Here is a 70,502-nt window from a genome sequence, read left to right as displayed (position 1 = left end):
TAAGATTTGAAAAACGCTCATGCCAAAACGATTGAACATGTCTTTATTTAAATTAAACATGAGATGCAACTTGTCGTTTGTATGCGTAATAAACACATATAGCCTCATTGGTCACTTAAATATACAGCAAAATGCACACAATTGAGGAAAGCCTATTCTGTATGACCTGTCTAGAACAACCTGCTGTAACCAGAGGAGAGGCCTGCTGTACACCGAGAGGATGGTTCAGTATCGTCAAATATAGATTTACGGTAGAATTCAACTTTGTTTTAAGGTGAAATGATGTGACATTTTTGTACAAGGAAAATGATGTGTCACTGAAGATAAAAGCCAGATCAACACTTTACATTATCGTCCATGGAACTACAAAGCAATACCTATGGTAACAACTCTGTAGGCACATAAGGAACTGCTATGGTTTTCTATTTCATTACAGTAAAAGTTAATAGGCATGTAAAAACTGGTATTTTGTGTAGGTTGGGCTTTGCAGGGCTGAGTGGATGTTAACATTGACGTTGTTTGGTAAAACAACCTTCAACTGCTCCTTTCCAACATCCACTCATCACTTCCAGCCCGTCCCTATAATGTGTCTTCTTACTCTTTAGTAATAACTTAGACCACTTACACTTAATCTAACTTAATCATATAGCAATTCATATGTACCATGTTTTTCCAATAGGTATTGCTATCTATTTACATGGTACTTTATATAACCTTAACATAAAGTTTTTGCCAGAGGCAGTAATATAACATTATGGGATAGGCTGTGTACTACAGGCTGGTTGTTAGGAGTTACATAGATGTACCATATCATATGAAAACAACACGGATAAAACACTGCACCCTATACACATTCATATTTACAGAACATAGCTCCAGGGAGAAGATCAGGGAGAACGTTATGATTAGGATTCATTTTGTGGCACCTCTGATTTACAAATGGGACACACGTACACGCACATTTCTCTCTCATACACACACACACACGCGTGCACATAAATGAAACAAAGAAGCATACATACACACACACGGACACACACGTATTCAATCAGAGACGTCCCCAGGTGCTCTCCACAACAAGCCAGGATGACTGAAGGGGAAGTCCTGGTTCGGGGAGTCTGGACAGGCAGACCTCCGGCTGGGGCACGCTGAAGCCAGAGTTCCTGGCAGGAAGCAGCTGGAGGCAGACGAGAGAAGCTTCTGGAAAGTCGGCGAGTGAGGGATGAGGGGGTAAGGGGAGCAGGGAGAGAGGACTACTGTAATCTGGCCTTGTCTCCATAGACACCTGAGCCATGATAACCATGACAACCCGCGGAATTCTACTGGCTATATATTTGAGCAGCACGCTGTCTTACAGTAAAGCTTATGATTGGTTTCCCCCCTGCACAGCAAGTCCCCGATTGGCATCTTAAATTAGCTCGAAGCTTCCTATTGGCTGAAACGGAAAGACAGAAGGGGCCCGTGTGACTGGACGACCAAACTGAAATTACAGTCACCATAGTTACCCTCCATAGTTACCCTCCAGAGTTTCTGATTGACCTCTAATAGGCAGGGAGGGACAGGAGAGTACGTGTGAAAGTGTGTGGTAGTGTGTAATGTGTGTACTGTAGGGGAGTGTGTAGGTCTATAGGTGTGTGTGCATGTGTGTATAGGGGGATATAGGAGACTGTAGGAGAGTATCATCGTGTGGGGGTGTCTGTGAGAGCGCGTAGGAATGTTTAGGAACGAACGTACCTGCTCAAAGAGTGTTGTAAACAAGGGGCCTCCGATACAAGAATCCGTATTTACACATTTACAAAGTGTCCCCTGCAGCCAGCGTTCTGAAGCTGTCTTAGAGACAGGGAGAAGGAGCATGGGGAACATAACTAGTGCTGCTTAAGTGTCTCTCACACGGTCTCCCAACCGCTTACATCTCACATACGGTTGAACCACCGTTAAACGCTTAGCCGAGGAAAGTCTATACACATATGCATAGATAGACACACTAACACTGCAGTACCTTCATCCCTGATCCAAACAGCTTGGAAACACCGGGGATCTGAATACGTCTGAACACACCTTACATTGCAGACCCCCGGCTCAGCAACACTAGCTGAAGCATTTGACTCGTGAAATATCAGACACAATAGTTCTTCATACAACCATAGAAGTGAATGTTTGGAATAATAATACTGACAAAAGTTCATGCAGTGGAAGCAGCCAAGCTAGATGACAGTAGAATCTCCGGGTTATTCAAATGCGAAGACGATCACTTTTCCATCTCCCAAGGATTCCTTTAAATGCAACAAAACGCCTCTTCAGAGTAATATGAAAACAGGGGTGGTGGAGCGGGAGCTGGGGCAAGGGGTGATTTGTGGATGGACAGGAGAGATGGATAGTGAGATAGTGGTCAGGGGCAGAACAGTCTTCCAGGGGAGCCCCAGTCCTTGCTGGCCAGACTTCCAAGTCTGGGCAGGGTGCTGGCTGTGGAGCAGGTCCCTCTGCAGGTCCAGTCAGTACAGAGTGAGGGGGGGAGGTGGCCTAGGAGCAGCTTGGTGCAGGCACTTTGAGGGGCAGCCCTGGGTCAGGGTTGGGGTCCTTACACTCTGTGGGCCCTGAGGCCGGTCTCCTCCAGGAACACCACGTCGTGGAAGAGGAGGGGCTGGGAGGACACGTTGCTGCTGCCCGCCGAGTTGAGGCGCCGGAGCGCTGCATTCTGGGTAGTCTGGTCCTCAGGCGTGCTCGGCCCCGTCCCAGCATGCACTGGGAACTTGGAGCTGAAGTTCAGATAAATCTACAGAGAGAGAGAGAGAGAGAGAGAGGGAAGAGAGGGAGGGTTGGCATCTATTCTAAAGACAGTTCAGCTCCGCCCACATCACCTCAGCAGATCCTAGCTGGGAGACTGGAGAGGCGAGGTGTGGATGAGAGTAAAGGGAGGAGGGGTGGGCACAGAGGGAGGTGGGGGAGGCGAGGTGGGGAGGAGGAGAGTGGAGGAGGAGGGGTGAGAGAAGGGTGAGGTCACCTACGTGTTTGGTGGCATCAGACAGCTGCTGTTCAATCCTCTCCACCACGTCCCTAAAGGGAGGTCTCTGCACTGGGTCAGCCTCCCAGCAACACCTCATGATCTGGTACCTGCACACACACACACACACACACGGATGAAACATATCTGCTCCAAGCTGCTACAGTTGATTTTTTTCCTGTAATGTTTGAGTGAATGTTCAAACTCAAAGTTAAAATAGACCCCTTTAGAACTTTCAACCTTTCAAAAAACCCAAACCAGAGCAAACGCTGATGTCAGGCAACATTTCCAATTATGCAAAGTATGGACTTCATATTTTGTGGAGTTCAACCTGCATGTCACAAAGTTTCTGTTTTTGTTTGATACATTTTCAATTAGCAGCTCTCATCTCCTTACTTTCCTGGCTTTGAATGAGCCATCTGCTGATATTCCGTGTACCCAAACCCTCACACACTCATGCACCCACACATGTCTCCCTCTGCTCTCTCTCTCTCTCTCTCTCTCTCTCTCTCTCTCTCTCTCTCTCTCTCTCTCACAAACACGCACACACACACACCCACACACTTTCACGCGCACGCACGCATACAGACACAGCAACACACACTAACACACCAAAACAATCTTACATTTCACTGGGAGCAAACTCTGGTGCCTCCATTCTGTATCCTTCCTTAATCAACTTGTAGAACTTTGAATCCACCGGCATACCTGGATATGGACTGCTTCCTGTGTGACAGATAGGAGATGTCAATGAACTACACAAACACAAACACACACACACAGGTAGGGCACACCTTACCTAAAGAGAAGATTTCCCAGAGCAGGATTCCGTAGGACCATACATCGCTCTCGAAGGTGTACACACACTCAAAGATACTTTCCGGAGACATCCACTTGACAGGGAGGCGAGCCTGAGCAAAACAAACACCATTACACACCACACACACATCACCCACATCTGCAGTCTCCCATGATCACACCCCATCCCACACACCTCCATACCCAGAGAGCTCTTGTTGAAACACCTTCACATCTTTCTCTGGTGCAATTATTAGAGATATCACTCGACATACACAGTGCACACACACACACACACACAGTTATTACTCCTGCCCTCCCCTCAGAGTAACATATCCCGTTAGAGAACATAACACCAGTCAGAGAGAACCTGCAGGCTTCAGATTGTCTTGGGACTTGATGGATTGGTGAAACACACGTGTTGTTGTTCACGTCTCACTACCTCATCCCAGGAATCTCTGACATTCCAGAAAGATACATACTGAGCTGCGGGCAGTTCCCCCCCCCCCCCCGGACAGGTGGGACACCTGACTGGGTTTTCCAACGTACACTATGAACCTTTGTGTTTTGGTTTGTGAAAAGTATCAATCTTTAAAAAATACCATATGACAGAGCTATTTGACATGCTACATGTATGGAAATGTAATTATTTGGCCTGTTTCCCCCCCAAAAAAACTAGCCTGCCACCCAGCTCACTGACCTGGGTATCATGGCTAATGCTATGAAGCGAGAGTGAAATGCTAGTGTGGCCCGTGGTCCCTCAGAGCGAGCTGTCCCTCAGAGCTAGCTGTCCCTCAGAGCGAGCTGTCCCTCAGAGCGAGCTGTCCCTCATAGCTAGCTGTCCCTCAGAGCTAGCTGTCCCTCAGAGCGAGCTGTCCCTCAGAGCGAGCTGTCCCTCAGAGCTAGCTGTCCCCTCAGAGCTAGCTGTCCCTCAGAGCGAGCTGTCCCTCAGAGCTAGCTGTCCCTCAAAGCTAGCTGTCCCTCAGAGCGAGCTGTGCCTCAGAGCGAGCTGTCCCTCAGAGCGAGCTGTCCCTCAGAGCTAGCTGTCCCTCAGAGCGAGCTGTCCCTCAGAGTTAGCTGTGCGGCAAACACACTCACGTTTCCTTTCACCACATAGTTTGAGTCGGTGGTGATGTCTCTGGCCAGGCCGAAGTCACAGATCTTGGCCACCCTGCCCTGAGTCAGCAGGATGTTCCTGGCAGCCAGGTCTCTGTGGATGCACTGGAAACATACACACACACATGCACACGCACACACACATGCATATCAGCTTAGTGCTGGAATACCCTGGCTGGAAGTCTTGCATGTGTTGCTGTGTGCTTTACACGCAACTCTCCGTGTGTCTCGTGTGATCTCGGTCTACTCCCGAATGCGCGTGTGTTCATGAGTTGCAAGTGTAGCGTGTGTTACTGAAAGAGTGTGCTCTGTGGTTGTTTTGTGTGTCGCTGCACGTGTCGGAGGTGTTTGAGAGAGAGAGGCGTGCAGGTGTGGACTCACGTTCTTGGAGGCCAGGAAGTCCATGCCTTTGGCCACCTGGTAGGAGAAGCTGAGCAGGTCCTCTGTGTCCAGAGACTGCCCATCCTCCAGAAGCATCTCACTCAACGCCTCAGCCTCACCACAGGAGCCTGGAGAGGGAATGGGAGAGAGGGGATGGGAGAGAGGGGGAGAGGTGACGGGAGAGAGGGGGAGAGGGAGAGAGAAAGAGAGGGAGAGAGAAAGGAAGAGAGGGGGAGAGAGGAGAAGGAGAGAGAGGGGGAGAGAGGGAAAGCGAGAGAGAGCGAGAGAGCGAGAGAGAGAGGGAGAAGGAAAAGAAGATGGGGGGGAGAGAGGAGGGGCGAGGAGACACCGAGGGAACGAGGGGGGGTAGGAGAGAAAAATAAATCACAATTAAATGTTGATTTATTTTCCTTCAATGTGTATTTTACCACAGTTAAGCAACGCGTGAGAAGCATAGGAGGATGTGCCACGTGAAAGTATGCACTGGAGTAAAGTGCCATATGCGTGCCTGTACTACAGTAAACATGAGTGAGAGGCGTAGGAGGAAGTGTCTTGCCGTGTACGGAGCGTCTCTTCTCGGAGGAGGAGGAGCCAGGAGGCACGGTGCCAGCGACAGAGGGCCTCATTGACATGTAGCCGTTTCTACTGGCGTCTCTGAGGGGGGAAATGAGCAGTTAGCCTGGCTTCATCTCCCTGTGCTGTCCCAGCGGCCTGGCCGTCCTCTCACTGCTCACTGACCCCCTCACCTTGACGCCCCTCCCCTGGATGCCCTGCCCCTCTCTTTGTCTCTCAGCCGGTGTCATTCAGGACACTGTCGTCACTCACAGTCCTCCCTCTCAAACCGCTGGAGGGACTTTCCACTCTCAATGCCAGACAGGCACTGGAGCATAGGACAGACCGCAAACACACACACACACCTTTTATGCACACATACGCACCTCCTCTGTACACACACACACCTTGTATACACACACACTCAAGTCTGTTTTGGTGCATCTTGTGGGGACCCACAATTCAGTCAAATTCAAAATTGTGTTCTCCCTAATCTTAACGTAATTCTAGCCTTAGCACTAATTAAAAAACCCTTACCCCTAGAAATACTATTGAAGTTCCCCAAGAAAAGATCCTTAATAATGAAATATTCCCTTAGTTTACTATCCTTTGGGGACATCTGGTTTTCACAACAACAGTTAAACCAACACACACACACACAGTCGTACCCAGCAGCCTCTCTCTGCAGGAGGATGTTCCTGTAGTAGCAGTCGTCTCCCAGCTTGGAGCACAGGAAGTACTCTCTCTTCCTGCGCAGGAAGTTGAGGAGATCTCCGAAGCAGCAGTACTCTGTGATGACCAGAGTAGGACCTGAGGACAGATGGACAGGAGTCACACACACGCACAGACCTTGCTCTCTCTCACACACACACACACACACACACACACACACACACACACACACACACACACCTTTATCTCTCACACACACACATAGATGTCATACACACTCACACAGAGAGCTCATACACACACACCTCCTATGCATGCACGCAGAGACACCCCCCCTCCCAAAGGAGGAGCTCCTCAGCCTCACCTCCAACAGTGCAGGCTCCCAGCAAGTTAACAATGTTTATGTGGTTTCCTAGGTAACTCAGGACCTTCAACTCCGACATCAGAGCCTCCTTCTCTGTGGCATGGGCACTGGCTGTGGACACACATACACGCTACGTGAACACACACAATAGGCACTGGCTGTGGACACACATACACGCTGTGTGAACACACACACACTATGTGAACACACACACAATAGGCACTGGCTGTGGACACACATACACGCTATGTGAACACACACAATAGGCACTGGCTGTGGACACACATACACGCTATGTGAACACACACACACGCTATGTGAACACACACACAAACTATGTGAACACACACACACGCTATGTGAACACACACACAAACTATGTGAACACACACACGCTATGTGAACACACACAATAGGCACTGGCTGTGGACACACATACACGCTATGTGAACACACACACACACTATGTAAACACCCACACAATAGGCACTGGCTGTGGATACACACTCACTATGTGAACACACACACACACGTTGACAATTTCTTCACACTGGAATGTGTATATTTACTCAAAATGTTTGAGTATATTGTTAAAAGGTTTACAGTGGTAAAATATGATTGCAATAGAAAATGATGTAGTTAAATATTAAACAAATGTCAGTTGTGTAAATATACAAAGGTTTTGTGGCTTTATCATAACTTGTTTTCTTTCAGGGTAGAAATCTGTCTTACGTTTCAGCATTTTGACAGCAACTGTCATCACAGTGTCAGCTTTTGAGAGTCCGTATGCTGTCGCTTCCACTACCTTCCCAAAGGCTCCGGAGCCAAGAGTCTTGCCTGAGGGCATGTATACACACAGACACACCAGATGCACACACACACACACACACACAGACACACAGGCACACACCACACACACGCACAGTGTTAACAGCAGGGTGTGAGGGCCCTGGGGCGAGCCAGCAGGAACCAGGACATGCGGGATCCTGCTCAGGAGGGCCAGCATCATTAACATACACGCAGTGCAGGTTTGCCTCTGGCTGCTGCTGTTACCAAGCCGAGAGGAGGGAGACCAGACAGGGAGAGACACGGGGGGGGATGGGGAAGGCTGGGGGAGGGGGGGGTAGACAAGGACAACTAATGGGGACGGAAGGAAGGGGGCGGGTGAACGGAAGAAACTGTGGGGGGGCGAGGGAGACTGGGAGGAGTGGACGGAAGGGAGGAGGAGGGGCAAGGAGAGACGGGGGAAGGGGGAGGAGGGGGAGGGGGGGGGGGAACTCACCAAAGCGCAGCTTGTCCCTGGGGAACTCCCACTGGTGGTCATACGGAAGCTGGGTGGGGTCAATGTACACGTAGTTGTTTCCATGGATACCTTCGATGACCTTCCACTGGATCTGGTATTTGGGTTTCTGGGGTGAAGGGTCAGGGATCGAGAGCAGAGGTGAAAGGTCAGGGTTAGAGAAAGGAGGTGAAGGGCAAGATGTGGAGAAGAGCAGATGGTGACATCTCCATTTAAAGCTACAAAAATTAAAATGGGGCATCATAGCTATCTGCTGGGTCTGGGATGTATTGGTCTGGACTGAAATTATGATGCCTGGTTTCCTGCTGTACTTTCTGTGAGTACTATATGTCACTTGGGATGTGAAGCGTCTGCTAGGCGTATAACATGTAAAAAGCTCACAGCTAGAGTACCTACCTGCAGGTATTTGTAGATGAGCATCATGAGGACAAGGCAGAGGATGGCAGCTGCAGACACGAAGCCCACCAGCAGGGGAGTAAAGAGATGGTGAGGCACCATCCTCTCTGTAGAGGGAGAGAGAGAGAGAGAGATAGGGAGAGAGGGGAGAGAGAGAGAGAGAGAGAGGGAAGAGAGAGAGAGAGAGAGAGAGAGAGAGAGAGAGAGAGAGAGAGAGAGAGAGAGAGAGAGAGAGAGAGAGAGAGAGAGAGAGAGAGAGAGAAGAGAGAGATAGGGAGAGAGAGGGGGGGAGAGAGAGAAAGAGGGAGGGAGGGAGGGCAGAGAGAAGTGGAGAGAGAGGTGGAGGGAGGGAGGGAGGGAGAAGTGGAGAGAGAGGTGGAGAGAAACAGGGAGATAGAGAGAGAAAAAAAGAAATACGGGGAGATAGAGAGAGAAAAGGGTCTGAGTTGTGATGTCGGGACTGTCTGCCCTGACAGAGAGACAGCTCTGTCTAGCAGCCCAGAGCCTCAGAGTAAGAGTCAGAAGCTCCACCCAGGGGAGCTGCGCCAACAGAATGAAACAAACGCACTCCCTGGTCCTGACGTACGGTCGTTAAACTGATAAGGGCTGTGTGCTATATCACGGTGAACTGATGACAACCCTGAGCCCAACAAAACAATCCTGTTAGAACCCCTGTCTGAGGTAGGCCTGGGTCTGCCAGTCTTAGTAGCTTCCTGCCATGTCAGTGAATAGGTTCATTTAACCAGTGTTTGTCTGTTTGTGTGTGGGCGTGCTGTGTTATTGTTGTGCTCCTCTGTACAGCCGGTGTAATAAATAAGCTGTTTAGCTCTAAGGAGCTTTCTCTCCATATCAAACCTGACAATGCAGAGTCTGCAGGAAGTAATCCTGACTGAACCTGTCAGCTCCCCACGGCTCCCTGCAGCTCTCTGACTACAGCAACACCCCCCCCTCCAACCTTAACCCTCCAGCCAATGCAACACCTCCAGCCAACCAACCAGCCAATACAACAATTTCTGCCAGTCAGCCAGACAATATAACACCTCCAGCCAGCCAATACAAAAACTCCAGCCAACCAGCCAATCAGCTAGCCAACACCTCCAGCCAGACCAGGCAGCAATCCAGTCAGTCCCCCAGCAGCCTAGTCACCCACCCAGCCACCAAATCAGCCAGCCATACCAGTTAGTCAGTGAGCCAGCCAGCCAGGGTTGCATTTCCCGATAACGATGGATCGTAGCAACGATCGAGCAAAAAACTAAACCAACGATATTTCTTACGTGCGTTTCCCAAACGTGCTCGTAAGGAGTAGGCCAATCTATACACTTTCAAAAACGACGAAATTTTCAAGAGACACTTTAGCTACGTAAAACTAAGATTCGTCGTACGATACATTCTATGATCAACTTGGGCTTACGACGCTTTCGGGAAATGCAGCCCAAACCAGTTAGTCAGTCATCCAATCACCCAAGAGAGGAGCAAGTCAAACCAAGCCTGGGATCAGGTCACTTTGGGACATTCCTCACTGGCTCCCTGGCGGCACAACTAGCCTCCCAGAATGCCCACCCACAAGCCCACTGTGGCCTCCAACCTCCCCCTCCCCCCTCGCCCTCCCCCTCCGCCACACTGTTGCTCCCCTGGTGTGGCCTCCCCTCCCCTCCGCCCAGACCTCCATAGAACCCCTGCTGCTACTGCCAGGGAGCCAGTGTGCTACTCAGTGGATTAACAGGTTGTTCTTGGGATTTGCAGTTGACGGGTGAACGAGGATGCAGCAGAGATGACTGTGGTGACATGCTGACAGCGGGCGGTCACGCTTCTGGTATCTTTTCTTTGTCAAGGTTTACACAACAGGATTACAGCCTGGATCCGTGTCAAACAGTGTGGGTCCCCGGGTAGAATACACGTCAAACAACAAGTCTCAATCCTTTGTTTTCAATCTGTACGTTGCTGGACGTAGTGTAGATGGTGAAGATGGAGGACCAGGTTCACATCACCTGTAGCTTCTGGTCTGACCAGGTTAACATCACTTGTTGCTTCTGGTCTGACCAAGTTGTCAGTGCAGGATTACGGATGTTTGGAGAGAGGGAAGGCAGAGAAAGTGTGGAGAAGCAGGAAACTCTCCTTGCATTGTGACCTTGTCAGAGATGTTGACAGTGCACGTAACATTAATCCCAAGGTGGGGATCTGCAGAGGATTAACACTGAAGTTTAAAAACAACATGAGAGACAGGCTGACGCCAGGACCCCCCCCCCCTCACCAGACCCCTTCCCCCCTGCCCCCCCAGACCACCCTCCCCCACCCCCCCCAAACACCCCCGCCCCAATCCACCAGCTCCAACAGACTCCTCTACAAACCCCCCCCTTTGCCCCATTCTCCCTTGTTTACCCCCTCCGGACACTCCCTGGACCCCTCCACGTTTGTGTGTGTGTGTCTATCTATGTGTGTGTGTGTGTGTGAATGTGTCCAGTACGGTTGTGTTTGTGTGTACGGAGTGTGCATGTGTGTGCCTGCATGTGTGTTAGACTCACCGCTGATGGAGAACAGGGTGTATGCTTGCTCCCCCTCCACAGTGGCCACACACTCCAGGGTGCTGAACCTGCCTCGGCTGACGTTCAGACGGCTCTCCACCTCCGTCTTCCCGAACATGGGCCGGAACACCGTCACCGTGACTACGTCCTGCTGCTCCTCTGTGGCGTTGAGCTGGTGGGAGCACCTGGGGTGGGGGGGCGGGGGGGGGGGAGGAGGGTTAGGACTGTCAGAACCTGCACACCTGGGGAGGGGGGGGGAAATGTACATGGGGGGCGGGGCTGTGTGCCTGGGGGGGCGTGGTTAGTGTGTGTGTGTGTGTGTGTACGTGTGGCGTGTGTGTGTGTGTGGGGGGTGCGGGTAAGGGTTGCTGAGCACGCATGACTGACCTTCTCAGGGTCTTTGACGGTTTCTGTTGCGTCAAAGTGTTCTAGCATGTCAAGTCAGAATCATGTTGTGTACTATCACAGAGGTTACTGTGTCTGTGTGCACGGCTTCCTAAGTCCGCTTGATAATAATTCAAAATGACTGGATAATGATTGGGTAATCGCCTGTGACTAACTGCCTGGGATTGGTGCTGCTATGGACACCAGGTAGTCCTCCTACATGTTTACCATGACTCACTGTTACTTTCCTAGGTACAGGATGTACTGCTATTACCCATCTCAATATAGTCCACCAATCACAAGTCACGCCTGTCCAGTTGCCCAGTGCAACCTCCTATCAGCCTCTACACCGTCCCTTAACTTTGTCTCCAGGACTGGGATGCTCCTGCCCCAAGGAGCAACCTGAGCAGCTAAATCGACTTACCTGGAGAGTTATCTGAACAGAAGTCAACTGAAATCTGACCAATTTATTGAGGAACGGTCACCTGAGCAGGAGTTAGTGAGAGCGTCTCACCTCATGTACGGCTGCTCGCAGTAGAACCATGTGATCTGGGGAGCGGGGAACCCCTCTGCGACGCAGCGCACCTGGCCGTCCACCGGTCCCTCGTGAGACACGATCTCTGGCTTACCTGGGGGGGGCAGAGGAACGGCGCAGGGAAACATCAGAAGAACATCACAGCAACATACTGAAGCCAGTCCAGCCCCCCCTGTCTGGAATATCAGCACGGTTGCCGGGCAACAAAGAACTTTTTGTCGTCCCACTTACTGATGACGTAGACGGTGAAGGAGCGGTTGACACTGGCATCGCCGTTGGAGGCGGACAATGTGTATACTCCGCCCTCGGACATCTTCAAGCGCACCAGCCTCAGCTTGCTCTGGTACCTGTGGATAAGCACGAACATGAACTTCTCAGCTCACGCATGAACACACAACTCACTGAGAACTGGCTGCTGGCAGGTCTAGCTGTGCACTAGCTAGCTGTGTACTAGCTAGCTGTGTACTATCTAGCTGTGTACTAGCTAGCAGTGTACTAGCTAGCTGTGTACTAGCTAGCTGTGTACTAGCTAGCTGTGTACCAGCTGAGGCTCTCTGAGGAGCTTGCAGCATTACAGCAAAGCTCTGTTTGACCCCCGAGTCCAACAGCAGGGGGGCATTCTGCTCTCCACATCAGTCCCTCCAGCAACACTGGGAATGTTTCACCTCACTGAACGCGCCCCAAATCTTTCACTTGTTTTTCAGCTGCTAATTGCTCTCTCAGGCAGCCTCACACTGGCCCCGACCTCACTGCAGGACTCTGTGGTCCTAATGAACTCATGGTGTAACTCTCTCCTCCCCTCTTCTACCCTCTCCTCCTCTCTGTCTACTTTCCTCTCCTCCTTTCCCCCTTCTCCCCTTCTCCTTCTCTCCTCCTCCTCGTCTCCCCTCCCTCTGGTTCTTCAGCAGGTCTGGAGGGAGGCAGCATGTGATAGACCATCATCAGCCTGCCTGACCCAGGGCCAGCTGGACCCCGAGGTGTTACATTTCAGCCTGAGGGTGTAATGAACACACACAGCCATGTGGTATGGCCTGTGTGTGTGTTTGTCTCTCTCTGTGTGTGTGTGTGTGTGTGTGTGTGTGTAGGGTCTGTGGTAGGGACTGTGTATGTATGGGCTTGTTTAACTTTTCTTGTTGGAAGTTTGTTTAATATAACAAAGTCCCTGTGGGTTTGAAAGAAAGACAGTGTGTGTACAATGTGTGCGAACACCCTTGGCTATGTGGTAAGCATCTGCGTGTTTGTGTGTTTAAGAAAGAGGAAGAGACAGCAGTGAGCGTGTACATGTGTGTGCACCTGTGTGTGTGTGTGCACCTGTGTGTGCGTGTGTACCTGTGTGTGTGTGTGAGTGTCTACCTGTGTGTGTGTGCGTGTGTATCTGTGTGTGTGTGCGTGTACCTGTGTGTGTGCGTGTGTACCTGTGTGCGTGGTTGAGCGTGGTGATGACGTGCTCCGAGGTGTTCTTCAGCCTGTGGCTCATGAAGCTCCAGGTGAGGATGTGAGGCTGGGGGTAGGCCTCCATCTCCACCTGCAGGGTCAGGCTCTCCCCTGCCCGCACGCGGACCGTGCTGTTCTCCACGGGAGCCAGCTGGATGAAACCTTTCACTGCAAAGACAAATAACCAAACCGCTCTCTCATCACGCAAACAGGTTCTGTATCGCATCCAAGTGTTTATTGACTTATTTTGAGGTCTTTTTGAGGTTGCACACGGTATTCCTGGAAGAGAATGAACATTGAGTCCTCAGTTTAACCTTGTTCAACCTGCTTTGAGCTTTCCTGTAGGCTACGGACAAGAAACTCGACTGTTTCCCATGCAAATTAGCTCTATTTCTTAATTACTTAATTGTTTGTGTATGTATATATACGTACACACACAGGAAGGCTGCACTAAGAATACATTATACATACATACACTTTACATGTATACCATATTTATAGTATAACATTATAAATCTATGGTGTACTGCACAGTATCTGTGTGGTATACGGTCTGTCCCCATCAACTCCTGCTTCTCTAACTGTGTCCTCCTGAGACAAGCCCACCTGGGTACTTCCCACCTGAGTCAAGATATTTGTCACAAGATTGATCTTGCTCACAGACCCAACTGGAATCCCTCCAGGTTATAAACAATGTTGTTCTTGTTCAGACCTAGGGCGCAAAACCCTTACTCAGATCCTCCCTGTCAACTTGAAACCTGGTACTCAGGCTCAGACACACAGACAGACAGACAGACAGACAGGTACTCAGGGTCAGACAGACAGACAGACAGACAGACAGACAGGTACTCAGGGTCAGACAGACAGACAGACTGGTCCTCTGGGTCACACAGACAGACAGACCCTCAGGGTTAGACAGACAGACAGGTACTCACGGTAGACTTCCAGCCAGACAGACTCGGAGCTGGTCCCCCTCTCGTTCTGCGCCTCGCAGCGGAACCGTCCAGCGTCGCGGGTCCTCACGGCGGGGATGTGCAGCGTGGCGCTGCGGACGTGGGTGATGGGCTCCGTCAGGATGCGAGACGCGTTGTCAACCGATGGTTGCTGTGGATACGAAGCCCAGACGGCACCCTGTCAACGCCCAGAGATCTCTAGAGATTAACACCCTGCCTACACATGCACGCACACATGCACGCATGCACACTCGCATTCACACACACACACACACGCACAAATACATACATGCTATCACACACACATATTCACGCAAACATGCACACATGCACAAACACACAAGCGCGCACACACACGCAATTACATACATGAACCAGCAGCAGGCTTCTGCGACACCAAACGCAACCCCACGGGTCTCCTGAGAGACAGGAACACTCTAGAGTCTGGACCCAGACTCTTCCGTCTCAACCAATCACCTAGAGGTTCTAACTGGTGGCCACGCCCACCAGGCGCACGGAGACGTGTGATTGGAGGAGGGGAGGTTCTTACCGATCCAGGGGGGGCGGACCACTTGAGCTTGATGTCTCCGTTGACGTTGGTGGTGATGCAGGACAGGGCCAGCCTCTGCCCCTGGACCAGTACCACTCTCCTGGGACCAGGGACCTGCACCACCGGGGGCGTGTCTGGGACTGCAACACCCCCCCCCCAAAAATAAAAAATAAACAAATCCTTCACTGCAATCCGAGCAGTCGGCGTTTATCATACCCACACAAGACAGGAAACAGTCGACATGCACAAGCACATGAGGAAAGACACGATCCGCCCAGAGAGCAGACAAGACACAAGCCTGCACTGGGCTGTGTAACGTTGTAGCTGAGATGTTATTGTTGACGCTCCCCTGCCTGGTAGCTGAGATGTTATTGTTTAGTAATGTACCCTTGTCGTTTCGTGTTGTGCTTGGTAAATACAGACCCTGACCACTGAAATACTGTTAAAACTAAACACTTCTGATCCTCGAGTTCCAGCAGTACTTTCTAAATGCACTATTTGTGTGTTTGTGGGTCCAATAAATCCACTGAAAGTTATATCCGGAATAGTACGACAAATGACGAATAAAAACAAACAACAATGGCGTCAAGAGAATTCTACCTGGCCGCACGATGAGATCATAGTTGTGTGACCTCACAGGGGCGTGGCCGAGACGTCCCGAACACACGTAGCATCCCTCAAAGGCCTTCTGAGTGTCCAGAATCACGATGCCCATCTCCAGCCCAGCCTTGTACTGCAGGCCTGGGGGAAGGGGCCCTCCAGGGCATGTCTCCAGGTGCAGGTCCAGTATGCTTGGGTCCGTGGCCAGACACGGGATGGAGACGCTGTCCCCCTCGCGAGACAGGATGTTGAACACCATCGACTTCCTGAAGGCGTTGTCGGGATCTGGCAGGAACACACACAGATTCGAAGGTGAACACATGCCAGTTCCAGTAAAACCTTATGTTTGCCGTGTGTGGATGGATAATCGTGGATGCACCAGTTGCACTGGTAGTTCTGATGTGTGGGTCCAGGAATCATGGGGAGAAAGACTGTTCCAGAATGTTCTGTTCAGTCATAGAACACGGCCAAAACTTTATTACACCTCACAGAGTGGGTACCTGATCAAAACACACTCAGCTGAACCTTCATGCTCAAACACACCCACACTGTGCACCTTTACCATCCTTACCATTTTAGGTTGCTCTGCTTCAAAGGAATGTGTTTTGTTCACATCCCTCACAAGCATAACATCATCTCCCTTAACATACATTCCAACAACTGCCCAAAACAAACAAACACACGTGCACAAACACACCGATCTACAGGCACACACACGCGCACACGCACACACTAACACACTAACTGTCTGGTACACTCAGACGTATATCCTGATTGACACGCATGCTTACTCACACACACCTTGATTCACACACTAACACTGTGACTCACACACTCTCTCCCTCCCTCACACACATATTTTCCCACCTTCAAACACACGACCCAACCCACACAAACCCCTCCTCAACCCCCTAACTCATGCCACGTCACACACTCTCTCCCTCCCTCACACACATATTTTCCCACCTTCAAACACACGACCTAACACACACAAACCCTTCCTCGACCCCCTTACACACGCCACGTCACACACACTCTCCCTCCCTGACGCACACGCCCCACTCCCTCGCACCCCCCCCCCCCCCCTTCCCGGCGTACTACCTTTGACGTAGACGTAGATGGAGCTGCCCTCCGCGGAGGCGTCCTCGGTGCAGGTGTAGCGGCCCATGTGCAGAGGCTGCGCCCTGGGGATGTAGAGCAGCGAGGCCCCCGGGCTCCTCTCCTCGCCCCGCACCCGGGGCCGGTCCTCCCGCTGCCAGCGCACCCCTGAGCCTCCCTGGCAGCGCAGGCTGAGGGGGGCGTTGAGGGGGACCACCAGGGGGGAGACGGAGGGGGTGATGGTGGGTCTGCTGCTGCCTGAGACATGAAGGGAGGACTCAGCTACACCACGCTGCAGGACATCCCCCCCCCTCTCCCTGTGATCCCTCTCACACAACTCCCCTTGTGATGGTGACAATAACTAGATAGGTTTTCTGAAGGAAATGTGTTTGCTGGAAGCGGTGGATGATGATGGCGCTTTGTTCATTTGGCAGACAGTTTAGGTGAGCGTTGGGTTGGGTAAGCGTTGGGTTGGGTGACAATAGGGAAACATGTAATAACGTATGCATTTAGCACACGCTTTTATCCAAGCAAAGTACAGGGGAGATTCGAACATGTGGTTCCTTAATCTGCATGATATATCTTATTCAAATCCTTACAAATATTAATTCAGCCCCAAATTACCATGCTGCTATTTGGGGGATGGCTATAGCTCAAGGCTGGAACATTTGCCTACAGGTCAAGAGGTTGCAGGTTCGAAACTTGTCGCTTTAGATAAAAGTGTCTGGCAAATTTGTAATTTACATTTAGTCATTTAGTAGACGCTCTTATCCAGAGCGACTTACAGTAAGTACAGGGACATTCCCCCCGAGGCAAGTAGGGTGGTGAAGTGCCTTGCCCAAGGACACAAAGTCATTTGGCACGGTGGGGAATCGATCCAGCAACCTTCTGATTACTAGCCTGACTCCCTCACCGCTCAGCCATCTGACTCCAGTATCCCATCAGTATTTCCTGATGGGAGGAAGACTGAGCTACTGTGTGCTACTTCATGTCCAGGACCAACAGGTATAGCTTAGTGGTTAGAGTATTTGATTGCAGATCAAGAGGTAACAGGCTAAAATTCCCATGCATGGCTTTGAATAAAAATGTACGTGAAACAAACACTTAGTAATATTATTATATGCTTACAAGCACTCATTCAAGTACTAGTTCAAGAAAATAATATGAATACTGACCAAAACAGGAAGGATGAGCTAACACACCTTTATTATAATAAGGTGGGGGATTCGAACCTGTGACCTCTTGGTCTGCAGTCGAATGCTCTGCCACTGACTTTCAATAATACCTCTAATTCATTTCCAACATGCATTCATTCAGCCTAAAGGAACGTACCAATATTTAAATAAAGAACACACAACATTATCACTCAATCCAGGTCAAGCAGTACTGCAGGGGAATGCTGCATCTCTCTTATTGTTAAACCGCCACACAGCGCTTATTCTCCACCATCAGCCTTCTTAACACATTCAAACTGACACCTAACCAGTAAAACGTAAAACGTTTCCGCAATGGTCTGAAGAAAACCGGTGTGGTTAGCAGTGTGGTTAAAGTCATAATCAGACGGGGGTAATTATCGCTTGGGGACTCGTAATGAAGCCAGCCGACTGTCACAGCGGTGCGAAACGCACTGGAGTGTTAACAAGAAAGGCTGAACGGTTGGTGGCAAGACGGCGTACGAGCGCACCGCTCACCGAGTACACACCGTCCCCCCGGCACAACAGACTTGCCTCACTTCAGAGGATTGGCCCGCGGGGCTTAACGAAGGTGTCTCTCAACGAATATTTCTGAGGCGTACAAACAGTTTTATTACATATATAGGCATGACGGCAACCAACTATCACCTGCGGGTTATAGGGGCTGTCCAACCCTTTTCCTGCAGATACCCTCCTGTAAATGTTCATTCCAACCCTAATCCAGCACACCTGATTCTAATTTAGCTAGTTAACAATCTGAATTATCTTTGTGACATCTTCGGTGTCATGAGAGTGGACCTTTTATAAATGCTTTTATAAACGAAAAACTAGCTACGGAATTTGCTGTAGCCTTGAGTGGCTTATTTGTAAAGCAACGTTAACAAAAGTAGATCAAGGAATACAAAAAAACACATCGTTGACGCATGAGACAGGACGCGAATACAGAGTATCGCAGCCTCCAAGTCTAACTAAATACTTTTCTTGACACAATTAGCTACATGTCACTGAGAATACCAACATTGCTTACAAACGTTTGAGGCAAAAACATAACAGTTTATTTTCTTTACCAATGTTCTGCAGGTTGTTTGTTACGAGTTGTATGAATTATTGAGAGGGTCGCAACTTGAGTCTCAGCGCACAAATATCTAGTTTCCACATTGGGTTTCAGTGACATGGCATTGCAATAGTACAATGGAGCTAACAGACATACCGACAGCAAGAGATGAAAAAGCAGCGGAACATTCCACAACCTGGCAGCGCATGCAGTGAATATGAAAACTTATTGGAAAGGTGTGATAGCCCCGTTAATGTCTACAGCTTCCCATCTCTGAATTGGAGTTGTAGGTACAATGTAGCCATTGCATTGCAGGTTAATTCCAGTCACAACGTATACTTAACCTACGTAAGACACTGTATGAAAATCTAACTATTCTATTGTATTCTAATGTGTTGTATTCTATTAGCTATGTAATTTGTGACTTGTGTGCAGTAAGGAGTGGGTAGGTAAATAAACCTATGAGAAAGGTGTCTAACTACGTATTAATGATGAAGAATGTCGATGTTATCATCGATATTCTAGAAGTCGTTGTTGTCTTACCTGGATGGAAGGTTGACTGCAATAAGACAGAGAACAGTATCCAGTTATATTCCATGTTTGCTATTCCATCTATGTTGCTGTGAGGTCTGCCTGCGTCCACTCTGAACTCCTCGAGCTTCTAAATGACGCGGAGTGCGCGGAAGTTAAGAGCCTCTTCTTCCACAGCGCTGAGGTGCTGCCTGTCTGTCTCTCCGTCTGCCTGCCTGCCTGCCTGCTTGCCTGTCTGTCTGTCTCTCATTCTGTCTCTGTCTAACTGCCTGCCTGTCGTAGTGGACTCTTTCCAGTGGATGATTTAGTCCACAATTATCAATAATAACAACTGATTACGAAAGACATTAAGGTAATTCTCAACATTAACTGTTGTTTATTAAGTATTCGAAATACGTTATTGGATTTAGGCTATGTTTATTGATTTAAATGATGTTGATATTGTTGATACAACCGTTTACCAACTGTCTTTAATACGTTATTATGGCTTGCCATATTACATGGTCGTCATAAATATATAAACTGTACGCTCAGGGTGAGATAATTTATCAACATATCTGCACTGTTCCTTAACAACATTGTCACTTGTCAGGAATATTTAAATCATACTAGGAACAGGTCATGTAAACAGAACATTTACACAGACTTGGACATTTCATCAATATGAAGTCAAACTTAACTTGCCAACATTTTTTATTTGTTTGTCAAAGCTAAATGGCTTTTATGGCAAAGCCTGCTCAAACAAAAAGGAGGGTTGACATGCCTGATGACTGGGAAATACCTAGGCTGCAGGAGAAAACAGTGCCAAGCACTTCTTAGCAGAATGTAGGTTGTTCGTGGCTCTGAAACCTTACTGTATGATAATATTCAGCATATAGTCTGCACCTTTCAAAGGTTTTTTCAATGTTTTTCTCTGAGTTCTCCTTGGAGTTTTTCTTTGTCTTCCTTGAGGGTTTCAGGTTGGTTTAGGTGCAGATCCATGGTCATCTGTGAAATCCTCTATGGCATTACTTTAAAAAAAGGGGTGGGGGCTTCATAAAATCTGCTTTGAAACTGGAAACCCAAACTCATTTTAACCATCTCAAACAATTATACCTCTTTAAGACCTCAGAGTGCTTCGCTCAATTTGTCATATTGACTAAATCTATTTAATGACTTATAATTTCATTTAGATTTCATACATGTCAAACATACTTTATTCTTCCTCAGGCTCAGGGGAGCATGGTCTAAATGAAACATATTTCAAATAAAGTATTTATATTAGCACTGGAGATGGATGAGTCCTGTCTGCGAGTACAGATGGTGGGTGAGTACTGTCTGCTAGGGGATGAGTTCTTACGGATGGAAACAGACTTCTCTTTGTGTCTCATGGCATTGTTTTGAAATATGTCCCAACAGCTATTTATACACAAAACTGCATCTTCTCCCACATGACCATCTGTGTGTCAGATATACATCAAACTTGTATGTACATTTTTTATATGTAAACTGTTAAAGTTGAAATCCCTGAAAGAGTAAGAGGCAGAGAGACAGAGAGACAGAGAGACAGAGAGACAGAGAGACAGAGAGACAGAGAGACAGAGAGGGAGGAAATAGAGAAGGAGATAAGAAAATGTTCAGAGTGAAGTAAGGGTGGGGAGGGGTGAGGCAGGCTTAAGAAAGTGGGGAGTGACGAGGAGGGGTGGAGAAAGGGGCTGTCAGGGGTGAAAGGGGGTGAGGAGGGGTGGGGAAGGGAGGGGTGGGGAGGGGCGAGGAGGGTGGATGGGGAGGGGGCCGTTAGGCTAGGGTGCTGGGGCTTGTTTTAGTTGTGCATGTGATCAAGTGGACAACCCCCAAGGAGGCCTACCAGCAGAAGAGCTGCACAGCCAAGCTTTGTTCCCTGTGCACAGATCAGGAGGAGAGGCAGGCGCCAACACAGGAGACCAGGGGCCAACACTATGAGGGCAGGGGCCAACACAGGAGACCAGGGGCCAACACTATGAGGGCAGGGGCCAACACAGGAGACCAGGGGCCAACACTATGAGGGCAGGGGCCAACACAGGAGACCAGGGGCCAACACAGGAGACCAGGGGCCAACACAGGAGACCAGGGGAGAACACTATGAGGGCAGGGGCCAACACAGGAGACCAGGGGCCAACACAGGAGACCAGGGGCCAACACTAAAAGAACAGGGGCCAACACCATAATACACAGATACTTTGGCTGTGTCTACTACCGCGCACTTTACAAAGTACACTGCAATACAGTGCACTGCAAAACAGTGCACTTACATATTCAGTGCACGCCGTCGCTTATAAGTGCTGTCTCAAATGGAACACTTACGTTAAACACTTGGTGGAAGTGACGGACGCAAATCTGCTTGCGACACCCGCAAAATCTGCCTAAATGAATGCGCTTCTCCACTGAAGTGGAAAACGCTGCCGAAAGGGCTCCTCCTTTTCCGCTACGTGGCCAAGATGGCGCCCGTTTAGGGCGAGTAGTGTCCATCGTTGTACACTGTTTTTTTGGACCGTTTGCAGTGCGCCATCCGGGTACTTTCAGTGCACTGTATTCTGCTGGTTTTGTGAGTGAAGCGCCCTAAGCACTGAAAGTCAGTGCTCGAAGTGCACAAGTGCGCGGTAGTAGACACAGCTATTATGTCTTTAGAACAGGAAGCTAACTACCGGTATTTTTTTAAATAAAAACAACTGAGACTTTAGTGTCAATTGAGGACCTCATGGCTGGTAGTATTTAACGTATATACTGCTGTTGGAATTTTCCTTTCATTGGGGTTGTTTGATATGTGTCACATGGTTTAGCTCCCAGCGCTGGTAAACAGCAGTGGGATTGTTACCAGCAGTAAACCTTTCAGCATAATCTTAAATGATGGTTATTAACATGTCTGGGTGCCAGGAGAGGGGAAGTGTGAGATCTGACATGGAAGACCGGGCAGAGTGCTGATCCCACACTGGAGACATCTGCCTGGCTGTATACCACACACACACACACACACACACACACACACACACATGGACGTGCACACGCACTCAGGCTGCACCATAAACACACAGACACACACAGGTGCACACACGTACTTTCCCAGGCAGGTCGCTGTGGTTCATGAGGTGATGGTCAACCTTGACAGAGTATAGTGCCGTGTTGTCGGAGTTGTCACCTGCCGTCCCAGTTTATTGCTGTCACACTCTGTCTGACAGAGAGGATCCGTTAGCCTGCTGTAGGGAGGGAACCAAAGCAGGATATGTTAAACAGATGAGCACAGACAATCAAGTTATCAGGTCATATTTGGATTGTGATGATTTGATCCGTTTCCCTGCAATTTCAGAATTGTAGCGATTCATCGTCAAAACAAAACAAAAGTAAAGAGCACAAGCCAAAGAGTTGCAGGGTCTCTCCCATGCTAGTCATCCATTTCCCTAGCTATTTATCTTGGGAGAGGCTCCTGCGAGTATTTGATTAGTGCTGCTTCCCTTGCTTCTTTGCTTTCCTGGTTGTCCCATGGTACTTTTTCAATAAACAGTAAAGTGACTACAATTGTAGTTTTAATTGTATCCCCTTTCATGAATTGTGAAACACAGATAATCACACGGCTTTCGTGTAAGGCCCCGCCCCCTTCCAACGTCTATCCAAAGACGGATGCAGCAGGATACTTTTCGGGAAAGAGATACAGATAACGACATCTCGTGACACCCTTAGCCTGCAGGAAGACCTACACTGTTCCTCTCCCTGTTCTGAAGGCCACTCCACCAGTTCCACCAGCTCCCCACTCCTCCGCCAGCCCTGCAACGCCTTTCACTAACGCATCACAGCCAGGACCCAGAGTACTTTAAAGTGGAAGAGAAATATGAAGCTACGGTGATAGCGAGGCGTGTCTGATTGCAGTGTAACTGAGACTAATGAGGAAATAACAGGGCATGATTCATGAGCTTAGTGAGAGGCCTGTGTCTGTCCTTGTCTGCCCTACGCACACCTCCCCAAGGTAGTACTGAGGTAGTACTGAGGTAGTACTGAGGTAGTATTGAGGTAGTACTGAGGTAGTACTGAGGTAGTACTGAGGTAGTATTGAGGTAGTACTGAGGTAGTACTGAGGTAGTACTGAGGTAGTACTGAGGTAGTATTGAGGTAGTACTGAGGTAGTACTGAGGTAGTACTGAGGTAGTATTGAGGTAGTACTGAGGTAGTACTGAGGTAGTATTGAGGTAGTACTGAGGTAGTACTGAGGTAGTATTGAGGTAGTACTGAGGTAGTACTGAGGTAGTACTGAGGTAGTACTGAGGTAGTATTGAGGTAGTACTGAGGTAGTACTGAGGTAGTACTGAGGTAGTATTGAGGTAGTACCGTATGTCTCCTTGGATCGTTTTGAGGTAGTACTGAAATGGTACCACCTCCTTGAGGGGGTATTGAGGAAGTACTGAAGTCCTGTTTCACACCTCCCTGAGGTAGTACTGACGCAGTACTGAAGCAGTGTTGCATACCTCCGCGAAGCAGCATTGAGGTAATATTGCATACCTCCCTCAGGTAGTATTGAGGCACAACCAATGTAATACTACACACTGAAACTTTGAAGTGAACATACACTCGATGACATGTACATCCACACACTTTGACACGTACACACACGTGGTGACATGTACACATACATGCTGATATGGACACACGCTCTTACATACATCGTCTGTCAGATGAGCGTCAAAGGAGCGCCAGGGAGTCAGGTGGCTGAACGGTGAGGGAATCGGGCTAGTAATCTGAAGGTTGCCAGATCGATTCCCGGCCGTGCCAAATGACGTTGTGTCCTTGTGCAAGGCACTTCACCCTACTTACCTCGTGGGGAATGTCCCTGTACTTACTGTAAGTCGCTCTGGATAAGAGCATCTGCTAAATGACTAAATGTAAAGATAGGGAACTCACTGCTGTTATCTTATGACATTAGAGGGATGGAAATGGATTGGTTTTCGATGGAGGCATTTCATAGAGTTGTTCTGCTGAAGACCGCTTTCAGCTGAATAAACATCTTTGACAAAGACGCTCTCTTCATTTCACAGACAAGCTTCTAATTATTCCCAAGCATACAGTTGTGGCTTTGGGGGGATATGGTGCAACACTCACCATCAGATGATTCAGATATATCTTTTAAACGTTTTCTTTTTATAACGGTCACAGCTGAAGCATGATATCCTGCCATTGTAAACTCAGCAGAACAATATGTTAACTCCACAGTAACTCCATCTCGCTCACCCCCGCACAGTTCTCACAGCCACACAACCCCACGCCAGTGTCACACTTGTAACTCTGTCATCAGACTCTCCCGCAGGAGAATGGACATTCTGAGGGCGCCACACAATCGTTTGATAAAAATACACCGTCTTTTTCTTTTTTCATCAGCTCGTGATTTACAGGCACGGTGAATCCATACAGTGGACAGGGTTGAGAAGTTTGTCTGTGTTTGAGTCTGGATGCTGCTCTCTGCTGCAGTGCATTATGGGAGGTTGATGCATGGACAGGGGGGGGGGGGGGGATTGCTGTGGCAGTATTTTTCTTGACGGATAAAGAGAAAGGGGATGGAGGGATGAGAAGGATGGAGGGATGAGAGAAGTCTCTGAGCTCAGAGCCCCGTAGGGCTGGTGCTGTGCCAAATCACTAAAGCTGCTGTCTGCCTGTCTGCCTTTCTGCCTGCTGCCTGCCTGTCTGTCTGCCTGCCTCTCTTTCTGCCTGTCTGTCTTCCTACTCGCCTGCCTGCCTGCCTGCCTGCCTGTCTGCCTGCTTGCCTGTCTGCCTGTCTGTTCTTCTTGCCAGCATGTGTCTGCATGCTCTGCTGCCAGGCTAAGCTATGAGTGTGAGAGTCCAGGTGAGCACAGGGGATTAGAGTTCATCTCTGCACCGAGATGTGTGGGTTTCAACAAGCCCCATCCCCTCGTATAAAACCTTTGCACCAATGCCCCCACACCCCCCCTCAGATAGTCCAGGTGATAAGTGTAGGAGATAACCAAGATTAGTGATGTAGTGTATCGGCACGGTATCTTAGTTGTTAGTGTCGAGGCTATGTGGAGATGAGAGTGACTAAACAGCTGTCACAATCAATATCATTTTTATTATAGCAGAGCTGCCACCCCCCACCCAGCTACACACACACATACACACACACACACACACAAAACTCACTGGTCACATGAGCGAAAGGGGTGGCATCCCCAGGCAAGTTAAGTCTTGGAGAGCACATGACCACTGCACACACACACACACACACACACACACACACACAGACACACACACACACAAACACACACGCAGACACACACAGACACACACAGACACACACTGAGACATAGGGGCATCTAGGTCAGTATCAGATTGTAACAATGGTGTTTAGTGTTCTTATCCCCGCCATGGGCAACAGTGACACAGCAGAACAGGCCTACATCTTTGCGGATGTTCCCAGCTTTCTGTAACCTCTCTGGGGTCAACAGTTTGGGGCTGCACCCCCCCCCCTTCATACATGCATGCACACACAAACACAAACACACACACATACATACAAACCCGAACCTAAAGACCCAGCAGGGCAGCAACTGGTCAAATTGGATCGAACCGTATGATGTTGTATTTCATTTAGCATCGTAGGGGAATCTGCAACCTCTTGATCTGCAGTCGAAGGCTCCACCTCTGAGCTAGACCCCTCCTTTGGCTCTGAGGAAGATTTGGAAAACATGTTTTCCCAAGGTGATAATTATGAGGGAGAACTTGTCGTCGTTTATCATTAGAGACCTTCCACTACTGTGTGCACGGTACGACACGGACAGCAGAGAACACGGGCATTACATTTACATTTATGCATTTAGCAGACGCTTTTATCCAAAGCGACTTCCAAGAGAGAGTTTTACAAAAGTGCATAGGTCACTGATCATAACAACGAGATAACCCCAAACATTGCGGGTAGCCAAACATGTAGCATACATTGTGAAACCAAATAAGTCCCAAAGGGAAGAACAATAAGAGTGTGAAGTTACAATTAAACAGCAAGAACCTCAAAAGTGCAAGAGTGTACCTGTGGAAAAAGCAAGCAACAATAATATATTTCACAGCGAGTACAATAATTTTAAGATAGTTACAACAAACCAACAAGAGCAACAAGCAACAAGGGCACAGTGTTAAGTGTGTTCCTGTTCATGATCGGTGAGTCTGTCGATGCCAGAAGGTCCTGCAGAATGTCTGAGATGTAACGGACTGTGGAGGAGATTGTTTGCACCTGAGCGGAACCAACCCTCTGACACACATCCAATGAGTTCAACAGCCCCCCCAATCAGAAAGAGCATACTCAAATGAAATGTAAACGTATTCTATAAGAGCTGGATTGGAAGTGTCCTTAAAATGTACTGGTTTTATTGACAGAGTTCGACTTAGTGACAACTTGAATATTCTCTGCTTGCACTGAAACGTTGTCAGTAAAATTGTTCCCTGGTGCTCAGAGCCTTTATAAAAAAACAAAAAGCAACGTTCTGTTTTTATGGAGCACCACAAGACTCCTTATTTCAATCCTTGTTGTGCCTCTAAGATGTTGTTGGCTAAAGGGAACGGCAATGAAGTCGATTTGTGTAGGTGCGGTGAGCCAGCCTATATTGTGAGTCGAAAGTCTCTCTGGGTTCGAGGCCTGTGTCGTCCTGCCTTACAGCAGCGTCTCACATGATACGACGTGTCGATGCTGGGCAACGTGTTGGGCTTCTTACCTTGCAGCAGCTTGACAACAAACATACCGTTGTTCCCAAACAGCAGCTCTGGTGTGTATGTATGCATGTATGTGTTTGCATGCGTGCGTGTGCGTGTGTGTGCGCGCGTGCGTGTGTGTGTCACAAGTGTGAGCGTGTGTGCTCGTGCGTGAATTTATATTCGATTTGACTGCCGTTTTTCAATTTCAAACCAAATGAAACAAAATGAGGTAGGCCCATGTCAAATACTGTGGTCCTGCGAATCCACATTCTCACTGCACTGTTTAGTTACGAACTCTGCTGTGCGCTTTCATGTGTTCTCGATGTGAGAGTGCGTATACATTTCTTAAAAGTTGAGAAAAGCAACTTTTTCGAGTACGTATGGATGTGTACGACCAATCAGAGTGCCAAAGTTTCAAAAGTCCTGTAAAACTCTGATTGGTGTGTGACAGCGACATTTGGGGACTGCCCACCCTGTGCAGACAGATCCTTAAAAATACACCTCAGTGAGAATGTAGTGTTCAGACATTTGCTCCAGCACGTATGTCCTTGTGTATTTGAGTGTGTTGCATGTGCACGGTGTGTGTATGTGTGTGTGTGGTCGTGTGTGTTGATTCTTCTCTTGTAGTTGTGGCTTGTCTGAGCAACAAATCAATGGAGGTATCACTTACAGAGCTGGTGTTTTAATCTGGGCCGCAGCCTTGCCAGCTCTGCCCCACAGGGACCCGGGGTAACTGGATCCGGGTCTGGCTGTAGCCAGAGACCGAACTAGCAGTACCCAGCAGAACCCAGCGGCCCCTGGGGAACTTGGCCACCGCTGGGCCAGGGAGGCTGGCTGACTGGCCCCTCCGCAGCCTCAGAGCATCCAGTTTCACAACAGAGCCTGATGTTACATATCAAACAAGACAAAGAGATTACTAATCCGATTATCTCCCTCTTCGCTCACGAAGCCAAATACATCAAAATCGGATTCCCTCTCACTCTCGTGGAAGCAGATGAAGACAGAATCTAATTTGCGTCGGGTTTCTTCCCCTCTTGCAGCCACTTGGCTTTGTGAGTTATGGTCAGGTTAAGACTCTCACGCTCTTCCTTACCGTTCAAACAGATCGTTATTTCTCATCCTAAATCATATCCAGGATCAATTAGATGACGTAAGGACCTGAGGAGGAGGAGGCTGGCGTCTCCCGGGTTGCACGGTTCGGTCTGAGAGTTACGGCTTATTGACACGAATGGACGAGGAGGAACTTGGAAGATCTCAGCTGAGGATGTGTGGGCAGGTACATTGGACATCGACAACCCTCCCATGACCCTGACTCTCGCAGTAACCTGACCCTCCCACGCCCGGACCCTGCCAGTACCTTTTCTAGTACCTTGACAAGCGCAGTTGGTAGGCGTTCTTTGGATTAGGGTCCAATCACACGCCAGCGATTGTGTTCTGCCGGGACCACTCCAGCCAATCACACGACCAGTGATTGTGCGTGTTAAAGAGCTAACCAAGTGAACCCATGAGCTCAGCGTTGGTCATGTGATGCCCGGGTAAATAGGGTGGAATGATGCACACACCCTTTAACACACAGGGTTGTTATGGAGTTCTCAGTTAGACACCTGCCTTTGCTTTGTGTATTCCACCAGCGCTGTTCACCTGACCTTCTTCTGCTTTACATACACCAGAAATACACACACACACATGCTCACACACACACACACACACACGCTCATACACACACACACACACTGTATTCTTACAGGTGGTTTATCTTTTTCAGTTCCCTAGAAGTCGGAGAGAGAGGGGTTTTACATAATTAACCCGATAAAGACAGCACACACATACACACACGCATAAAAAGCAGCAGATATGACTGGAGACCGTCAGTCTGAGCACTCAGAAATAAACTGCTAGGACCAATACATGCCTTTAGTAGCTTACTAGTTAGTCTAGCTAGTTTGCAATAATGTCAATACACTCACATTTGCAAAAGGCGGTGACTGGGGCAAACCTCACACCAGGAAACTGAAAGATAAATACAACTTTGGAAAGAAACAATTAAATATCCCAACAAAGACTTGAGTAATAGTGCGTTCTATGCACCACTCCAAACATCATATAACGTACCATATTGCTTCCTGGTGGAGCAACTTGGTATAGCCTACACAGCGTTAATTCATTTATTCATCTAGCAAATGCTAAATGAATAAATGAATATGAATGTGAACCCGACACATAAATTGTGCCAATGGAAAGTATAGCAGAAAACGAATACTCAAAAGTGTATAGTTTTTAAAGTTAATCGGTGGTGAGAGCCAAGAAACGCTGTTTTTACCAGGCACAGTGCAAGATATACACTTCTCAATTGCCTGGCATGGTGAACAAATGTCTCAATTTATTTACAATAATAACGTGTCAACTGCAGAATTACGTAGTTATTATAGTGATGTTGCACTACAGGAACTATTCTTTCGAATTAAGCACACACAGCCGTTGGAGAACCGCGGCTAGGGTCACCGTTCCGTGGTGGAGTTTGGCTGCCCTCTAGTGGTGATTAATAAGACTGCAGCAATTGTGACTAAAATGATAATCCAACCAAACTAATCTCCAGTCATTGCAGCTGGATAGCGCTGTATTTTGCCAGCTTTCAGAGTTTGACATCAACCTTTTTGACATTCACATTTGAATACATTTATAGGGTGCATTTATCTGAAGTGACATACAAAATAGATGTCTCAGTGTGTTAAAAGATACCAAAAAAGGTATTTGGTCACCATTTTCAGAACTTTTGTTTGTTTGTATGTAGTGTGTGTCTGTGTGGGGAGTGTGTGTGTGGAGTGTGTGTGTGTGTGTGTGCGTGCGTGTTTGTCTGTGTGGTGATCTGAGACAGAAGCATGAGACCTATGATTACTTTATAAATCATTTATTCAAATATAAACCATCTGAATGTACATAATGCTTATTAAAACATGAGGATAACTACTTATAATTACACGTACTGTACCATTGACAGAGGATAACTACTATAATTACAGATGCTGTACCATTATATATACTTCCGTTCTCCCTCCAACAATCCAACCCCCCTTCCCTCCTACACCGTTGCCATGGAGAGAGAAGGTTACAGATCCCGCCGACATCAGTAAACAGAAACAGGAATATCCAACATGGCGGCAGAACGCCACAGTTAACCAGTCCAAGCTGCATGATGAAGCATGTTAACAAGCTACCGTTGAAGTCTAACTGGTGTCTTTATATATATATATATATATATACATATATACACACATGTATCTACCATGTCTGTCCTGTGGCTCTGCTGCCTCTCCACCCAGCCTGGTCCTCCTTACTCTGCCTGGAACGAGCAAATCCTGTCAGACCAGGCCAGACCAGACCAGGCCAGGCCAGACTAGACCAGGCCAGACCAGACCAGACCAGGCCAGGCCAGGCCAGGCCAGACCAGACCAGGCCAGACTAGACTAGACCAGGCCAGACCAGGCCAGGCCAGACCAGGCCAGACCAGACCAGACCAGACCAGACTAGACTAGACCAGGCCAGACCAGACCAGGCCAGGCCAGGCCAGGCCAGACTAGACTAGACCAGGCCAGACCAGGCCAGACCAAGCCAGACCAGACCAGGCCAGACTAGACCAGACCAGGCCAGACCAGACCAGGTCAGACCAGGCCAGACCAAGCCAGACCAGGCCAGACTAGACCAGACCAGACCAGGCCAGACCAGACCAGACCAGACCAGGCCAGGCCAGGCCAGGCCAGGCCAGGCCAGGCCAGGCCAGACCAAGCCAGACCAGGCCAGGCCAGACTAGACCAGACCAGGCCAGACCAGGCCAGACCAGACCAGGTCAGACTAGACCAGGCCAGACGAGGCCAGACCAGACCAGGCCAGACCAGACCAGGCCAGACCTTGCCAGACCAGGCCAGGTCAGAGCAGGCCAGACCAGGCCCTTCAAGCATGAGTTCTGAGAACTGACACCTCCAGAAGGCCAGGTCCTAAAGACTGTTTTTCGTTTCTTCCTTTAGCAGGATATTTGGTCCAAAGCGACATACAAATATGGTCAAATGAATGGGGCCAAAGGTGTAGACACCAGACCAGAATTTGATTCCTCCAGCTCACCAGGTCTCTCCTATAAAACTCTGCTTGTATTCACATTCCAACTCATCCATGCGCTGAGAACCACCAAGCTCTTAAACCTGCCACTCCACAAGCACATTATACATATTCATCATTAAAGCAAATTACGATCATCCTTCTAATATTAACAACACAATACAAGTTGACATGTAAGGTACGAGTAAAAAAATAAAGTTTGGACCATTGTACTTATTCAGCTGTAGACAGTATATAGTCACGTAGATAAGAAGCATACAGGGTCCAGATATCGTGCTGTATAATCTAGTATAGCTAGTGATTGTGCCAGCAGGAAGGGTGTGTCCAGGAGAAGAGAGGAGGGGACGCTGTCCCTGGCTGGACACACTCCAGCTGGGCGGATGTATTTCGGCCTGTCACACTGTAGTGGTTGGCATACGGGTGTAAACTGGTATATACTGGTATAAACTGGTGTATACTGGTACACACTGGTATGCACTGGCTTAAAGGTTGTATATACTTGTACATACTGGTATATACTGGTATAACTTGGTGTATACTGGTACATACTGGTGTGTACTGGTATATACTGGTACATATTAGTGCCTACTGGTATAAACTGGTATATACAGGAATATACTGATACATACTGGTCTAGTACATACTCATATTTACATACAGTATACTGTTTTAGAATGCCCATTAGCTTAATGTTCTTTCCGAACAGAGGACACAGCCCTCGACACGAGTCCTTCCTCCAGACTGCAGGCCAGGGCAGGGCTCAGCGTCCCACGGTCTCTATCCCTCCAGCCCAGCAAGAGGGCGCTGTCTGGGGATCTCATGGTGCACCACAATCTCGCCGTACCACAGACTTGTCCGAGCAGTGAAGTGGTTTCGCCCTTTCCTCGGCGGGGAGTGAGGACAGGCTGGGGGGAGAGGGGGGCGGGGGGGGGAAGGAAAAGTGTGTTTGTGGAAGTTGGGGGGGGGGTCTTTAGATTGTGTGTCCGTCTGTCCTCCTATGTGCGAGGGTGTCACAGGAAGCTGTCATCCTAGTTGGGCATGTCACAGGAAGCAATCACCCTAGTTGGGCATGTCACAGGAAGCAATCACCCTAGGTGAGCTTGTCACCAGAAGCTGTCATCCTAGTTGGGTGTGTCACAGGGAAACTGTGAGGGTGTGTCACAGGAAGCTGTCATCCTAGGTGTGGGGGTGTCACAGGAAGCTGTGGGGAGGGGGGAGTGGGGTGTGACAAGAAGCTGTCCTCCTAGCGGGCATGTCACAGGAAGCTGTCCTCTTCCAGGTCCCCAGAGTGGAGCTCCTCCAGCAGGGTGATGTCCTCCAGGGTCTCCCCCTCCCTGCGGGCCAGCGTGGAGCTGCTGCCAGTCTCTATGGCACTCTCGTCCGACGTCTGGGAGCTGCGGACACGACCACGTCACAGCAGGGTGAGGAGAGGCATGAGGGAGGAGGGGGAGGAGGACGAGAAGCTAGAGGGGGGCGGGGCGGAGGGGGAGGTGGAAGAGAAGAGGAGGAGAGAGGGAGAGGGAAAAAGAAGAGGGAAGGAAAGAGAAAGGAGGAGGGGGAGAGAGAGGACCGAGGAGGAGAGGGAGAGGACGGAGGAGAGGGAGGAGGAGGAGAGGGAGGCGGAGAGGGAGCAGGGGAGCTACCTGTGGCGGTTCCTCTTGCTGTAGCCCAGGTCAGGCTCCAGGTCGGGCAGGGGGATGATGTAGCCGCTGTCCGAGCTCAGACGCTGCTCCTGCTCCTCACGGCTCTTCAGCTTGCCCTGGTTCTTGTAGCTGATGCCCACGTAGGCGTCGTCGCTCTCCACGCACACGCGCGTCACCGCAGGGTGGTCACTCTTCAGGAAGTCATGGTTGATCCTCTCGTAGCTCTGCAGGGCAACGGGGGATGCACAGAACGTCAGACAGACAGAACGTTAGACAGCCAGAGGGTGAGACAGACAGAGAGACAGACAGACAGATAGTGCTGCATACTGTCTAGGCGAAGTAGGGGAGGAGGAGAGGGGAGGGGAAAATAGACTGTCTCCTGTTTGGAACAACTCTGGAAACAGAAACATCTGTTCCCAAATCACCGAACTCATAACCCTAACCATCACTCCTAAAGGTGACCACCTAATCGTCCCCAGAAACAGCTGTCACCAATGTGTGGTGTGGTGTGTGTGTGTGTGTGTGTCTGTCTGTGTGTGGTGTGTTCCCAATGTGGCAGTGTGGTGAGACCCTAACCACACCACATCTCCCAGCCTGCCCAACCCACAACGGAGAGAGGTGCTAAAACAGGACCTGGTTCCTCCTCTCATCTCCTCATCTGTTCATTTGCTCTCTCCTCTTCCTCTTCTGTCAACTCCTCCTTCTCTCCTCTCCTCCTCTCTGCTCCCACTCCCATCTTCTCCTCTCTTCTCCTTCCTCCTCTCTGCTCCAAATCTCTCCTCCACCTTCCCCCTCCTCCTCCTCCTCCCCTGTCTACTGGCAGTGAAGAGCCTTTGGGGGCAGGGCAGTTTGATGTGCCATGTGCTGGCTGGGTTTAACAATCTCACTGTGGCTGGCCCTCTAATGACAGGCTAGGCTGCTCCTGTCGCCCCGAGCAACATATGCTTCACACCCTGCACAGGAAGTGGCTGCCTTCCGTTTAGCAGAGGTGTCATGGCACTTCCTCTCTGTCTGTGCAGAGGGGTGATGGGAGAGGGGTCAGGGGTCAGAGGTGAGGTTGAGGCTTACCCTCTTGTAGCTGGCGGGCAGCAGGGAGGCCACTGATTCGCTGAGGCTGAGGAAGGAGGGCCTTTTCTCGGGCTCGCTGTTCCAACACTTCATCATCATCTCATACCTGGACACACACACACACAGATGGAGTACATGTTATACAACAGAAGTGTACACAGCAGTGTAACCAGGGCAATGAGTATTAGAACAGGATGCCGCGTAACCAGGGTCACGGATACTAGAACAGGACGCTGTGTAACCAGGGTAACGGCTACCAGAACAGGATGCTGTGTAACCAGGGTAACGTACACATGGGCAGCAGCATGCTCAGGCTTGGCCATCCTGTAGCCACTCTTGATCTTGTTGTAGAAGCTGGAGTCCACCACCATACCAGGGTAGGGGGTTCCACCTGCACACACACACACACACACACACACACACACACACACACGCACACACACACACACACACACACACACACACACACACACACACAGAGAGAGGAGACACACACACAGAGAGAGGAGACAAGGTCAACACACCAATAAATCTTAACATGAAAGTGCTTAAAACCTCATTAGTAAGATCTCATAAACCCAACCTCCCCCTGACCCTGGCCATAACCCCAACCTAACCTGACCCTGACCCCAGCCTCGCCCCCAGCCTCACCCTCAGCACCCATTCTTACCCAGAGAGAAGATCTCCCACAGCAGGATGCCATAGGACCAGACGTCACTCAGGCTGGTGTACATGTTGTCAAAGATGCTCTCAGGAGCCATCCACTTCACTGGAAGGAAGGTCTACACACACACACACAAGTTAAAACACACTGCCTAAGCACACACCTATACACACACATCTGATGCTAAGACCCAGACAGGGGAGGAAGTCACACACACACACACACCCCTCGCGTTTAGACAAGGCAGTTCAGACAGGAGGATGACTCACGCTGCCCTTGGAGACGTAGTTGTTGTCGTGCATGATGTCCCTGGCCAGACCAAAGTCACAGATCTTCACGATCTTCCCCTGGGACAGCAGCACGTTTCTGGCAGCCAGGTCTCTGTGCACACACTGCAACACACACACACTTTGTTAAGCATCAGTCGGACTTTCTCTCTTTCTTTCCATGTTCCTCCCTCCATTAGATCCTGTGCTTCCTGTCTATAAACAGTCCTGCAGGGTTGACCACCACAGGCCTCTGGCGCCATGGAGATAATGACACGCTGCAAAGGCCCCTGGGTAATTTGAGTGTGTCCAGAGCTATATAAGGTGCTGGCGTGTCTGTGTTGCCATGGGCCTGCTTCTCCCTCCCTCCCTGCTTCCTCAAGCCTTCTCTCTCTCCCCTGTCTGCCCTTCTCCCTCTCTCCTTCCCTCTCCCTCCCTCTCTCTTTCTTTCCTTCCCTGTCTCTCTCTCTCTCTCCCCCTCTCTCCCTCCCTCTCTCCCTCTCTCCCTCCCTGTGTCCTTTTCTGACCTGTGTATCTCTGGTCAAAGAAGCGCAGCCAGCCCAGAAAGAAACGACAGTAGAAACATTGTGGTGACCAAACCAATGTTCTCTCCTTCCCTTCTATAGTCTTTCCTTGTCTCCCCCTCTCCCTCTCTCCCTCTCAGTACCCCCCTCCCTCTCGCCCTTCCTCCTCCCTCCCCTCTTCCCCGTCTGATCTGGGACTCACGTTCTTGGAGGCCAGGAACTCCATGCCGCGGGCCACCTGGTAGGAGAAGCTGAGCAGGTCGGTGGTGCTCAGACCCTTGCTCTTATCGTCCGGCAGCAGACCGTCCACCTCACCCTCTGGAGCACACACGCACACGCACACACACAAACATAAAACGAACATATAATAAGGCCGAAGCGGGTGTTTGGGAACATGTAAATATAGACTGGCGGTTCCAACCTGCACCTTCCTAATAGCAGGGAGCTCCAGAACGCCGCCGTCTGTAATTACAGAGCAGCGACGTGACCCCTGACCCCACACTGGGTGAGCAGGGGGAGGAGGTCGAGGAAGGCAGAGGGTTCAGAGGGAGAAGGAAACGAAGATATGCAGGGTTAGAGATGATGACCCCCCCCTGACCTCACTGACTCCAGCAGGGTAGGGAACACCAAGATACTGGGGAAGAGAGGAAGAGGGGAAGAGAGGAAGAGAGATAGAGAGATAGAGTCCTCACCTCTCTGTCTCGGCGAGGGTGGGCTGTCGTAGCTGGAGAGCTGGATGTCGGAGTACTTGGAGGGATCGTTGATCTCCAGCATGGGAACGTACTGCGTGTCCACCTGCTTCATGTCCATGTAGTCTCCTCTGCCCTCGAAGGACAGGACCACATAGCTGCAGGACAGAGAGCGAGAGAGGGTCACATAGCTGCAAGAGGAATACCACGAGAGGAGAGAGAGAGGAGAGAAGAAGAAGGGAGAGGAGAGAGTGAGGAGTGTGGAGGGCGAGTCATGCTGGGTGGTCATTCTGAGGTGCGGTCAGTGTGAGTCAGTCGTCACACTTAATGACCCAAGCAGAGCGGCCGGAGAGAGAGCGAGAGGAGAAAAACAGATAGGGTCACTGGTCCGACACAGGGAGAGGAGGGAGGAAGGGTGAGGGAGGGAGGGAAGAGAGCTGAGACACAGTAGAGAGGAGCTAACAGCTGAGAGCACTCAGTGAAGACTCCAGCCAGTGTCCTCTGGTGACATGCTAGGGTTATTCATCTGTGTGTGTGTGCGTGTGTGTGTGTGCGCGATTGACCGTGTTTTCCTCTGTGTGTATGACAGTGTATGTGTGTGTGTTTGTACCTCCTGTTGCTCTCGTCCACAGGGTTGATGCCGAAGATGTCCAGGTCCTTCTTGGATTTCTCCGGATGCACACTTAGGAAGCTCTCCCTGTTCTTATGAAGGTAGTTCACCAGGTCGCCATAGAAACAGTACTCAGTGATGATGTAGATGGGACCTGGGGAGAGGAGGGGGGGGGGGACAGTTGAGTAAGAGTGTGTGTGTGCGTGCTTGTGTGAGTGTGTGTGCATGCTTGTGTGTGTGTGTGTGCTTGTGTGTGTGCGTGCTCACCTGTCTTGGTGCAAGCCCCCAGCAGGTTGACAATGTTCAGGTGAGGGCCCAGGTGAGTCATGATCTTCAACTCCGACATCAGGGCCTGCTTTTCACTGGAGCGAGCTGTGGCTAAGGAACAGCAGGAAGCTTCACTAACCCTTCAACATTCACTAACCCTTCAACATTCACTAACCCTTCAACATTCACTAACCCTTCAACATTCAATTAACATTCAACATTCAATGAACCTTTATTAAACTTTTACATACACTTAACCAAGTTCCATCCATCCTTCTATCCGTGCCTCCATCCCTCCCTCCCTCCACCCAGGGCAGCCACGGGGGGGTGAACTCACGTTTCAGCATCTTCACAGCCACCTTCATGACAGGCTGGGAGTGGCTGAGTCCGTAGGCTGTCCCTTCCACCACCTTCCCAAAGGCCCCGGAGCCCAGGATGCGACCTGAGACAGAGAGACCAGGTCAGTGACCCAGCTGGACCAACCTTCCCACACCCCTGCCTGTACCCCAGTACCCCAGGACCCCAGTACCCCAGGACCCCAGCCCCAGTACCCCAGCCCCGACCCCAGCCCCAGGACCACAGTACCCCAGTACCCCAGGACCAGTACCCCAGTACCCCAGGACCCCAGCCCCAGTACCCCAGCCCCGACCCCAGCCCCAGGACCACAGTACCCCAGTACCCCAGGACCAGTACCCCAGTACCCCAGGACCCCAGCCCCAGTACCCCAGCCCCGACCCCAGCCCCAGGACCACAGTACCCCAGTACCCCAGGACCAGTACCCCAGTACCCCAGGACCCCAGCCCCAGGGTGGGATCACCAGAGCAGCAGCTCACCCAGCACCAGGCCGTCTCTGGGGAACTCCCAGCGGGAGTCGTAGGGCAGCTGCATGGGGTCCACGTAGATGTACTCATGGCCGTCTGGACTCACAGACTCGATCACCCTCCAGCGGATTTCATATCGAGGCTTCTGTTAGGGAGCAACACACGACAGCTCAGACATAGCCTCAACTCGAGTCTCAGACCCAGCCCTAGTCCTTATCCTAGTCCAAGTCCCACCTCTAATCCCAGACATAGACCTAGCCCCAAACCTAGTGCTAGCTCCAGCCCTAGTCCAAAATGCCACCTAAATGACAGAAATCTTTTGAATGAGTGAGTGAGTAGGTGAGTTGTGGAGTGAGTGAGTTGTGGAGTGAGTGAGTTGTGGAGTGAGTGAGTTGTGGAGTCAGTGAGTGAGTGAGTGACTGAGTGAGTGAGTGAGTAAGTGGTGGAGTAAGTGACTAGTGAGACAGTGAGTGAGTGACAGAGTGAGAGAGACAGTACCTGTTTCCATATGATGACGAGCACAATGAGAGAGATGATGACTATGACCAGCAACACCAACACTGCTGCAGCCACCGTCAGCTCTGAGTGAGGGCCTGCACACACACACACACACACAAACACATGAATTGACACCAGGATACAGAGGTGTGAGTTTAATGGCTGTGTGATGGGATGGTAAAGGGTGTCGTCTCTCAACAGCTGAAGAAGCCAAATGGCCCTGAACGTCTGTCCTCGGTTTTCAGAATAAAAGCCTCTAACACAAAGCTGAGCTTGTCTCCACTCCCCCTCCACACACACACACACACACACACATGCACTCACTGAGTCTGTGTGTCTGTCTGTGTGTTTCTGTCTGTGTGTGTGTGTTTCTGTGTGTGCATGCGTGTGTCTGTGTGTGTGTGTGTTTCTGTGTGTGCGTGCGTGTGTGTTCTCCTCACCATTAGACACCAGCTTGACCTCCCTGCTGACGACGGCCATCTCGTTCCTGGCCAGGCAGCGCACGGCCAGTGTGTTATCAAGATGACCGAACATCACCTGGCTCTCCAGCTGGAGGTCGGCGTCCAGGTGCGTTTCCACGGTGATCTCCGAGGAGTTGGCCGGGAGGGGCACCCACTGGGAGGAGTCGTTGGCACAGCTGGACAGATGCAGGACACGGTGACCGTGTGTGTGTGTGTGTGGGACAGAGACTGTGTGAGTGTAGAGGTGCGTGAGTGTGTGTGTTGGCCTGTGTGTGTGTGCTTCTTACTGTTTGATGTTGCTGCAGATGAACCACTCCAGCTCAGGTGTGGGCTGTCCCCCAGCGATGCACACCACGGCCTGGCCGAGCGACGATCCGTGATGTAGGTCCATGAGATCCACGATCACAGCGGGAACTGTGGGGTGGAGGTCAGGAGTCAGACAGGCAGAGGACGGGCTGAACAGAGGGCCGTTGGGGGGCGTGGGCCTGGCTCACCTTTGACCTGCAAGCTGAAACTGTGGGTGGTGCTCAGGTCGCCGTTGTCCAGTCGCAGAGTGTAGTTCCCACTATCCTCCTGCTTGGCCCGGATCAAGGTCAGAATACTCTGGTACCTGCAGAACCGCAACACACCCCAACAACATTTTAGAACCTTCTACAACCACACACACATGCCAGAACCTGCAGAGCAACAACGGAACACGCCCCTCAAGCCCCCCCCCCCCCAGACCTCAACAGCATCCGTACAACCAGAACCACGATCCTCTAGAGCACGCAGGTACTAGCAGGAGAACACCAGGTGGGTGATGTCACACAGACACCAGGAAAGCCTCACCTGGTCTCGCCGACCTTCCGCAGGTTGCTGCTGATCTCGGCCGCCACGTCGTCCAGAGGGCGTCCGTCCTTCAGCCAGGTGACCCTCGCCTCGGGGAAGGAGTCGATGTCCGCCCGGAACTCCTTCACTTCGTCCAGCTCCGCAGTCTCCTGGGGGCTGAAGGACGGGCGGAGAGACACAAAGGCACTCTCTGCGGAGGGAGAGGAGGAAGAGATGAGGTGAGGAAGGGAACGACACGGACCACAAACGTCGAGAAAACGAACCAATGAATGGGCCCCTCCCCCCCGGAGGCGACGGTTACCGTAGACGTTGATGACCAGCTCCCTGGTCTGCCTCTTGTCGCTGATGATGTCGGTGATGGCGCAGGCGTAGGAGCCGCTGTCCTTGGCGGACGCCTGGCCGATGGTCAGCGTGTACTGGATCTCCTGCTCGCGCTTGTTCTCCCGCACGGACTTCACGCCGCGATTCGCCTGGAAAGCCATCGCTCACTCGTCAACTCCCACTAACATCAATCATGGTCACATGCTTCCATGGGCCCCTTTTCTCTTCCTCCCTCTCCCCTTCTCCAAGCCCCCCAGAACCCCCTACATCTCCGCCGCTCACCTGTCTGCCGGGGTACTTCCATTGGTCCTCCAGGATCTCGGAGGATCCCCGCGCCAGGCAGGACACGGTGAGGGTCTCCCCCACCAGCAGGGCCGTCCTGGGGGCCCGGAGCTCCACCTCCAGCCCCCCCGCGCCCTCCACCCACCCGTGAACAATGTACTCCTCGCTGTAGTGCTCCTCGTCGTTGATCATTGCCCGGCAGGCGTAGGTCCCCGGGTTGAACAGGCCCACGGCGCCGCGCCGGCTGTCGTAGGAGGAGGGGACCTCCTGCTGGGTGTCGGTGTTCACCAGGGTAACGTTGGCGCCGGGGTCGGACACACGGCAGCCGATCTCCATCTCCTTCTGGTCCGTCAGGACGTGGTTGCTGTAGGGCACCAGCGAGGGCAGGAAGGGCACCTCGGGGTCTGGGGGGCGCAACACCATGGGGGAGGGGGGGAGGGGGGGAGGGGTGCAACACCATGGGGGTGGGGGGGAGGGGTGCAACACCATGGGGGAGGGGGGGAGGGGTGCAACACAATTAGTGCGGTTACGACTTTGAATTCGACTTTATTTATGACAATGAATACACTCAAGCATGTATGAAGGAGCGCACACATGACCAGCAGATACACTCCACACGTGTTCGTGTGTGTTCACCTACCCGGCACGTAGACATAGATGCTGCTCTGCGTCTCCTCCGAGCCGTTGCCGTGTTGATAGAAACAGGTGTAGGCGCCCGTGTGCATCGCCGTGGCGTCCTCCACGGTCACCGTGGTGACGAACAGGCCGCTGTTGTCCTCCTCCGTCTGCTGGGGCAGGTAGAGGGGCGTGTCCCACTCCAGCTCCGCCTCCCCGTGGCAGGTGAGGGTGAAGGGGGCGTTGAGGGGGACCTGCATCTGCTCCACCCGGGGCAGGAGGAGGGGGGCGGAGGAGGGCTGGAACGCCACGGAGCCCGATGCTGCAGACACATGGGAGGACAGCTGGGTAAGACTCCATCACTAGCACACACCGATCCATCACACACACACACACACACACACACACACACACACATACACACAGATCCATAACACACACACATACAGATCCATATCACACACACACACACAGATCCATAACAAACACACACACAAACACACAGATCCATACAGTTTTGTTCACCAGGAGACCGTTCTGAAATACTGTTAGAACTACGCACCTCTGACCCTTAAAATCTTCTCCTGTACTTTCATTCTACTTTGAGGGAAAGGACAGAAGTGTAAAAATGTCAAACAGGGTCTCACCTTTGACCTTCAGCGTGAAGGAGAAGTGTTCTGACTGGGAGCCAGCCAGGGCCATGATGGTGTAGTTCCCACTGTCAGCTTCTAGGGGCTGCCTCAGCGTCAGTACACTCTGATACCTGGGGAATACACACACAGGTCCATAAAACACACACACATACAGGTCCATAAAACACACACACACACAGACAGGTCCATAACACACACAGGCAGGTCCATAACACACACACATACACACACAGGTCCATAAGACACACACAGAGGTCCATTACACAAACACACACACACACAGGTCCATAACACACACAGATACACACACACGTGTCGGCCCAGCCCAGCGGTGTGGCCTACCTGTGGGGCGTGGCCTGGAGGGGCGAGACCTGGAGGGGCGTGGTCTTGGTCCGGACGTAGCTGCTTCCCGCCAGCTCGCTGCCATCCTTGTACCATGTGACCTGGGGGGGCGGGACTGGCGTGGATCAGGATGGTGAACTCTGACTCCTCCAGCAGGCTGGCGAACTCCACTGCTCCTATCCCAGCATGCTCCAGGGAAATGAACGAGTTCTCCTCTGTGGGGGGAGGGGGGGAGGAGAAGTAGAGAGAGACAAAGAGAGAGACAGTGAGAGACATGCATAGAGAGAGAGAGATGACGAAAGAGAGAGAGAGAGAGAGAGAGAGAGAGAGAGAGAGGAGAGAGAGAGAGAGAGAGAGAGAGAGAGAGAGAGAGAGAAAGAGAGAGGAGAGAGAGAGAGAGAGAGAGAGAGAGAGAGAGAGAGAGAGAGAGAGAGAGAGGAGAGAGAGAGAGAGAGAAAGAGAGAGAGAGAGAGAGAGAGAGAGAGAGAGAGAGGAGAGAGAGAGAGAGAGAGAGAGAGCGAGAGGAGAGAGAGAGAGAGAGAGAGAGAGAGAGGGTTAGCAAGGGGACAGGAGAGGCAGAGAGGGGAGAGGTGAGGTAGAGAGAAGAATGAAAGCTTGGCCTCCATCTGTTGAAGCCATCTGATGATTCCAGCAGATGATGGAGAAACCAGTGTTCTGAGAGGTTTCCCCCTCTGACAAACAGGACTAACACTGAGACAACAGAACCTTCCCCAGTCCTTACTACATCTGTACACTCCTTCATCCACTAACACTTCACCCACAGTATAAGACAACACCATTTGATTCTGGTTTACACTATTCTAGTCAACTCTATTTCATGATGTTTTTCTCTTTTCTATATTTCTCTGTTCTATTCTACTCTGTTTTACTCTATTGGGTTCTGGGTGTTTGTGATGGGTGCGCAGTGCGTACCGAAGACGGTGACCACCACTCTGCCTGTGCGGATCTCCCCGCTGTCTTCATTGACAACGACGCACTCGTAGACTCCACTGTCATGAGAGGTGGCTTCTGGGATACGGAGGATGTAGAGCACCTGATTGGTCAGAATCTCCTTCATCGCCACTGCTCTGACAGCCTGCAGAACAAAAGCCATGTTACAGTTATACCTCCAAACACACATACACACCTACATGCACACACACTTGCTGACATTCACACACATGCATGCACACATACCGACACGTAAACCCACACACACCCCTACATGCACATGCACGTGCGCACTCACATACCTTCATGCACACACACCATCACACACAAACATACCAACACACACACCAACACACATGTTCCTTTGGTCGTGTAGAGGAGGGCATGTATCTGCTCAACGCATCCAGAGGTCAGGGAGGTCACAGGAGTTATGACCCCCTCTTTATTTTTCTCTCCCTTTTCTTTCTTTCTTTCTTTCTTTCTTTCTCTCTCTCTCTCTCTCTCTCTCTCTCTCTCTCTCTCTCTCTGTCTCTCACTCACTCTCTCTCTCTCTCTCTCTCTCTCTCTCTCTTTGTCTCTCACTCACTCTCTCTCTCTCTCTCTCTCTCCTTCTCCTCCCCCTTTCCAGAAAACCTGCTCCTCCTCCTCCTCACCTCCCCCTCCTGCTCCCCGCTTGTCATGAATTGTAGAGCAGTGGTCTTCCACCCTGGTCCTCAGGGACCCCCTATCCTGCATGTTTGAGATGTTTCCCTGCTCCCTCACACCTGATTCAAATGAATGGGTCATTATTTAGCTCTGCAGAAGCCTTTTAACGACCCATTCATTTAAATCAGGTGTGTTGGAGCCGGGAAACATCTCAAACAGGCAGGGCAGGGGTCCCTGGGGACCAGGGTTGAAGACCACTTCTGTGGAGGACGGTTCCACTCTGCAGGGGGGATGTGGGCAGTATCAGAGAGAGACCGTCCCAGCTCACTTGCCTGTTTCTTGGGGTGGAGCCACTGCTGCTGGAAGGCTGGTCCCAGAGGGACAAGGCAGGTGATGTTGAGGGCCTGTCCCAGCCTCACAGCCTCCTCGCTGGCCCCCACCTCCACCTGGAAGGCCTCCTCGCCTGCACAGAGATAACAAACACGCTCAGAACACTCTCCCATGACCGGCCTGCCCGCCATCCCAGCTCGCCAGGACCAGAGACGGATGACATCACGCCCTCCCGACAGCAGTTGGGTGAGGTCATCTCCCCTTGGAGCTGGTCACATGATGTCACCCCTCTGTCTTCCAGGAAGTGACATCACCCAGCCCCACCTCCACCCCAGGGAAACGGCCACATGTGCTTGCCTTATTAGAACCCTGCTCTTTCTGATCTGTCTCTGCTTCCCTGGTTCTAGAGAATTATACACATAGACTATATATACAATATGTAGTTATATACATACATAGTTATATGCATAGTGATATACATTTATAGATGTCTACATATAGATGTATATACAAACTGTAGAGTTGTATAAACACTGTATATAGATTTATACACATATGAGTTATATACAGTTATAAACATTTATAGAGTCATATACAGAAAGTTATATACATAGATTGTCATAAAATTGACATTTGTAGAGTTGTGGATCAGGACAGGACTCCAGCACTCACCTGTGCTGTCCTCCACCCTGTAGGTGTCACTGCGGACAACGACCCCATCGACCACGGTCTCACACCGGTACAGTCCTGCCGGAATGATGGCCACAAACCCCATCTTGCTGTCGAACAAGGCAGAAACCTCCTCCTCACCGGGCACGCTCCGTAGCGTCACCTGGGAGGCCGGGTCGGACACGCGACACGGGATGAAAGTCTTGCCCGCCATCGCCGTCGCCATCAAGTTTTCCGGCTCTTCCGGGACGAAGGGAACAGCAGGATCTAGAGAGGATGGTCCATAGGAACAGGATCACCACAACGTCTCGGCAGGATGGAGCTGAGTTGCTCTACTGAGCTGGAAGGTAAAGTAACTGCTCTTTTTGAGGGAAGCCGAGGAAAACAGCTTCAAAGTGTTTGGTTGTGGTTGACTTTTAGGACATTCATGCTGATCACATCCCATGCTTTCTCTAAAACAATACAGCTGTGACATAAAATTCAACCATATGTCAACGCAAGCAATGGTAGCAAAAACAGCAGTACCTTCATTTTGACCAAGTTGCCAGTTACTGCATTTTTGCTTGGGAAGGGAGTGGGGTTTACTTATGAAAATCACAACACTTTAAAGCTCTGTGGCTCCGTTACCTGGAACATAGATGTATATCTCTGCCTCGTAATCCTGGTTGCTGTTTAAATCTTGGTCATCTAAGGTCTGGTATCTACAGGAGTAGTATCCGGTGTTGGCAGCGGAGGCGTTGTTTATGAAGAGAGTGGATGTGTTATATCCGGAATTCACAAATGTGTTGTCCGGTAAGGGTTCAACCCACACTACGCTCCTCTTCCCGATACAGCTAACGTTAAATACGGAATGCCGCTCGAGGACGAACTCATGTTGGTTGGATGCGATGGTCGGCCAAAGTATTCCGTATGTAACTGAAAATTTGACAGTTGAAATATGAATTATAATGACAGAAGTTTGACATTAGACTAGGCCGCACCACACACATGTTCAATGACTAGGTAGGTTTGCTTACCTGATATGAACCCAAACAGCACTACCCCCACCACGAGAAGGGTCTTCATGCCTGCCATGACCTCCGACGCGTGGATCACTGTGAGAGAGAAAACAGGAACGTCACACATGTATTTACATTTACATTGCATAAACTTAGCAGATGTTTTTTTTTTATCCAAAGCGACAGGCTACAAATATCGCATATAGAAAGTAGAGCGCTTGACGCGGTGTTGTGAAAGCGCATGGACGCATAACAGCTGTGCCTGTTTAGGCAAGTTGGCGACGGTTGAATCAGTGCCGCTGCGCCAGCATCCTCTTCCTCCAGATGCGCGCATTGAGCGCGGTTCCCGGAGCGGACACCGGGCCAGGCCGCTAGAGGACGACAGAGCCCACCTCTTGGTGTTTTGTGCCGTCTTTGCTTTAGGCCGGACACCTCTCTCTCTCTATCTCTATCTCTATCTATCTCTCTCTCGGAATGGAGGGAACTTTCCGTTACATTAGGATATTGTAATTGGTTGAACAGAACGATTTTGGATCAAATGCATAGGATACACATTTAATAGATTTTTTTTGTTTGTTTGTTTTTTGTCGTCTCACGATCAGATAGTCGCTGAGATGATTATGATGGATCGTTATGAATTCATTAAGATAGGCCTACCTGTGGACTGAAAAAAATCTTTAAATTACTGCAGGGTTTATCTAAAGTGCTGTAAACTCCACAAAAACAACACTGATAATGAACGGTTCCAAGGCCTCGTCTCACATACAGACATTCTCGGTCTCTGTGTTATCTGTCCGTCTGGCTTACGGACCCTGTGATGTTCGGATCCTGGATTCCATCAATGGCCAAGCGAAGCGAGTTGCCCGGTTTAGCAGAGCGTTTAGGGTTGCATTGAGAAGTTTGAAAATTCGAAATATATTTGTTAGCCTTTGCCAAATTGAAGGCTCGTATTGAATGTAGCCTACATGACTAGAGTTTAATAGACCACAACACAATATTGTACTGGCTATTCTTTAAACCCATTCTTTAAAGATAACAATCTCAAAGGCTTGGGCCAGGAATACACTTATCAATAGATTTAGGACAACTATATTCGTGAAACTGCCTGAGCGTAAGGTGACGCTTGTGTTTGTCCGCTCAGGCGCAACCGGGCAGGGTTAATTACCCCTGGAAACCCAGGCTTGGCGAGAAACTCTATAATTAAGAGAGCAACTCAAGAAAGAGGCTGATACGGCTCGCATTTGCGTGGGAATCCTGTGACAAACGTCTAATTCGTTTCGACATGTTTACACACACTCATTGTCTTCTGAAAAAAAAATGTGGTTTTGGTCAGGGTTTTCCTTATACGCTTCCTCCCACCAAACGTGCAGTCCCAACAAATGTTCAAGCTACCAAACGCTCTGTTCAGCTGAACTCGCAACAGCTGGGGGTCGTTTCAGCTAACTTTCCTCCACAGATAAAACTGTAAAATTAAATCCCACACGTGAAGAATAGATTTCCATGGGAATATTACGAAGAAAGACGTATCTAAAGATAGCACTATGGCAATCCTTAGACACCTCTATCTGGATGCTGGGGCCTCAAAGTTTTCACGTAGGCCTACCTCATAAATGTGACTGTTATGGACAACAGATCGAGGCGGTTTCTCGCATTATTTTTTTAAAAATTCGATAATTTATCAAAACACAGCTAATGTTTCTTGGCAGCGGATATTTCGACGCATATGGGTTTCATCCCAGCATGAAAAAGACCCCCTGCTGCTCCCCACTCAGAAAACAAGAGTCGAACATAGAACCATATGCAACAAAAGAACAACAGCCTATCTGTAGGTTCCACGTGGAACCCTGATCAGAAAGATCAGAAAAAACGAGCTGAGCAATGTTCTACCTCGACCATTATGTGATGTATGTATTCCAGTGGGTTCCTCTGTGGTTTCAAATGGTTCTATAAAAGCTTTGCTCTTTCCACACACACACATACACACACACACACACAATATCCTTGTCACTCCATCCCGCTGTGCCTTGAGTTCCATCAGCAAGTTATTCCATTGTACAATATTCCTTTATAATTCCACGGATTCCACGCGCAGGTACGAAAGCAACTTGAAATCGACTTCCCAATATGTTTCCCATTAATGCCAGACTGGACCCCACAATGGAGCCTCAGTCCTCGAGGTGACAGCTCCAGCTGTGAGGCCGACATCGAGTGCTTTCATCCCGCCGAGTCAGCGACATCTCTCCGCTAGAAATCCAGAGGAGAGAGCCCACATGTTGCAGGGAAAACGGAATTCCCTGAAAAATATTACTGCATGTAATGCATAACGCAGTGCCTGCTGATTACGCATCAACCGTTTGGAAAAACTTCCACGTAGCGAACGAATGCCAAAGAGGATGAATGTAGACGCAAAACGTTTTGGGGTGTTTTTCAAAAAGTTTCCCATTTATAAAAAATCACCAAGAATCTTAAATGGTTTTATCCGTTAACATTTTCTCAACACCATGAAAATGTTTGCCTTTTTACAAAACATCGGATAAATAGGCTTACAAAATGTGAGAACATCGCCGATTTGATTTGTGCCAGCATCTTCTTAAATCTAATACTTTACCTTTTTAATTTCCTTTTAATTGTTCCTCTTGATAGAATAAATCCAGTAATGAATAAAGCATACGCTCTCTGCTTTGCGCAGTGAATGGTTCTCCGGTGCCGTTAATCCTCACAGCTCGAGCCTGCTCCGTGAAAGCAAGCATATGTGCGCCACTCCGTCTGCGTCCGCGGCTCCGCTCCCAAATGCGCCTGAGTTGGAGCGACCTGTAATTGATTCAATGCTACAGTCCAACAGTCCATCCTCCTAAAAAAACTAAATATCTGGCTCAAAGTAAATAACTCTCAGGAAATGACCCCCCTCTCCCCCCCCCCCTGCGCTGAAGGAACTTTCAAAGTAAGAGTCTTTTCTTTGCATTGAGGACTGCAACGAGGGGTCAAATTTCTCTGCTGTTAAAAGTTGTGAGACGAGGAGAAATATGTTTTAAGAGACGGCTTTTCGTACAGCATTTTCAAAGATGCTGATGCAATGCCAAATTGAAACGGTTTTCTACGCGTAATAGAAGCTTTTTAAATAATTAGCTACTATAGGCCTGTTCACTAATTATTAAAAAAAACGAGCAAAGTTCAAAAAGTGTAATGTTCTTTGGGTTAAAGCATGTATTTAACAGCGGTTAGGCGATTCTTTTGTAAAGTATCAACGTTCGGTGGGGGTACACAGAGACGCCAAGTCCAGATCACTGACTGAGTCATTGCGGACCGACGCCGCGTGCAGAGGGCGCTCTAACACCGTCATATCACATCCCAAGCGATCTGACTTCAGAACAACTTTGCATTCTTACACGTCTGCGTAATTTTGGGAAAATAAGACGGTTGTTAACATCCTTTACAGGGTTGTGTCTGTTGTTTAGTTGAGTAACCCAGTTCCTCCCCAGGGGGTCTCCGTAAGGATAATGGATCCTTATGTATCTCCTAATTCTCGGCTCTCAGTGATGCAGAGCCACGACTGCCGGCTGTGTTGTGTTCACGGAGTTGAGCCCCGGGGCTGAGGGCTCGCCAACCCCACCGAGCATCCAGAGGTGCCCTCCCCACGGCTCGCCCTCGAAGGCAAACACACAACCCCAGCCGCTTTCAGCACAATTACTTCCACATGTTCAGTGAGCCAAAGAACGCAAAAGAACAACGTCCCTTGTTCTCCAAAAAAAGAAGTCAACTTTTAGTGCCTCAGATAAGTTTAGGTTCTAAATCGGTGTCTCTTAGTTTAACACGGGCGTCAACGCTGTGCGTCTGTTTTTAATCAGTTTGACATCGAACTAAACTGATATATGTTGTCACTGAGCCATTCTATAGTCTTTTTCCCCTGTTGGTTGGGCCCCAGTTCAGAGCTCATCTCGAGAGCAACATCCTAGTCTCTCTGGAGACGCGCCGTCAGGAAGCACAGACACGCTCCACAGTCATGTAAACATGAAGACGTATCATATTTAAGTTGGGTGTTTGTGCAACATTCCTCACATTTCAACTGGAAGGAATGTGCTTCATGTCACAAAGCGACCTTTAGTGTGTGTGTCCTCGTTCTAACTGCAGAGAGAGGGGGGGGGGGGGTTGGAGAGAGAGAGAGAACATTGAATTGAGAGACAGGAATAGAAAGAGAGGGGAAAGGTAGAGAACGAGACAGAGAGAGGAGAAGAGACAGAGAGGGAGAGAGAAGAGTAAAGACACGATGAGAGTGGAGTGGGAAAAGATAATGGAGGGGAGAAAGAGAGAGACAGAGGAGGAGAGAGAATCAAGACGAGAAGATGGAAGAGGTATAGGGGGAGAGAGAGGCGGGGGAGAGAGAGGCAGAGGAGAGAAAGGGGCTGAAGAGGGAAGAAGAGAGAATGTAATAAGAAATGGAGTAAGAGCTATAGCAAGAAGAGAAAAACAGCTGTCCATGAGGGGGCGTTTATTTGCTTAATCAAAGAGCTGAGCTGCAAATACAGTCGGCCTAATGTATGGTCAAGCAGCCTACTCAGTACTTAGGCTGTACTAGTACTACTAGTAATACTTGCATCTATGGGCAATGACAAGTCTTCTTTCATGGGTCACCTCAGTGCTGCATATCATTATATTAAATCATTTTCAATCATTTCTTAATTTCAGTCATTTCATACATGTCTTGGCCTTAACCCTACATAACACTCCTATACTGCTGTATCTGCCTGACACAGTATATACCTTCACGTCCAACGATAGATTTGATTTGAACAAATTGGTCCAAATGATCTGAGCTGAGACACTTGTCAAACACAACATTTATTATCACCACAGAGGGTGGACATTAAGCTTTAAAGCTAATCCTGAGTCGGGCAAACCTGGAAGCGGTCACACATCCAGTAGTAGCCTATCTGTAGAACAGGTAGTGCTGACAGTCTCTGGCCTGTTTACTCCTGTTTGTGTGTGTGTTGCTAAGCGACATGGGAGGCACAGGTGACTATTGTTTGCTCAAAATCAGGATCAGGAGTCACGTCACGGCCGAATAAACGACATCTTTGGTCTTTTGGTCCGAGTTAAACATGGATTCCGAACTCAATGGCTTATGCTAACAACTTTTCTGATGCAAAAGGCTGTATAGTTGCCTGTGATTCTATATGTTTACAGATTTCGTTTAGGGATCTATCATAGCCTATAGCACAATTTTGACACATTCTACCAGGTTCTCTAAAATAATGAGTTACTATGCTATTGTGGCATATTACCTCGTACCACCCTGGTCATAGTACAAACATTTTTTTTGTATTTTTACCACTTAAAACATACTTAAAATGATTCAGTAAGTACACAGTCATCCAGAATGTGTTGTCATTCTTACATGCATGCAAGCATGTGTCATGTGAGTATAACACATCGTTTGCACAGACACACAATGCATGTGTCTGTGCATGTATCCACACTTGTGGATGTCTTTCTCACACTTACACACACACACACATCCTGGTGGGGGAGAGAGGAATACTTTGCACTAGCTGTCCCATTTGACCTGAACATGCAATCCGAGTGATGTAGGGGTTCTCAATGTGTTTGAAGGTTTTACATATTTTCTTTATGGAAGTAGCTTATAGCAGAGATCTATAACATGTTCTAAAAGTATCAATTTAGGTAGCATTCTGAGTATTTCTCGTTTTCTAGGTAATTTACCAAAAAGTATCCCAAATAACCTGACTTCAGTACGGCTTTTATATGGTGCCCGTGCTCATCTGACATTTTAAATCTTTATATGAAAACTATCAAAATATAGTGCTTTACCAAAACAGTTAAAATAGATGCCTTTAATTATAATCCATTCTCTGTAAATACAACATAATAAAAACGTTATTAAATTAAACTGATATAGCCTATACTTGAACTGTGAAGCCTGCACAAGTAGCTCAGATAACTGAATCCAGCAAACTGAAGTGGACAGACATGGGCTGAATATTATTGGTAAACAAACGTTAAAACGTTATGCTGGTGGTGATCCAGTGCTCGGTTCCGTTCCGGGACGTGAGGCCTTTCTAATTTTCGGTTCCTCTTTTTTCCACTTCATCCGACGGTTCTGGAACCAGATTTTGACGTGTCTCTCGGTCAGGTTTAGGGTGGTTGCTAGTTCATATCTGCGGGGCCTCGAAATATACTTGTTGAAGAGGAACTCCTTCTCCAGCTCCAGAAGTTGTGCGCTGCTGTATGACGTGCGGCTCCGCTTGTGCTCGTCCGGATTCTGCGAGTTGAACCCTTGCGAGATGGAAATAACATTTATTAGTTCAGATTTGTCATGTTTGATCTCTCCACGGCTTTTTAACGAACTTGATCAGTTATGAAGCCATATGCACGGATGCATTCAGACATTGCGGTTGTCTCATAATTGGGTAATATTTTGTCATTTAGAATAAATGCTGTCTTACCAGGAAGTAACGGGTAGGGCCTAACCCTGGAGCTCTTCATCCAGGGGAACGGTGCTTCCCCCTGACCACCCCGGCTGCCCTGCCCCTCCTGCCCTGCAGGGTAGTGCCCCCCGCTGCCTGGGTCTTGTGGGCCCTCCTGGGGATGATTCTGACCTGGGGTTAGGTATTGGCATGGAGGTAGACTGTAGAACAGCGCAGACCCCTTGCTGCAAAGGTCTTCCGTGGGGCACGGTGGCACGGGTATGTGCACCTGGCCGGAGCTGTAACGACAGGAAGGATTGTAGTCATATTCATCTGGTGGCTGCAGCTGGAAGCGTGCACCGTCATCGTAAATATCCGAGGCATCCATTATCGACAAGACGGTGTTTTAATGCATCCATGCGCGTCCTGGCAACGCTTTAACCGGTGGCCACCTGGTTCGCATTAGCTCGCTTATTGCCAAGCTAGTCTGTGTTTCTCACAGGAGTTAAAAGAAACGCGAAGATATCCATAACATTCATATTCCCATCAGAACATTGACACTGTAGCACTGTGAGGCCCAGGTACGTCGTCCGCTGAGCATGTGAAGTGAGCTTTGGGGGGGGAAACAGGAGAGCGCGTTGCCCACTTGGCCTCCATCACCCACCTTTCGTAAATATGTAACTGTCATTCGTGACGGCTTTAGGTGATAAGAACGGACTGGCCTTTTATGGAACAAAGCCGTGACTAAATCTAGTTTATTAACAAAGCACACAGACACACATACACTTACACACATACACAAACACAGATATTTGAATGACTCACCAATGATCGTTCAGTTTGTGGACTGTGATATGTTGAAACTGTATTTTAACACCGGCCTGTTGAATGTCAGCCAACGGACTAAATGCAGTTGATGATTCAAGAGGCACGCTCTATACCCAACAAAAGAATCGATTTTAAAGTGGTTGACACTTTATAAAAGGTCTCGACTGAATAGCCTGACAAAGGCTCATGGCATATATTGTGCGGTGGCTGGGCTCCATTAAGTTGGACAGCATTGATGAGGCGCGTGTCCAGAATCCACAGTTTCATCATCGTTGAAAGCAGCGCCTCACCTTAGACACCGGATTCACGCACCGCCCGTTTAGACTTCGGGACTGTTCGCGGGTCCTCGAAGCTTTTGGAGCCACCGGAAAGCCTTGTCACATTTGTAGAAAGTAAACAAAATTGTAGTTGTAGATTCATGATCGAAGCAGAGGTCTGTACGGTTACGCAGAACCCCGCCCCTGTCCTGTCACGGACTCTTCAGCTTCCTCCTGTGGCTCCACGCGAGACGCCAGCTGCAAGCGGCTGAAAAGCAGTCGTATTAATTGTCTTTTGTCATGCGTAATTGCCACATTTTCAATAGTAATTCTATCGTCTTTGGAGTGCTGGACTTGTTTGCCTTTGTATTTGAGTGGGTGTCTTTTCCCTCATCAAAAGTAAGAATATTTCGTTAATCGCCTGTTTTGGAGACGATGGATCCAGTGTTCATATAGACTCTGGCCAGAGAGTGCTTGACAGGATCCAGACCCGGGGTACAAGGTAATATGTTTTGGTGGAGCTAGATATCCCATAATACTGTGAAAGTAAACTTCAGGCTTATATGGCGGACTGACAGTTCGAGGTCAGGCTGAAAGAGATTGCCTAAACTTCAGTTAACTCCATTGTTAATCCCTTTTAATGGGACGATGGTCTTTCACACTCACACCTGCAAGGGGTGAACTCTAATTCGATTAATAGGAACTTCAATATATATTCATTAGATGGCTTTCCCTCAATAATATATGATCACCAGCGGGAACTGAAAGGAGACTATTTATTCCTCCTCTGAATGGGTCTGCGTGGGACCAAAACTTCACCTGCTTCCCTTCTCAATTAGGAATGTATCCCAAACTCCGTCAGAAACGAGTTAAATTAACCGTTAGCTAATTTCCCATCGCCCCTCCTACGTAATCCCTCCATTTTCAGCATGCCCCCTCAATTTAACATAAGTTGAAAGGTTCAAATAGTGCTTAATGAAACAGTGACTAAACCGTTCTCTCGCTCTCAGAGGAACCCTGTAGCTGTGTCTTCAAAGCCCTCTGAGACCGCAGCCGGAGGGGGTCCCGAGCTAAATACGAGTCCCAAGCTCGGGTCTCGAGCAGGACAATCCAACCTGTCAAAGCTTTTGCCCACCTCTATATATCCTTATTCTGTGGTTTTGGACGAATCGCAGCATAATCAACTAACGTGGGACTGAAACTGCAATTAAACTCTTTTTGGACAAGCAGAGTCTTTTCAAAAGCGAACATAAAATGACGATTGGCAGCAGTGCAGGACTCTTTGTGACAGTGGGGACTCAGGGGCCCGAGCTCTGCCACATCCAATGCAGAAATAAGACACGAAGGATATAATAACAATTCTAATAATAGTGATAATAATGATGATAATATTAATAATAATAGCCATAGTACAAAACAGAATATCATAATAGTATAATAACAGCATCAGGCATACCCTTCGAGTGCAGTAATGATAAAATAACATAATTAAAACGATAATAATGAAATTGTTTATCGCAATAATAACAATTAGAGGCTTATGAATAAATTAGACCTGCATTCATCCTCGTCTTGAGCATTCATGTAATCACTTCCTTTAGACTGATCTAAACGAATTTACATATTGTGCTTCTTGTAAGAATGGCATGTTAAATTAAACGTGTAAGTTAATATTCCCCCAAATTACCACGTTTCAGTGCATGTCGCATCTAATAGGCCTACATTACCTATAATATTAAGCTATACCCACCGTGGATATTTTAGGTTTGATTATAATGTTTTTATCGTGCAATATTACGCAATGTCGACTCTGGAAAGTATTTTGTAGATCATTTCAGATTCACGGTGGTGGTTTCTGAACCACAAGCTGGAGCGAGAGGCCCTGGCGACCGAGTGCTGACCCTTCTAACCCAGGCAGAGGCCACGGTGTCGGAAGCAGGTGTCTTCCTCCTCTTGCTCCTTTTTCACTGTCACCTCTTAGAGATGAATCCAAGCCCTCATGCTATAGTCTCTCAGTGCCACAAGCTCTACACAAATGTTGAAAAAACAACGAAATGATTTCCAAACGAAGTTAGTTGATACATCAATTCAGTTTTTTATTATTAAAATAAATACAAATATACATATTTTACATAACAATACTATGCACAGACAAATTCACATAACTTCAGATATCCAACATCTAAGTGCCCTAAGAGAGGTCTGAGAAGTGTCTTAGCTCTAAGGGCCTGTATGACAACTAGGAGAGTCACTTTGACGTTGGTTTGACAAACACTCGCGAGGAATTACAAATCACTGCATTTTTTCTTCAATGATGTTGCTCAGGTGACGGGTTTCAACATATATTTACAAAGTGTTTCGTTTCAACAGTCAACGTGGAATCAGGTACACACAATTCAAGGAGAACCTGCCAGGAGTCCCATGTTGTACCTCAGACAGAGTGTAGAATTGAACGGCCCCTGACGTGGTCTGAGCTCGCGGGCTCACGGGGAAACGGGACAGTAAGTGCAGAAGTGGAATGTACGTCATCAGTTTGTGATGTATTCAGATCGGTGATATTTCTTTGTCCTCTAACGCGGAGGCGGGCGACAGGGATTCCTCATCCTCTGACCTGGGGTAGTCCGTGTGGCCGCTGGCGCACTTGCAGCCGCTGTGCGCGCTCCTCTGAGCGCCCTTTCCCTCCTTCTTGTGCTTGACCCTCCGGTTTTGGAACCAGATCTTCACCTGTTTCTCTGACAGGTTCAGATACGTGGCAATCTCAATTCTTCTGAGACGGGACAGGTACATGTTCGAGGAGAACTCTCTCTCCAACTCCAAGAGTTGCGTGCTGGTGAAAGCTGTGCGCATCCTTTTTCCATTCTGCAGGTGACTGCTCTCAGAGGCGCCTGGAGGGAGACAAGCACAGTAGCCTATTAGCCTAACATGGCAACTTTAGCTGAGATCACTGCACTCTAGAACATAGAACACAAAGTTGAATGCAAATGGAGTGTTCAATGATTGCGCGTAATAGTTCTGGCAATGCTGAACAACATCATTATGAAGTACCTCGGTAATAGCCGGTAGTGCTCGAGCTCTTACCTATGGCGAGGCAGTGGTACCTTCTGGGGTCCGTGATGCTGTAGGTGGGCGTGCAGACCGGCGCGTGTCCCGGGTGCGCTAATATCTGTGACTGCTGGTGCGCTATCCTTTGACAGTATTGTACCTCCGTACCGGGAAACTGACTCTTCAGCATCGGAATTCCGCCCCGAGGCGAGTGTATGTGGGACGTGACGCACATCGGGCAGACGCAGAACGTCCCTGTCTTCCTCGAGGGGCACGGCGGCGCGGTGACGGACATAACGCTCGGGGAGTGCATGCTGATGGGGATGAGAAAGTCTTGTCCGGGATGCTCGTTAAGCGGAGCGGGACGCACCGTATCCTTGATTATCAAAGAGTCTACGTAAAAGGACCTCGACATGGCTGCAGTGGTCTGTGTAGCTCGATGCGCGAGATGCTGTCTCTTCTCTGAAGCCCTCGGGATGTCGGAAGGTGCTTATGTTTGATGCTGAAACAAAAGGGACCCCGGAGAGGGTTGGCCCTAACGTCACCCACGTGCGCTCCCGGTTTGAAGGGCTTCAAAACTGCAAGTGACCCATACCACGTGATACCTAACAAAACTCCCAATCAAAATCTCAGGCCAGTCACCCCCCTCCCCGTCCCAGTCAATACCGACACCTTCAACTACTTTGTTCACGCACGGATAAATGTTGTTTGTCTAGGAACACTTTGAAAACAATATAGTTTACCTCCTTCCCTCTCCAATAAAGTATCCAATAGGCTATTTAAACAAAATTACATATTGCGCATCATAACGTTGCCATATTTAATATGTTTTGATAGGCCTATTTCTGTAAAAAAAAATGAAAAAAAATAATACTCACAGGAGAGAAAACAATTTAAGTATTCTTCTTTTTTGCACAATACAAAGAAATAGGACCACAATATATGTACCAATTTGAAAAAAAGCAACAATTTGAAAAATTGATAAAAAAGTCCACACATTCTTTATGAAATATTATCAAATATATCAGATAGGCCTAGTCAAAAGTTAAAATCGTCGAAATGGGGTCCATCTGTAATAATCAATTGCCCTTAATTCCTCCGCTGTTTGTTCGTTGAACTCAAATATCTGAATTAACGAGCATATTGTGAGTACGTAATTTTTGTTTGATTCATGTTTTTATTGTCAAAGTAGCCTGTTTGTTCAAACAAAGTCTTAGTCTACTTGTGTATGGCTTCTGAAAATGCGATTTAAAGCAACAAATCGTGCATGTGACTAAGGACTAAATTTAGTAGCTGTGTAATTGTAGCCTACCCTGTTTAGTTTGGGAAAGATTTCAACAGCAGCAATTAAAGAACTATGATTTTTTGTCGAGTCTGGTGGTGGCTATTTGATAGTGATTATGCTTCCATTAGAAAGTGTTTATTATGGTGGTTTTCTGCAGGGTAAACAGGCAGCTATTTCAGAAATGCGTTAATCCTTCGTCTTGTGACAATAATTAGCGAGTTTGATCTCCTGTTGGGTCACCGTTGGCTTTAGCTTCCACTTTCATCTAAGAAGTAACGCCTCGAGCCTCAAGACAGAGCGCGGGGCGAGCGGCGCTTACACTAAGCAGGTTTAATGGGGCGAGTGTTTCAGGTGCAAACATCCATTCATGTTTTATATAAACGGACAGAATACGTTTTTTTTTTATTTATTTTTTTACTACAAATGAATGAGAACTACATTTCAAACTTTGTTGTCTGTTCTGTAGCCTGTAGAGTTGTCTTGACGTGTAAATTAGGCTAGATAGAGGACTATCGGTTATTAGTTGCATATAGGCCTAGTAGGCTAATTTATGAGTAACCCTGCTCGTGACCTTGGTTCATGCGAATTAAATTGAAATCTTGAAACAAAATAAGAATACGACTTTAAACTAGACTAAATGAGAGAAGTAGCAAACGCGTCTGTCATGCATCTGTAATTGCTATAATAAAGTGAACAGCGTATGACAAGAGAGGAGCACTGGAGTGTTATGGTATACAGAGGGGGAGAGACAGAAAGACAGAGAGACAGAGAGGGAGAGACAGAGAGAGAAAGAGAGAGGATAAACCAAGCGGAATAATACGTGGCGCGCGCCCTCATCACACCGTTCCTGCTCTGATATTATTTTTCCATAATTCTGAACGATAAAATTTCATTGTCTATTAAGTAATCCCACAAATGAGATCCTTTATGAGGCTATAATGAGCTCTAATAGCCGAGACTAGTCGAGCCACGTGGAAGGGTTTAGGGGGCATTACACGGTGGGGTACAGAGTACAGCCTGTTACCAAGACATCACTTTCATAATTCAAGGAGAAAATTAGTCCATTTAAGGGAAAAAATCCTTTGATTCTCTTTATTCTGCTCGGGGTAAGAGGACGGCAGCTTGCAGTTAAGAAGCTGATGCAAAAAAATATGGGACCAACACAAAATAGCAGTTTTTTTAAACGTCAGAGTTGGAAAGGAATGTCGGACTATAAAGGGCTCGGAAATATGATGTGTTCTCTGCCCTGCGGCGATCAAAACTAGAGGCCTGTTACCACTAACAGCTTTATCATATCTCAGTTACAGACTGTATCCTTCTATATGTTACTTCTATATACATTTTTTGTTGAAGTATCATAACTTAGTTAAAGCTATATATTAACTTAGCTATAGCTGCATCATAAATCAAAACAGCTATATTATATCTCAGTTACAGGCTATATCATAAGGTAATTATAGCTGTGTTATATCTCAGTCCCAGGTCTATCACTTCTTAGATACAATGAGGGTCAAATGAGTCCTCAGTGAAGATATGTCTTTGTTTGTCCTCTCAGTGTAAAAATAAAAACCTCATTAAATAGTTAAGTGTGTTTAAGAAAGAGAAAGAGAGTTTGTGTAAGTGAGAGAGTGAAAGTGTGTGGGAGAGAGTCTGTGTGTGTGGGAGAAGGAGGGACTGTGTGTTTAGAGAGAGAAGGAGAGTGTGTGTGTGAGAGAGACAGTGAGTGAGTGAGTGTGTGTGTGAGGCAGAGAGAGAGAGAGAAGGAAAGTGTGTGTCTGAGAGAGAGAGGAGAGTATGTGTGAGAGAGAGAGAGAGAGAGAGAGAGGAATAGAGTGTGTGCGAGTTAGAGAGAGAGAGAGAGAGAGAGAGAGAGAGAGAGAGAACAACAAACCCCCAACCTTGTAAAAGTGCTAAAGCAGCCCCTCTCATTCACCCTTCATCCCATGCCACATCAAACCGTGACCAACTCCATTAATGTTCTGTTGAACAAGCGTCATTAACTTGTATCAACGCCTTTTTACAAACGTCGCATTGTGTCACCAGGCCGGCTTGCAGGCCATCTTTGCCAATACAGTGATGATGTCGCACCTTATTAGTAACCAGGCAACAGAGCCTGAATACAACGTTCTAAAGGAACACTCAGCTTCTCAATATCGTCTTGGCGACGGGAAGATGAACAATGTGACTGTGGACAACATAATGCCACGCAGTGACTTTCCATCAACAATTATCTGGTCCATGTGAATAGCAGCTGCAATGGCCGCCCTCCCACTCCTGGAGCACGATGGGGGTGGGGGGGCTGAGGGGTGGGGGGTGCTGAAAGGAATCCTGCAGGAGTCAATGAAATCTAATTTATATCTCAATGAATGATTAGATTTCTATGCTAAAATGAGCTCGAAATAATTACACACGAAAATACCGTGACAACAAAGGTAAACAAAGAGAGAGAGAGAGATAGAGAGCAACAGTTTCACCGCAGACTGTGAAGGCGCCATGTAACCCTGCAGTCACCGCTGATTCACAATATTTATTTTACACGATGGCGTCGTCTGCTTCATAAACACTTGCCGGTTTGGGAAACGGTGGTGAGTTTGAGACCTGTGGAACTTGAGAGAGCCAAATACCCAAACGATACTTTGGTTACAATTAGTCCTGCGTCCCAATTAATGGAGCTGTGGAGAACAGAAGCACTTTCCCCCATGAATGACGATAGGAACTTTATTCTGGCCCGCTCTCGTTCGGGACCTGAAAGGGAAAGTGACACCCACAGCCCAGGGGGGGGGGGGGCCCGGGAACAAAGCCCGTGTGGACGCCATTGAGGGTCTGCAGGGATGGAGGGATGGAGGGATGGAGGGATCGAAGGATGGAGGGATGGAGGGATCGAAGGATGCGGGGATGCAGGGATGCAGGGCTGGAGCGGGCGCACGCTAATTAAGGACAAGTCTCGCCGACGCTGAGAGCCACTCAGCTGAGACACTCTAGACTGGAGTGTGTCTGTCCTGCTACGAGTGTCTGGCCGGCTGCACACACACACACACACACACACGCCCACATGAGTGCATACATACGCACACACTCATTCACTCACACTCTCACACAGACACACATGCACACAGACACACACACACAGGAGTTGGAGGGCCATACCCATGCTCAGCTAACGAGGCTGCAGAACGAGATAAACAGTGGCTGGGGGAGGGGGGGTGGCGGGGCTAGGGGGCTGAAGGGGGGGGGGGGGGCTAGTTGGAGCGTGGAGGAGCTGGCGTGGGTCTGTAGACATGTTGTTGTTGGAGTCTCTCATGAGGGCCCTCAGTGCCCCGTCCATCTCCCCCCTCTCCCCCTCTGTCTCCCCCTCTCCCTTACTCCCTTTCTCCCCCTCTCTTTCCCTCCTCCACCCCTCTCCCCCGCTGCCTCTCCCCCTCTACCTCTCACCATGTCTCTCCCTCTTCCCCCTCTGACCCCCCCCCCCCCCTCTTTTTTTCCAGCAGACTAAGCAGATGCCATTACAGGGCCCAAATCAGCTCCAGCAAATAAAATAGCACTTATTCCAATCTTTCCTTGCTTGAGTTGTCAGAAAGTCTTGAAAGTCCATCCTCATGGTATTAAGCAGATATAGCTTGAAAGTCTCATCTCTGATCTGGCTGTTGAAGCTGCTGGCATCTTCGTACACACTCTGGCAACAACATGCACAGCGCTCTAGTTTAATGGATGGTCTTTTACGAAAACATTCTCATTATTAAGACTGAACCACGGGACTCCGAAAAATCGATTTAACTTTATTGTTATCTATTTTATAACGTATGGTCCGATTTCTGTGCATTATGATTTAAAATACAGACCAAATCGTGATGCATTCTGGTGAGTGGGGCCTTTGTTTGTGAATGCTTGTGGAAGTTCTGTGGGTGAGTTTGACTGCAGGTTAAAACCAAGTGATCACAATTTGTTATGCAGACCGAAATCCACTTAGAGAGAGCAAATTTAGCTAAATCTTGCCATCCACCGTGACGCATTCAGCCAGCCAAAGCTGGTCCACAAGCAAGTTACTTCTGCAAAATAAGCAAAGGCTCATGGGTATTACGTAGACGTGTCTCACCCTTCATGTATTGATCCTAGCTTTGAACTAGGAAGTGCATCCCAGAGTGTGTGACAGGTCCCTCTCCCGTCAGCCCCCCCCCCCACACACACACACACACGCACACAGAAGGGAGAAGATATTGTAACCGTTTTTTGGGAGTGAAAGGGAGTCCCTGGGATTGAGTGTGTGTGTTGGAGCGGAAGCATGCTGGAATGTGAGGCAGGAGCAGACCTTTTGTCACCAGGAGTGAATAGCTGTCCTGTCTATAGGACCATCCTCTCTCCTCTCTCTCCTCCTCTCTTTCCTCCTTCTCCTTGCTCCACCCTAGCCTCCTCTCCCTGCTCCTCTCTTTGCTATTTTTTCTCCTTCTCTCTGCTCCTCTCTCTGATCCTCTCTCTCTCTCTCTCTCTCTCTCTCTCTCTCTCTCTCTCTCTCTCTCTCTCTCTCTCTCTCTCTCTCTTCTCCCAGGTTGTCTCAGTGAAGTCCAGGGCAACTCATAGGATAATGTTTTCTAGTCTGTTGTGTCCAAACCTCTACACATCCAAACCCAACACCTCCCTGCGGTCCAGCATGGCTTCCAAAAGTATACTTTTAGCAACATTCAGGGGGGATTAAAACCTCTTGATCTGCAGTCAAATGCTCTACCACTGAATTATCCCCAAACCACTGGTAAGTAGAGGGTGTAAGAGGCTGCTGGAGGCTTGGTTAGAGGTTGTAGAAGCTGTTGGAGGCTGTAGGACTGTAGAGGCTGGTAGAGGCTGTGGAAGATGTTGGAGGCTAACTCCATCCTAACTCGAGCCAGTCCGAATGTGGAGACGTTTGTCAAATTCACACGACAACCGTTGACGAGAAAGACGTTCATTTATTTCTTTATGAATAATGCATCTTTCTGATTTATTTTTCTTGCTGAGTGTCCCGCTCAAACAAAGTATTGATTGGACAACTGTCAGGCTGCTATATCGTGTTTACTGTTACACTGGTGATGTTCATCATCACCAGTTAGCGTCACAGCATGTGTCTGTCTGATCCCCCCCCCCCTTCACGAACAACGCTCCCTCCTCCTCTCTACTCCTCCCTTTTCCCCTTCTTTTCTCCTCCTTTCCTCCTCTCTCATCCTCTCGCTTCCACTTTCCTTAATTCTCTTCCTCTCTCCTCCTCTCCTCCTCTCCTCCACTCTCTACCCCCCCCTCGCCCTTAACCGCTCTCCTCCTCTCCTCCTCTCTCCTCACAGTCTCAACCTCGCCATCGAGATGTGTCGGCACTTTCCCGTCCATTATCCGGAGTGTTCTTCGCTGTGACGCCTGACGTGGCGTTCTCACAGCTGTCAGCGCGCCGGCCGGCGCATCATTTAGACGATGATAAGTGCACCCGTGTTGTTTTGCGTCTCCGTGTTCTGCAAAGCTGTTGACGTGCCAGGGTTCGTTTCTAGTTAGTTCCGTGTTCTGCTAGTGCAAGCTAGCCTGGCTAATGGACACGCTCCCTGATGTCTAACTCAGTAATGAGACTCTTCGGGGCTCCCCCTACAGATGTGCCAAGGGTTCCTCTGTCTCAAGCCAAGGCTCAGCGAACAGTGGACCTTCCTCCTCTGCTCCCTCCTGCGCCTCCTCCTCCTCCCTTCTTCCTCCTCTCTCCTCCATCCTGTTCCTGCTTTTCTCCTCCTCCCCTCCTTTCTTCTTCTCTCCCGCTCCATACACAGGGACTATCCACCAGTGCTGAACCCAGCCTAACCCTGCGCAGGTTCTGGTTAAAGGCTGATATTCCCAGCAGTGCTGGAGAGTGAGGTGTGCTGGAGGACTGAAGGCATCACAGGGTTTATTGTCATAGAAAGTCATGAAGTGTTTAAGCCCAGCAGAGCTTATTACACAACAGGAGGGTGATTGTGTGGTTGTTTTGTTCATCACATGACCCAGTTGAACAGCTGCATTAAGTCTTTCCCTTTTTATTTCTCTCCTGCTATGTCGCTCTGTCGCTCTCTCTCTTTCCCTCCTCCCTCTCTTTCTCGGAATTTATTTATTCTCTCTTTGTTGCTCACTATTTTTCTCTGCTCGCCCTAGCCCCAAACTTGGCCCTAGCCCTAGTACCTAGCCCTAAACTTGGCCCTAGCCCTAGTACCTAGCCCTAAACTTGGCCCTAGCCCTGGCCCAATACCCAGCCCTAGCCACAGTCCTAGTCCTGGCCCCAAAGAGCCAGAGAGCCACGGTTGGGGGTCAAGGTTGGGGGTTTAGGGCTAGGCTTGGGGTGGGTTAGGGGAGTAAGGCTAGGGTTGCGTGGTCAGGGTTGGGGGGGGGGGGGGTAGGGCTGGGGTAGGGCTGGGGTAGGGCTGGGGTAAGGGCTGGGGTAAGGACTGGGGTAAGGGCTGGGGTAAGGACTGGGATAAGGGCTGGGGTAGGGCTGGGGTAAGGACTGGGGTAAGGGCTGGGGTAGGGCTGGGGTAAGGGCTGGGGTAAGGGCTGGGGTAGGGCTGGGGTAGAGGTGGAGTTTGGCTGGGGTAGGGGGTAGGTAATGGTTGGGGTTGGGGGGTTAACATGAGAGGGGCTTCTTCTTTTGTGTTATTTGTGTTCCAGTCAGATGGGAGGGGCTAATCTGTCTGAGCTACCGTGTTAGTGCCCCTCTAAGACTCTTACTGGGGTGTGTGTGTTTCTGTGTGTGTGTGTGTGTGTGTGTTTCTGTGTGTGATTAAACTGCAGTGTCCTCTCACCTGCCTGTTGCAGTGAATCAGTGTGACCAAGTGAAGCGTGTTAATGTGTCTGCACGTGCCACTACTTCTCTGCACCTGTCAGTGTCTCTGTGTGTGTGTGTGTGTGTGCGTGTGTGTGTGAGTGTGTCTTTATGTTTGAAAGCTGTGATTTAGTTTTATGAGCATTTGCTTGTTTGTATATGTGTGCAATGTATGTATATGTTTACATTTGTGTCGTGTTTGTCGACATGTGCACGAGCGTCTGTGTGTATATGTTTGTACTATGTGTGTATTTATGTGGTGCGCGTGTAGTGTGTGTGATAATGTATTCCTTTAGCAGATGCGTTTATCCAAAGTGTGTGTGTTTGTCTCTGTGTGCTCACGCGCGCGTGTGCGCGTACTGGCCATAGGCGGTCGAAGAGGTTGTCTCTTTCTACACAGCGCTGTCATGCAAATGAACACACTCATGTTTAAACAACTCGTGGAATTTTTATGTCTCCTCCCTGGTCTTTTTTCCTTTTCCTGTCCTCTTTCACTCCCTCCTCCTCCCCCTTCCTCCCCTTCCTCCCCCGTCCCTCCTTCATTCCTCTCCAAATCTCTCTCCCCCTGTATTCAGCAAGTCATTGAGGAGACATTCAAAGGTTTTTAAATTGTCCGGCTTCATTGTGTTTGAAAGGAGAGGGTGAGAGAGGGAGAAAAGGAGAGAGGGACGGAGAAAGAGAGAGAGCCCTAAATATACTCCCGGCTGAAAGTAGTTAGATCATGTTCTTTTCATGGTCCGATTAGAATCAAATCGATCGCCCCGCCCCGCCCAAACACTCTCCCCCCCGGACACTCCAAGAACGAGACAAACAAAGATGTCGGGGGCGAGGCGGAGAGCTAGGGACTGAAGCTGAATGTTAAACACACTCTGAGAAGCCCCTAAGAGGCAGACAACAGCAGAGGAGCTGGCCCAGACCTCCAGCCAGCTAGCCGGCGAAGGATCTGGGCACCGAATCTCCACTTCACTGATCAGAAAGACACACAAGCTTTACCCTGGAGGAGGTCCGAGTTCTGCGTTGACGAACGAGGCTGGATCCTCTCCAGAGGACGGGGCGGAGATGCTAAAGAGAATTCATCAAAAGATTGATTTCATAAAGGAGATTTTATCAAAACTTTTGTGTCAGTGTTTGTGCGGGGGGGGGGGAGGGAGGGGGGCGGCGGGCAAGAAGGCTGGACAGCATTGAAGTGGGAGGAGAGGAGGGGAGGAGAGGGGAGGAGAGGTGGGGAGAGCAGAGGGGGGGAGACGAGAAAAAAGGAAAAGAGAGGTGGGGAGGGGAGGAGAGAAGGGGAGGAGAGGAGGGGAGGAAAAGAGAGGAGGGGAGGAGATTTGAACTTGGTGACTGTGTGCACCTGCAGCTGTGTGGGTCTCAGCATCACCTGCCTGACCTCTGGCACAGGGTCATCTCTCCTAACACACACACACACACACACACACCAGCTACCCAGTACTCTGCTGAAGGATTTACAACTTTGCTCACGGGCAGGCTGGTTGTTTGTTCTTTACTTGTTGTCCCCTGAGGACTTGTGAGATGACTGAGTCTGACACACACACACACTCACACTTCTGACTCCAGTAAAAAAATCCAGGTTGAAGCCATCGCTGGTCTAGGCTTTTACACAACTATAGAACAACTTGGTCACAAAACTGGACGACTTTCTGTTGCAAACTGTGACAGTGAAGTCTGTGGACGTGTGTCTGAGTTTGTCAGATTCTCCTGGTTATTATGTCACGCTGAGATGAGGGATGGAGGGATGGAGGGATGGAGGGATGGAGGGATGGAGGGATGGAGGGATGGAGGGATGGAGGGATGGATGGAAGGATGGAGGGATGGAGGGATGGATGGATGGAGGGATGTAGGGGTGAGACCACCCTGCAGCTGCCCCCTCTCCTCCTTTCTCTCTCTCACTCCCTCCTCATCCCCTCATCCTCTCCTCTATTCATTCAGCAGCTGCAGGTCTCTGCCCCTGTCCCTCTCTCTCTCCCTCTCCCTCCCTCCCTCCCTCTCTCCCTCCTCCTCTCCCTCTCTCTTGTCCTGGGACACTAAGATGGATGGGTCATCTCCAAGAGCAACACAATGAACACACAAGGTGAGCAGGCGCAGCTGCAAGCTGACCATAACCACTCTACTGCCCCTCCTGGGTGTGTGTGTGAGAGAGAAAGTGTGTGTAAGAGTGTGTGTGTGTGTGTGTGTGTGTGTGTGTGTGTGTGTGTGAGAGAGAGAGAGATAGTGTTTGTGTGTGAGGAAAAGGTTGGTCATTGGGTCTATGAGTTTATAAGAGAGAGTGCGTGTGTTTTTGTGTGTGTGAGAGAAAGAGATGGTGTGTGTGTGTGTGTGTGAGTGTTTGTGAGAGTTTGAAAAGAGTGTGTTTGTGAGAGTGTGTGCAAGTGTCTGTGTGAGCATGTGTACATGTCTGTGTGTGTGAGAGACTGTGTATATACATATGTGGGTGAGAGTGTAAATGTGTGTGTGTGTGAGTGTAAATATGTGTGAGTGTGAGAGAGAGTGTAAATGTGTGTGTGTTTGAGAGAGTGTGTATATATGTGTGTGAGAGAGAGTGTAAATGTGTGTGTGTGTGAGAGTGTAAATGTGTGTGTTTGAGAGAGTGTGTATATATGTGTGTGTGTGAGAGTGTGTATGTGTGGTGGGGAGGGGGGGTCTGAACGGCGCAGTATGGCAACAGATGCTTTTGTTCGGGCCGGAGTGTGAAAGAGGCCGGTGTGTGTATATCTGTGTGTATGTGTGTGTGTGTGTGTGGGTCTCAGCGGTGTCACAGCGCAGAGTCATTTTTCTCTCATCCCCAGTGTGTCCCCGCCACTCTCCCGGCGTCCACACCGGAGGAAATGGGAGGGCAGCGCCGTGATGGAATACGTAAGTGGGGCGCGCGGTTCGGGCCTGTTTTGTGGGCGCTTTCATTAAAGGGTCGTTTTTCTGCCCTGTGATCTCTTTGTCCCAGGCGTCTCTATCAGGGCTGGGGTGTCGGGGGGGCCGGGGAGGGACGGGGGGTGTAATTGGCTGATTGGCCACGGTCCCCTGCCTGCTGAGGTGATTTATAAAGCCGTGAATGGATGTGACTCCTCTCCTGCTACATTGCCCCCGGCCTTCTTCTCAACCCTGAACAAACCTAACACAAACGCTAAAGGGATGAAACGCACCCAAAGTTCTTTGTGCGAGTGTGAAATCAGAGTCCTGAACAAAGAGTTCTCTGGTCTCTCTCTCTCTCTCCCTCTCTCTCTCTCTCTCTCTCTCTCTCTCTCTCTCTCCCTCTCCCTCTCTCTCTCTCTCTCTCTCCCTCTCTCTCTCTCTCTCTCTCTCCCTCTCTCTCTCTCTCTCTCTCTCTCTCCCTCTCGCCCTCTCTCCATGTTTCCATCTCTGACCCTCACGTTCACCCTTCTAGACACAGTGTATTTTTTTGGGGGGGGTGTTCAGCATATTTATATAATCGTATTATGATATCACATCTTATTTTCGTATTTTATTTATACATCGCCATATTGATCCCCCTTGGAATCAATAAAGTACCTCCTACTACTAATAATACAAGTACTAGTTAGTACTACTACTCAGCTATGAGATTGAGACGTGAGTTACTGCCCCAGTCTGGACCTGTTGGTCAACAAACTCAGACAGCGTATGTGTGTGTGTGTGTGTGTGTGTGTGTGTGGGGTTGTGTGCGTGTGTGTGGTTGTATGTGAGTGTGTATATGAGGTTGTGTGACTGTGTGTGTGAGTGTCTGTTTGTGTGCGTATACGTGTGGGGTTGTGTGTATATAGGTAAGTGTGTGTTCATCTGGTTGTGTGTGTGTGAGCTCATGGTGAGCTGAGGTTGGCTCTTAATGACCTCCTAATTAAAGCTGGCCCATTGCTCATTGAGCTGATTATGTTGTAGAGGTCAGAGGTCATTTACAGGCCAGCTGGTGGGCTGTGCTCTGACTATGCTAATTACCCTGTGTAGCTGTCCTCTGTCCTACCCAGTCCAGCCCAGTCCTACCCAGTCCAGCCCAGTCCAGCCCAGTCCAGCCCAGTCCAGCCCAGTCCAGCCTAATCATCCAACCCACCCCATCCACCCCACCACACCCCAGCCCACCCCACCACACCCCAGCCCAGCCCAGCCTTCGACCTCATCTCACCCTCTACACCTCTATCTCACCCCTAACTCTCCATCTAGACACCGCATCTCACTTTAACAAATAAAGAAGAGCTGTTTGTGTTTTTCTATGTGCTCCACAAACAGAGAAGGAGATGGCTAAATACAGGGGCCCCGTATAGGGGGGGAAAGCTATGATGATTCTAAGGGCCCCTGACTGACAGGGGCCCCAAAAAAATAGAAAAACGAATAGAAATCATCAAAAAATATAAATATATATTTTCATTTTCATAGGGCCCAAAATTCCTGGCGGCGCCCCAGGCTAGATAGATTGAAAATAGGTGGACGAGGCCTAGCAAGCATTGTGTGTTTGTCTTTTCAAGGCACCTCTCTCCTGCCTGCCTCACCCGGGATGGGGGAGGGCTGGGTGTGTGTGTGTGGGGGGCTGTGGGGGGCTGGAGGGGGTGGAGGGAGGTAAAGACTTAGTGTAGCTGATTGTGCCTCGCTGAAAAAGGAACAGTTTCGACTGTGTTAATTCTCTGCCTGTGTGTGTGTGTCCCCCCTTTGTTGTGTTCAGGTTTTGTCCCCTCCCTTAAACGCTCTCCTACCCCCCCCCCCCCCCTCCTCTCTTTTCTTCTCGTCAGGCAGGCTACCTAGATTATGTCGCTAAGGAGATTTTTTTGCTTTTTTCACAGTTTCCCATTTATTTGGCGTTAATGCGTTTTGAATGCCCCTTGGTGTGTGCCGAGCATGGGAGGGAGGAAGGGGGGTGGGGGGGGTGATGGAGGAATTTCAGTCTGAGGCGGGCGGTGGGGGGAGGGAGGGAGGGGGAGAGAGGGGTGTGGGTTAAGACCTAAAGAGAAGCACTCAAGTGAGAAATGAAGTGGTGTGTAGGCACCCCCCCACCCCCTTCCACCTTCCCTCCCCCCTCCTCTTCCTCCTCATGCACTGACAAGCCACAGGTAACACCCCACACACCTACACACACACCTACACACACACCTACACACACACCTACACACACACCTACACACACACATATATACACCTAACCCAGCCCATGATAGAAGACAGTAGGCCAACTAGAGCCCAGTTTGACACATGCACACCAGACCCTAACTCACACAGCCAATCAAGGCTTGTCTGAGGCTGGTCTAAAACTGTTTGCTTGGAGCGACACTGACCCACATGAACACACTGAACCATGACTATAGAATGCATAACTTCTGCTACCTACAGACTAGACCAGACTAAACCAGACTAGACCAGACTAGACCAGACTACAACAGACTAGACCAGACTACAACAGACTAAACCAGACTAGACCAGACTAGATCAGAGCAAGAGAAGCTTAGTGTAGAATCTCATTTGAAAACACAGTCAGCAGAACCTTTGCATGTTTTGCCACATCTCCGGGTGGATATTTACGGTGACAATCCGTGGTGTTTCCGTGGGAAACCCTGGAGTGTTTGCGGGTGCTTGTGCTGAGCGAAGAGTCTTACCGACACGCTGACACCTCTCTGGTGGAAGCTTCTAGCCTGCTAATGAGACGGGACAGTTTGACTGTGAGGCCATAAACAGATCTAGAGGAGGATGTCAGGAAGAACAGTTAATTATGGTGGCCTCGTTTGCCGTCTCTCATTATGAGGACACGTTTAGTTGGTGTACGAGATAAATATGTTCGCCCCGTGGTGTGTTCTGTGTGTGAGTCTGTGTGTGTGTGCATGTGTGTGTATGTGTGTGTGTCAGTGTGAGTATGTGTGTGCTCTTTTGTCGTGGTCACCTCTTCCCAACCAAGTCCCCACACAATGGGAGCTATTTATAAAATAAAGAAGTGAAGTGAGGAGAGGAAAAGAGTTCCGGAGGAGAGAGACTGACAGGACAGGAAAGGAAAGGAGAAGAGGAGGGAGGGGAAAAGGGGGGAGGAAGGGAGAGCAGAGAAGAGGACAGGAGAGGTCACATAGCAAACATCTTTACAGTCTGACAGACCGGCAGTACTTATACTGTACGTGAAGGCACAGCTCTCTCCAGCCACCTGTTTGGTGTCTTCTCTGCCACACATACACACAGTTGAAGAGTAGCGGGTAACCAAGCAGCTGACTTGAGGGACGGATGGGGGGGGGGGGGTGCAGGACAGGGTGTGTGTCAGTGTGTGTGTGTCTGTGTGTGCGGGGGGGGGGAGGGGGGGGGGTTAATACTGGTCCTATCTTCTTGTGTTTGATCCCACAGACTGAGAGCTATACTGCTGCAAAACTGAGCTAATGTGTGTCTTTGTGCATCATGGGAGGGGAGACCCTTTCTTCTGCCCCAAGTACAAATCACCAGACTGTGGTCGCTTTCTACCCAGACACAGGGAGGCAATGGAGGAGAGAAAGATCTCAATCACACACGGATCTGAA

The 70,502-nt window shown here is 49.2% G+C and overlaps 4 protein-coding genes across 6 annotated transcripts; all 4 read right to left on the bottom strand.

Moving 5' to 3' along the window:
• Nucleotides 1-26: 26 nt before the first annotated feature.
• kita (KIT proto-oncogene, receptor tyrosine kinase a) lies at nt 27-19,600 on the bottom strand. Of its 3 annotated transcripts, none has more exons than XM_047037256.1 (21): nt 19,447-19,600; nt 16,660-16,914; nt 15,559-15,843; nt 14,959-15,098; nt 14,391-14,586; nt 13,437-13,623; nt 12,253-12,368; nt 12,001-12,115; nt 11,103-11,287; nt 8,581-8,687; nt 8,167-8,293; nt 7,617-7,721; nt 6,885-6,995; nt 6,517-6,658; nt 5,853-5,950; nt 5,297-5,424; nt 4,898-5,020; nt 3,801-3,912; nt 3,628-3,727; nt 3,006-3,111; nt 27-2,773 (listed from the first exon to the last, which is right to left on the bottom strand). In XM_047037256.1, exons 1-21 carry the CDS (start codon nt 19,499-19,501, stop codon nt 2,579-2,581), a joined length of 2,988 nt encoding a protein of 995 aa, XP_046893212.1. In that variant the 5' UTR covers nt 19,502-19,600; the 3' UTR covers nt 27-2,578. The 3 variants fall into 3 exon arrangements, with proteins under 3 accessions (XP_046893212.1, XP_046893213.1, XP_046893215.1); XM_047037257.1 differs by having other exon boundaries at nt 14,391-14,559; XM_047037259.1 differs by lacking the exons at nt 16,660-16,914; nt 19,447-19,600 and having other exon boundaries at nt 14,959-15,114; nt 15,559-15,671.
• Nucleotides 19,601-31,282: 11,682 nt separating this feature from the next.
• pdgfra (platelet-derived growth factor receptor, alpha polypeptide) lies at nt 31,283-48,258 on the bottom strand. The gene is given in 29 exon segments (XM_047037254.1): nt 31,283-32,636; nt 32,886-33,109; nt 33,954-34,059; nt 34,245-34,344; nt 34,624-34,735; nt 34,887-35,009; nt 35,610-35,725; nt 36,100-36,254; nt 36,707-36,860; nt 36,974-37,084; nt 37,311-37,415; nt 37,807-37,939; nt 38,293-38,387; nt 38,733-38,929; nt 39,041-39,167; nt 39,248-39,363; nt 39,585-39,774; nt 39,886-40,054; nt 40,188-40,591; nt 40,828-41,124; nt 41,450-41,565; nt 41,798-41,904; nt 41,906-42,012; nt 42,731-42,893; nt 43,726-43,856; nt 44,396-44,659; nt 45,020-45,307; nt 45,409-45,486; nt 47,999-48,258. Coding segments are annotated over 28 exon segments (4,407 nt in total). The 5' UTR covers nt 45,467-45,486; nt 47,999-48,258; the 3' UTR covers nt 31,283-32,497.
• A 2,025-nt stretch (nt 48,259-50,283) lies between these two features.
• On the bottom strand, nt 50,284-52,398 carry LOC124478809 (pancreas/duodenum homeobox protein 1-like). Its single transcript, XM_047037266.1, has 2 exons — nt 51,852-52,398; nt 50,284-51,681 (listed from the first exon to the last, which is right to left on the bottom strand). Exons 1-2 carry the CDS (start codon nt 52,198-52,200, stop codon nt 51,413-51,415), a joined length of 618 nt encoding a protein of 205 aa, XP_046893222.1. The 5' UTR covers nt 52,201-52,398; the 3' UTR covers nt 50,284-51,412.
• Nucleotides 52,026-58,845, bottom strand: gsx2 (GS homeobox 2). Its single transcript, XM_047037265.1, has 3 exons — nt 55,976-58,845; nt 52,638-55,782; nt 52,026-52,111 (listed from the first exon to the last, which is right to left on the bottom strand). Exons 1-2 carry the CDS (start codon nt 56,352-56,354, stop codon nt 55,442-55,444), a joined length of 720 nt encoding a protein of 239 aa, XP_046893221.1. The 5' UTR covers nt 56,355-58,845; the 3' UTR covers nt 52,026-52,111; nt 52,638-55,441.
• Nucleotides 58,846-70,502: the final 11,657 nt, after the last annotated feature.

The sequence above is a fragment of the Hypomesus transpacificus genome, chromosome 16 (assembly GCF_021917145.1).
Source record: "Hypomesus transpacificus isolate Combined female chromosome 16, fHypTra1, whole genome shotgun sequence".
Taxonomy (NCBI): Eukaryota; Metazoa; Chordata; class Actinopteri; order Osmeriformes; family Osmeridae; genus Hypomesus; species Hypomesus transpacificus.
This window is presented reverse-complemented; position numbering and strand designations above follow the sequence as displayed.

What these genes read in the sequence shown, in the direction of transcription:
- kita (XM_047037256.1), bottom strand. Translation starts at nt 19,501, where the DNA reads ATGGAATATAACTGGATACTGTTCTCTGTCTTATTGCAGTCAACCTTC. An exon ending in GGGAGCCTGCACTGTTGGAG is followed by an intron (nt 6,659 to 6,884) that starts GTGAGGCTGAGG and finishes ATCTGTCCTCAG; the next exon opens with GTCCTACTCTGGTCATCACA. An exon ending in ACTATGTGGTGAAAGGAAAC is followed by an intron (nt 3,913 to 4,897) that starts GTGAGTGTGTTT and finishes TGTTTTGCTCAG; the next exon opens with GCTCGCCTCCCTGTCAAGTG.
- LOC124478809 (XM_047037266.1), bottom strand. Translation starts at nt 52,200, where the DNA reads ATGGATGCCTCGGATATTTACGATGACGGTGCACGCTTCCAGCTGCAG. An exon ending in GCCCTACCCGTTACTTCCTG is followed by an intron (nt 51,682 to 51,851) that starts GTAAGACAGCAT and finishes CCATCTCGCAAG; the next exon opens with GGTTCAACTCGCAGAATCCG.
- gsx2 (XM_047037265.1), bottom strand. Translation starts at nt 56,354, where the DNA reads ATGTCGAGGTCCTTTTACGTAGACTCTTTGATAATCAAGGATACGGTG. An exon ending in GTACCACTGCCTCGCCATAG is followed by an intron (nt 55,783 to 55,975) that starts GTAAGAGCTCGA and finishes GTCTCCCTCCAG; the next exon opens with GCGCCTCTGAGAGCAGTCAC.